The sequence below is a fragment of the Delphinus delphis genome, chromosome 4 (genome assembly GCF_949987515.2).
Source record: "Delphinus delphis chromosome 4, mDelDel1.2, whole genome shotgun sequence".
In the NCBI taxonomy this organism is placed as follows: Eukaryota; Metazoa; Chordata; class Mammalia; order Artiodactyla; family Delphinidae; genus Delphinus; species Delphinus delphis.
Window position 1 is genome coordinate 83,040,494 of NC_082686.1, and position 70,025 is coordinate 83,110,518.

The 70,025-nt window shown below is 46.9% G+C and overlaps 3 protein-coding genes across 3 annotated transcripts in view; all 3 read right to left on the reverse strand.

Annotated features, from left to right (window-relative positions):
- The window catches only part of AP2M1 (adaptor related protein complex 2 subunit mu 1), a 9,058-nt gene extending 1,920 nt beyond the window's left edge, over window positions 1-7,138 (reverse strand). Inside the window, exons 1-9 of the mRNA XM_060011034.1 lie at window positions 6,986-7,138; window positions 4,944-5,060; window positions 2,827-3,092; window positions 2,026-2,108; window positions 1,279-1,414; window positions 1,047-1,188; window positions 419-538; window positions 178-313; window positions 1-74 (exon numbers count right to left, since the gene is read on the reverse strand). The exon at window positions 1-74 is cut by the window's left edge and continues 24 nt beyond it. Coding sequence (XP_059867017.1) covers window positions 1-74; window positions 178-313; window positions 419-538; window positions 1,047-1,188; window positions 1,279-1,414; window positions 2,026-2,108; window positions 2,827-3,092; window positions 4,944-5,017 — 1,031 coding nt within the window. The 5' untranslated portion in view covers window positions 5,018-5,060; window positions 6,986-7,138. The remainder of the gene's footprint in view (window positions 75-177; window positions 314-418; window positions 539-1,046; window positions 1,189-1,278; window positions 1,415-2,025; window positions 2,109-2,826; window positions 3,093-4,943; window positions 5,061-6,985) is intronic.
- Window positions 7,139-8,351: 1,213 nt separating this feature from the next.
- DVL3 (dishevelled segment polarity protein 3) lies at window positions 8,352-25,181 on the reverse strand. Its single transcript, XM_060011033.1, has 15 exons — window positions 24,803-25,181; window positions 19,225-19,294; window positions 18,580-18,701; window positions 18,350-18,459; window positions 18,026-18,161; window positions 17,755-17,848; window positions 17,470-17,539; window positions 16,693-16,832; window positions 16,449-16,525; window positions 16,273-16,340; window positions 15,973-16,122; window positions 15,242-15,373; window positions 14,880-15,047; window positions 11,391-11,606; window positions 8,352-11,291 (listed from the first exon to the last, which is right to left on the reverse strand). The coding sequence occupies exons 1-15, from the start codon at window positions 24,961-24,963 to the stop codon at window positions 10,855-10,857; spliced, it is 2,151 nt and encodes a 716-aa protein (XP_059867016.1). The 5' UTR covers window positions 24,964-25,181; the 3' UTR covers window positions 8,352-10,854.
- A 5,887-nt stretch (window positions 25,182-31,068) lies between these two features.
- On the reverse strand, window positions 31,069-40,194 carry EIF2B5 (eukaryotic translation initiation factor 2B subunit epsilon). The gene is made up of 16 exons (XM_060011035.1): window positions 39,972-40,194; window positions 38,733-38,857; window positions 37,715-37,900; window positions 37,446-37,623; window positions 36,870-36,950; window positions 36,522-36,599; window positions 35,689-36,001; window positions 34,666-34,811; window positions 34,296-34,437; window positions 34,069-34,170; window positions 33,780-33,887; window positions 33,553-33,643; window positions 33,125-33,248; window positions 32,284-32,409; window positions 31,741-31,851; window positions 31,069-31,565 (listed from the first exon to the last, which is right to left on the reverse strand). Exons 1-16 carry the CDS (start codon window positions 40,179-40,181, stop codon window positions 31,506-31,508), a joined length of 2,181 nt encoding a protein of 726 aa, XP_059867018.1. The 5' UTR covers window positions 40,182-40,194; the 3' UTR covers window positions 31,069-31,505.
- Between the last annotated feature and the right edge of the window lie 29,831 nt (window positions 40,195-70,025).

Here is a 70,025-nt window from a genome sequence, read left to right on the forward strand (position 1 = left end):
GCCTTGTACTTGGCCTTCCCCTTCATGCAGATCACCTGCACCCCACTGGTGTTCAGGGGGGTTGGGATCCTCACCTAGAAGTGACACACCTGTCAGGGAGCTCTGTCAAACCCTGACATCAGCTCCCTTTATTCCTGGAGACAAGTGCTTCCTCCTCCCCAAGTCCCTTATCCTCACCTCAATCTTCTGAGCCAGTAGTGAGGGCTTGAAGTTGGACTTAATGACCACCTTGACCTCCAGCTTGGTGCGTCCCACTTCCCGAACTAGCGGGATCACTCGGAAAGGAAGGATGATGTCCTTGGTGGTGCGATACCTTTAGGGGTGTGAGACCTTCAGGTTGGCACAGCAGAGCCTGTTCTCCTCCCTCTCTCCCTATCTCTGCCAACAGCAACCCCTGCTCCTCACACCCCAATGGCACCTCATGAGCTCAAATTCTCCGTCTGGTGGGATGAAGCTGATGCTGCGCTCCGAGTCAAACTTGCTGAGTCGCACACACTGGTGGAAGGTACAGTCGTCAATGGCAATTGACTGCTTCCCGCTGCAAGCAGGGACAGAAGGTCTCCTCATTGGTACAAGAGACTAGCACGAGAGAGTCGGGCTGGGAGATTAGCCCACCCCCAAAGGCTGCCAGAGCCTGGACAGGCGTGCACTATAATCTATGGAAAGCTGTCAGAATGCAGCTGTCTGGCTTGCGGGTCCTTGTCCCAGAGTTATGGATGAGTGGGAGCTTTGCAAACTCATCATCTTTTGAGAGCTCTGCTGCTTGGAACCCAAAAGTTTCAGGCACACTGGGCAGGGGCCATCAGTATGTACAGAAGAATCTTGGTCCTTGGGATCAAACAAAGGGGCTTACTCTGAGTAGGATGAGGACAATCCCCTCATCTCTCTTAACACAGATACCAAGAGCAACCAAGCCAAGCACACCCTTAGGAAAAGGGAGTTTGCATTACTGCAAAAATGAAATCCAGAAGGAACCTGTGATTCACCAGGCTCTGCTCAGCCCTCCAAGGTCCACCCTCTCCCACCAGCTCCCCTGCCCCAGGCACCTCTTGCTTGTTTCATCAGCTGTGCCTTTGCCCTGCTTCTCAATGACAATCTTGTCATTCATCCCAAACTTGCACTCGGGCATGCCACTCAGGTAGCTCTTCATCACCACCCGGCCTGACACATGGGCGCTCAGCACCTGCCCTGGTGATGGACAGATAAACAGGAGCAGCTGAGTCAGGACCAATATCCTGCCCTGGCCCCCATCCCGCTTCATCACGAGAGGGCCCTCACCCTGTGGGGACATGAGGAGGTTCACACTCTCCAGCACATCCAGGAAGAGCTCGTTCCGGCGATACTTGATGCCCTCCCGCCGCCAGCCAATCTGCCCGGTCACCTGGCTGGTGATCTGAGACTGCTCTTCTTTTGTCTACATGGGGAATAGAGACAAACAGCAAGGCCTCACTCCTCTCCCCCTTCAATCCACTTGTCTCCATCCCCACTCCACCCTCATCCCCTCTCCCTTCTAGTCCCCACCCTGTGACCCATCTTCCCCCATGGGGCAGCGCCTGGAGGAAACTGAGCAAAGCTGCAAGGGTGGAAGCTGAGGGAACAGCTTACCTGATGCTGGAGAACACAGGGCCAACATGGTGCCCACAGGAAGCAGCAGAGGAGCACAGATGGGAAGAGGCAGGCAGAAAAGAAGGAGAAGGCTATGAGGCCTGGATCCTAGAAGAGGGCCCAAGCTCTCTCCTCCTGAGGAATGCCAAGCCTCCAGAGCAGTCCACATCCACCCTTCCCGCAGTGTAGAAGGAAACTGCTTGAGCTGTATCCCCAGTAACAGAGATGCTGAGTTGGCAAGCTCCAGGGGTGGGAGAGGGCTACACAGAGCAAAAGAGGCCTGCGGTCATGGCAGGAGGCTCAGGCCAGCACTTCCTGTCAGGGGCAGGCTCATGAGTCAGCTCAGACAACGCTTGGGGGCCAGCGGGGATGAAGGGAGGTTGGGCTCCACCCTGACTACAGCCTGTACAATTTGAGTACCTGGCTCTTGATGCCCTGCTGGGTGATGAAGGTTTTCAGCGCGCCTGTCTCTGAGTTCTGTGGGTAGCCAAAATCTAGGATCTCTGCAAAAGGAAGGGAGCCATCAGCTCCTAGAAAAAGCGGAAGGCTCCTTTGATCCAGTCCCTCCCCTGGCCTGGATATATCTGGCCAGCATAGCTCCAAAAGACATTTAGGCACCATCTGCAGCGAAGTTTTAGCATTTACTCTAGGATTTGTGCTTTATAAGAAAACAATGAAAACATCACGGTTTTTTTTCAAATAGAAAAAATCAGCAGAAGAGTTGCATGGCCAGTGGGTGAGAGGTCAAGAAGCCCTCAGCCCTGAAAAGACAGAGATGTTGGGAAGATGAAAGGACTCTGTTCACTTAAATCATACCCTACAGAGGAAGAGAGGTAACGACGCGCCCGGAGGGGCCTATATCATCTCACCCTTGTCCAGGCTCTGAGGCAGCTGTTGCGATGGAAAGCTGGGAGGAGAGTCAGTGTGGTAAGACCCAAACCACAAAGATAAGAGGATGAAATGTGCTTAACTGAACTGCAGGAGGACCAGCCACCAAAAGACCTTTTGGTCTTCCCCTACCTCCATTCGCTAGCCTATTTTTGTATTCACTTCAGATCAGCCTTTAGTTCTGGATTTGGACTGTCCTCCTCAGAGCTCAAAATACCAGATAGTCAGGAAAGGAAGTTCAGAGGGCACTGGAGCCTCAGACCTGCTCCCACCTCCAGGCCAGGCCCCAGCAGGTGCATCCCCACCCTAGACCCACTGCCCCGCCAGCCTCACCATCCAGCAGCTCATATATGAGCACAAAATTGTTCTTGATGTTCTCTTCGCTGATCTTGCCAAAGTAGGCAGCCATTACGTCACACATCTTATAGAGGAATTCGAAGACCATGGCAGCATTGACATTCTGCTTGGTGACAGCTGCCAGCCAGATGTTGGACCGCTTAACATGGAAGAAACTGGTGCGAGCAATGTTGGTGACGGGGCTGCGCACCTGCTGCCGGGCATGGATAACATTGACCCGAAAGGCGTCCACTGCGTTCCTCCTGAGAGAAAAGGGTGCACAGAGGCTGCTCAGTACATGGGCAAACCTCACTCTGCAGGGATCAACCACAGCTAACAAACAGCCACCCCCCTCTCTGCTGAAGTCTGACATGCACTCTAAAGCCAATGCCTAAACTGTTGGGTGGTTCCCTAGGGCTCCTCCCAGTGGGGACATGGGGTGGGGCGGCGGGAAGGGCCAGTGCTAGGCTGATATCTGAAGGCCACGAGAGACAGGGAAGTCAAGTGGCAATGACAGGACGGCAGATATAACCACAATAAAGTGAGGTCCATCAGGTTTCGAGAAGTATGTTCCTGACTTCCAGGCCTGGCCCCAGTTTTCCTGCTGCCACCTCTATAGCTTCTCAGTAAGCTCCAGGCCCAGATGAGAAAGAGACGCTGCTGCTTCTCCAGTCTTTCCACTAGTGATCCCACCAGTGGGGAAGGCTGCCTCCTCCAGAAGTTAGACAAAACCAGCATGACTTCAGAGAAGGCTCTAATCTACTGAGGGAAAAGCCGAGGGGCCATGGAGCTGGGCCACCCCATTCTTGTCCAGGATCCAATTCCAGGGCAAGTTCAGGGATGAAAAAGGATGAACAAAACAACGATGTGGGGACTGGGGTGGGGGGACAGGATCCCCCACCCACCTGTGCCTGGGCAGCAGCTTAACAGGCCGCTTACCTATTGCTACGGCAGCCAATGAGATGGGATGAGAGAAATGATGCCAGCAAGAAGAGGAGAGTGACAGCAACGAAAGAGAGGATTAGACACCAACACACTGGGGTGGGCAGCACACACCACGAGGTGGAAGCAGACGGGCAACAGGCAAGGGGTGGAGAGCACAGCAAGGCATGCAAGATGGTAAATGTCCTGGCCTTGGCTTAACCAGGCCCATCCAGGGTGTGAGTGGGGTGTGGGTGGGTATACGCAAGCCAGGCACTGCCACAACTCTAGCCCATGCCCCACCACCAGCCAACGGACAAACAGCCACAAAGACCAGGCTAGCCCATTAGCCAAGAAACCAGGAGCCACTGCAGCAGGCCCACCTCTGACTGTCTATTCTAAGCAATTCCAGGAAGAAAAACAGGGCAGCATGAACCAAAGGAGCCTAATCTCGTTAGAGCCGCTGAGGCTGGGGTAAGTCCCCTCTGTCAGGGAACAGCAGTGGCATGCAGGGTGGGGCAGAATGAGAAGTGAGGCTGTGCCTCCTTATAGGGGTCTGAGGCACACAGGACAAGGAGCTGTTCCCAGGCTACTCTGATAGGCCAGAAAGGCAGCACAGCCTCCCTGCTCATCCCTCAGTGACCCGGAGAGTGTCTCAGGCTTGCTCACCACCTCTCCTCCAGGAGTAGCCCAGAGGTACTGAAAACAGCTGAGTCAGCAGCCTGACTCCTGAGAAAGGGAGAGGCGTTCAAGAGTCCAGTGAAGACTCTCACCATGAGAAGGGCTTGTGAGAGCAAGACTTAGGTGGATTAGTACCACCAGCCTGACCACTGACTCCACCCGCTGGAGACAGATCTCCCTTCTCCTCAAAGGAGGGATCAATCTGCCCGGCCAAAAGCACTCAGCTCCAGCAACCAGGTCTGTCACTGCAGCAAACAGGAGGCAGGAAGGGCAGGAGTTCCTAAGACTGTGGGGGGCCTGCCTTTTCACAGGTCCCACCAAGCAGCCAGCAACTGGCTGCCTGGCCAACACCACCAGACCTAATGGGAACCAGGCTGTATTAGCTGAGCTTCCAGGATGAAGCAAGGGGTGGGGGCGGTCCCAATCAAGCCTCTGGAAGAAAGAGACCTGGTCCTGCATGCTGGGGAGGTGGGTGGGGGTGGGGGCACAGCTGGCTCAGCCAGGGGACTCACCCGATATCATCTCGGTAGACTCGGGAGATGAGCACCTCCCCCTTGTGATTATAGATGAATAAGCCTCCAATCATGGCGGCAGCTCAGTCTCCGCGGCCCATCGCTCTCAGAACAGACCTAGGATGGGGGGGTCAGGGTAAGGGAAGGTCTCAGAACCCCTGCCAATGTCCCCTGTGGGGCTGTGCAGGTCACTGGCTGGGCTTTTTTTCTGACTTGATCCTCCAGCAAGTGACCCTGCAACCCTCCCAGGCATGCCCCTCCCCTTAGCCAGGCTCCAGTTCCTGTTTATCCCATACTGGAAGGGAGAAAAGGGAGAGGGACTGAGGCCCAGGATACTAAGGCCATTTTGCCCCCCCCCCCCCCCGGCCCCTTTTCTGGGGCTGAGCCCAGAGTAGCCCCTCCCCCATTTCACAGTGCTGAGCTCAGCAAGGCCCCTTCCTGTGCAGACTCTCACTCAGGCTCTAGCTGGTGAGTCACGGTGAAGGCCTGCCTGTGGCTGCAGGAATGGTGGTAGGAATGACTCCAGTTGGTTCAGGCCTGGGGCCCCCAGGCAAAGCTTTAGGAGCGCCCAGTCCCTCAGGCTCCACTACCCTTCTGAGAAGGCACCAGGCTCTAATTCACAGAAGTCTAAACATTCCAGGAAAGGGTGTGCAGGGTGTGGGGAGGAAGAGAGAAGGGAGGCCTTAGGCCCTGACATGGACCCTGGAGTGTGGCTCCAACCTCTCCCAGGCAGTCAGATAAACAGCAAAAGAGCAGAGTAGAAAGGCCCCAGCTCTGACAGACTACACTTCAGTGACCCAAGCTGCTTATTAGTTATTTTTGACCACCTCTCTTTTAAAAAGAAAGGCTCCCTCTCAGCTCCCAAGTGCAATGAAAATACAGGGGTGTGGGGGAATGGGGTGGGTGCAGGTTCATAAAAATCAAGAGATCCTTCCAGCTGAAATTCTGTGATTCCAGACCCACAGCATAATTCGCTTCTGACCCGAGTGCCTATAAACGAGGGGCAGAATCCCTGAATTATCCAAATTATTTGGGTCAAACTAATTTAGACTGTTTGCAGTGAGAAAAAGGGTTAATTTAGTTCTAGATTTCCTGGATTAGCCCTGGTGTTAATTTCACCGGGGGCAGTTTAGCAGACTTTTCTAAACTGGAAAATAAAGCGTATTACTGTGGCAGTCAAGGTCTCCCAGACTGCGTGAGAAGTCTCTCAAGGTGGTGGACACATCCCATTCCTCAGTCCCAAAGAGACTGGGAGAGGAAGCGCAAAATGGAGGTAGAGCCCTGGGCAAAGAACCAAGTTCACAGGTATCAAATGGTAGGGAGCTCAGGGCATCAGAGAAGCAGAGGTGGGGCCCAGGAAAGGAATGGCATATTTAGTTAAGGGACAGACTGGCAGCAACAGCCAGGAAGTATACTCAGGTGAGCCCACAGCGGCAACAGGTATGGTGGGGGCACCTGGAGAAGAGAGTTTCCAGTATGTCAAAAGTCAAGGCTTTAAAGAGGAAAAAACGGCAGGGAGAGACTAGTAGTGGTGAATAAGGGAAAGCTGGGTAGACGTAGCTTGCTGTGGCGTGCAGGTGTAGAAGCAGGCGGGCGTGGTGGGCTTTTCGCCCTGGGGAGGAGAACGTCGCGGGTAAAGATGGTTCCAGGGAGTGCGGGGGCTGTCACTCAACTGCGAGGAGGGGTGCCGCAGGGTGGGAAGCTTGTCCTTGCGCCGAGAGGAGGAGGCGCCGCAGGGTATGGGGTTGTCACGATCCTAGGGAGGGGGCCGTCGCGGGGCATCCCTGCTCTGGGAGGATTCCAGTAGGGTCCCCTTCTCACAGGAAGCTCCGGGCGGGTCAGGTGGAGGGCACCGCTCAGCGCCCGTCCTGCAACCGCGCCCGGGGCGCCCCCGCCCCGCCGTCAGCTCCCTCCCGGATCTGAAGGCTGAGGCCACTCCCGGGTGTGGACTGCTTTCCGCGTAGCGCAGTGTAGGGAAGAGCAAAGCTGGGCAGCCAGGCAGGCGTCTTCCTTCACCCCGTACGGCTAGATCCCTAACTCACCTGGTGTCCGCAGGCCCCTGCTCAGCCAGCCTGGCCACTCTCCGGATCCCAAGATGTCCGCCCGCCCCCTGCTCGCCTGCCCGCTGCCTCGGCTTTCACTGCAGTGCCGCGGCACCGCCCCGGCCTCTGCTGCGCGTGCGCATCCGCCGAGGCAGCAGACTACAAATCCCGTCAGGCCTCTCGGCCTTCTCGCTTACAATTATAAACCCCCTAAGTTTGGCAAAACTACAACTACCGCGGCCTTTGAGAACCTTCGAAGGAGGGGGTAGGCGTGCCTTGGGGGAGGGGTAGGAGTGGCCTTATTCAGCCCTACCCGAAATACACAATCCAGAATACGCTGCTACACTCCTCACTTCATTTTCCCCATTGAGCATTCTGGGGATTGTAGTCTCTGCAATCCCTCCTGTTCCTATTTCAGTGTTTCCGAGAGCCTCAGAGGATTAGTGCTGGTTGTTGAGGCCCGGCTGTTAAACCTTGAATCGCTGTAGGCCTTTTCAGTCTCCAGAGCCCGAGGACTGGTTGTCCTCACTTTACACACACGCGCGCGCGCGCGCGCACACACACACACACACACACACACACACACACACACACACACGACTTGGCAGTAGAAGAGTTTGTACTGAGTTTACTGCTTTATAACACCACCTCAGATTTTCCCAAGCTTTTTTGCATGGTATATTTGTTCTAGACATGAGCCTTTTCCCAGGGATCAAGACCCAAGGTAGGGGGCAGGGTGTGAGGCGGCAAATATTTGGAAGAAACTAGCTAAAGCTTTTCAAAAATATGTCTGTTCTACCTCAGCTATACCTATGTGACTGTGAGCTCCTCAAGGCCAGGAGGACCTGTGCGCCTTCTAGTGACAGGCATATATATTGCTTAAAAAACCGTTGGCAAGTTGAATTTAATTTGACATGGGATTTGAAATCCCTTCTCTGATGGAGTTAATTTTCACATCCAAGCTGAGAAGAAGAGACAGAGCCAGTCCTGGCACATGAAAGGCCTTCCTGGCTCTTGCAGGACCTGCAGAACATCTGTTGGCTCTTCTCTTTCTGTAGGAAAAGATACCCTGCTGCCTTCCCTAGGCAGGGCTGAGCCCATCATGAGAGGAACAAAGGGCACCAAACGGTAAACCTAGTCGCAAACCTTACTGTTCCTAGCATCCTCCTGCTAGAAGCCAGAATATGGCAGGATGATCTGACTTCCTGCAAATCGGGGTCACAGCTTTAAGCCATTAAATGACTGAATACAGGCACTTCTAATTCTTGAATCAGCACTCAAGGTTTACTTCTACCTTTCCAAAACCTTCGTCCTCAGTACATATCCTAAACCCCTACCAATTTAGAATAAATAATAATAATAATAGTAATAATAACAATAGCTACCATTTATTGAGCACCTATTCTACTGTGTGCCAGGCACTGTGCTAGGCACTTTTCGTACAATATCTAACTTAAATCCTCACAACAACCCTGTGAGGTAGGTATTATTATCATCATTTTACATATGAGGAAACTGAGGCTCAGAGAGACTGAATAACTCTCTTATCACGCAACCAAAAAGTAGTAGAGCTGGGATTCAAACCCAGAATAACCTGACTCCAAATCCCATGCTCCTGTGAACTAGAGTAGAGGCAGAGGGGAGAGGAAGGGCCAAATTCAAGAAAGATTGTTGGAGTGGAATGGATATGATATACTGACTAGTAAAATATGGGAAGGAATTTAAGCCCATAAATGTTTCTAGCTGGTGAGCCTATGAAGAGTGTGATGAAGGTAACCAGGATTGGAATTCAGAAGGAACACACTTCGGGGGGGGGGTGGGAAGGAAATGAGTTGAGTCCACGTGGACACGTCCATGGAGAGGTCCAGCGGGTGATAAAAATACAGATCTAAAGATAAAGGGAAGTTAGGGCTGGAGATACATATTTGGGAATCACCAGCATATTAATGGCAGTTGAGGATGTCAGGATGGATGATACCGTTTCGGGAGTAAATACAGAGGAAAGAGAAGTGGAACAGAGATAAAATACAGGGACCCTGAAGGCATGAGCAATAGTGGAGGAATCCTCAAGAGAGTCAGAGACAGAAGAATCAGAGGAGGAAGAGAATTACAGGAGGCAGCCCTATAGTGGTGGCTAGAGGAAACCATGTTCTGGGTTGGGAGCAAACCTAGAGCTCCCAGAAGAAAGGCAAGACTGAGTCACACTTCTAACACAGCCCTCATGCACCCCAAATCCCAGGGAATATTTGTTAAATGAATGAATGCCAAAATACCCCTACCCTGGATTGCTCCAAGACCTGGAGCTTAGGACTTCATCTTACGCTTGACATCCCAGACCTAAAAATATGGAAGCCTAGGTGAGCCAGAATTTATAGAAGAGGCTCACAGAGAAAGTTGTGATTTGCTTAAATGGGAGAATAAGGTAAAAACTAAAACTTGGCACTCTGTCTGGAAGTCCCAGAAGTCCCCCTGCCTAACCTTGCTCTGGGTTATCATGGTGATGGTGAAAACACAGGAGGGTGTGTGGGGCGCGGGGCAAGGTGAGAACAGCCTGTCAGTTGCCTGGGGGGTCCTGCGCTGAGCCCAACCTGAGACCCAGATCATGGGCTTTAACCAGATAGAAATATTATGGGGACATGTGTGGGAGGTTTGAGGGCTATGAAGAAAGGGAGAGAGAAATCAGGGGACCAGCCCCATGACCTAGGAGTGGACTGGGAGAGAGGGTCCAGCCCTCTGGTCAGGGACCAGCCCTGAGGCTTAAGTGAACTTGCATAGGCACGTGTGTGTTGGGGCAGGGGGTGGGGGAGGTGTGTGCGAGAAAGAGGGAGAGAGGGAAAGAGAGTGAGTCTCTCACAAATGGGCGAGAGGCTGGGTGCTCCTCAGAAGCCTAGTGACTCAACGGGTTAAAGTGTGGGTATGGGGGCTGAAATATCCTTGGGAAGCCCTGAGGGGCTGCTGAAGCAGGGCTCCTGGTCTCCTCGGAGGCTGGGCCTCCCCTCGCTGGGGGCTCACAGAAAGTCAAACAGCCCGAAATTCTTGGCTGCTCCAGGCCCAGGAAAAATTGGGGGAGGAAAAAAGAAAGAAAAGAAATGTTTCAGGCCCCGAGGTGAGATGAGCCTGCTGGTTAGTAGGGTTAGGGTCTGAAGGAACCAGCACACCGGGCAGGCATGGGGCAGCGGTGGGGCTGGGTATAGAGCACAGATGCTCCCTGGAATCCACTAGCAGCTCAGGCAACTGAGGGGGCCCGCTGGGCTTCTGCTAAGGTTGAGCGCAGGTGGAGTTAGTGTGGATGGTTACTGGAGGTGACTACAGCTCTAGGGTGCGGGGCTGAGGCAGTAGCAAGGGCAGTTAGGAGGAGGGGCAGAGGAAGCAAGTCTTTTTTTTTTTTTTTGTATCAGTATTAAGGGGAAAAAACAAGAAATCGGCACGCATGCTTGAGGGGATGGGTTAATAGAGGGATGATGCAGCTGAATGAATGGTGAAAAAGAACTGAGGGAGGGAAAGTGGGGATGAGGGGTATGCAGGCCCTCAAGGGCACCGCTGGGTCAGCTCCTGAAGTCTGTGTGGTGGTGACGGCGGGTGGTAAGGAGCAGCACCAGCAGTTCGGGTCCCAGGAACACGAAGGATCCCGGGAAGTCCTGTGCAGCGGTTAGTGGGCAGAGGAACAAGCCGGGGCTGGTGGCAGGTTAGGGGCTGCAGTGGCGATCATGTGCACCCTGCCCTCGCTGCACCCAGCGAGCGGTTAGCGGGCCTGGATTTAGTTCCATTTATTTCCCTTTCAGGTACCAAAGTAAAAATGACGGACGGACGGAGAAAGGGACGCGGCCTGCCCGGGGCGGGGTGGGATGGAAGTGGGGAAGGGGCCCTGCTCACATCACATCCACAAAGAACTCACTGGGGTTTCCCATGGCCATGCGGAAGGACTGTCTGCTGGCGGTCAGTTCAGGGGGCACGGAGGCCAGGTCGCGGCCCGGAGGGGCTCCCGGGGGCCCCATGGCCGCAGGCGGTGGGGGCATCATCAGCATGGGGGGGCCGTAGAGAGGGGGCACCCCGGGGGGGCCGTAGCTCGGGTGCGTGTGATGGCTGCGCAGGCTGCTGGCCAGCGAGTGGTGGCTGCGGTGGCTGTGCTCGCTGGCGGCAGGACCCGAGCGCTCGCTGGGCGCCCGCTCCCGCGCCCCCCGCAGGCTGCTGCGGGTCGTGTGGTCCGACTCGCTGCCGCTGCCGCCCGACTTCGAGTCCCCGGTCTTCGGGTCCTTCTCCTTCCGCCGGTCGCTGCCGCTACGGTTGGAGCCACTGCTCCGGCTGCCTGCAGGGGACAGGCAGGGACGGGGTGGGGGACACTCAGAGCTTGCAGAGGAAGCCTGGGGCTCGCCTGGGGCTCCCTCCACGACCCCCGCCGCCTTACCTTCACTGTGCTGACTGCTGGCGCTGCCCCCGCCATAGCTGTACCCCAGCTCGGGGAAGCCTGGGTGCGGGTTGTAGGGGTGCGGGGGCGGCGGGTACTGGTACGGGAAAGCCATGGGCCAAGGGGCAGCCCCTGGGTGCGGCAGAGGGGCCAGCGTGTCCTGGTCGGAGGCGCCGCTGGAGCCATCATGATCGTGGAGGGAGAGGTTGGCCATGTCTGTGGAGGGGAGGGGAGGGCATCTGAGCTGGGTCTATCCCATGCCTTCGCACCCGCAGTCAGCAGAGAGATGCCCAGCCTCGGCCCGGTGGGTGCGTTTGGGAAGATAGTGACAGCAGTGGCAGTGTCCCACCAGAACGGGAGGAGGGACAGGCCAGAGATCTCTCACTCCTTCAGACCCCCTCTGTCACCCTCCAGAGGTGGTGGGGAGGGAGATCCTGCAGAGCCAGCCCCCGAGAAAACCGTCCCCAGGAAGGCCCTGAGTCACCACTTCAGATGCTCAGTGCCAAATCCCAGTTTCTCCTCCTTCCTCTGTGGGCTGGAGGAAGGGGCAAAACTCTTGCTTGGCAATCGCCGCCCAACCCCGACTGTTCCCTTACGGGAAGGGTAGGGTGGGGAATATGGGAGGCCGAAATACCAGACAGCCACCAGCTACTGCATACCTGCACTTCCTCAGGTACAGTGCAAGCACTTCATCTCACGCAAACGTTACCACCCCATGAGGAAGGTTATTAGTCACACTTTTTCCAGATGAGGAAAGTGAAGTCCAGAGAGGTTAAATGACCAGCCTGAGGTCAACCCAAACTGCAGCCAGAGCAGAAGCTAAGAGTTGCTTACTTTCTCTTTACCTTTCCAGATGAGGGCATTAGTAAGGAGGAGGGGGCAGTTTGGGGAAATTTAGGTGAAATTTTGCCCTCCTCACTCACTTAGGACTAAAAAAACACCCATTAAAAGCCAGAATGAACACAGGGCCTTTCAGAGCCTCCCCACACAGAAGGCCCTTGGCCCAGATCAATTTTCTGGTGCTTCTGGGGAGGGTGGGAGTGGGGTGGAAGGGTCCAGAAACAGAACAACTTAGATGCCTCCTCTGTGCTCTCCACCCCATTCCCAGCCAGGCCTAGTTCTTCACAGCACTTGAGTCACTGCACTAACGTTACTTCTTTCATGACTCTGACTCCCCAGTAAACTGTGCACAGGCAAGGCTGCTCCCACCAATGTTGGAACTATCTGGAAGGGAGTATAAGGGGCCACTAGATCTGCCTGCCTGGGACACCCCTTGTTCACAGGTCCCTAGGGTGAACAGGTCCCTGGTTCTCTGGGACCACCCATACCAGGTCCCAGAGCTCTGAGAGAGCTGCAATTGCCCAGGAGCCAGCTGCTGGATACAGACTGAGCCCTTTGTTGCAAGCCCTTAAGGGAGCTGAGCCAACCTTACAGGGGAGAAGAGGTCAGGAGAGGGGGCTGAGGCAGCCTACGGAATCTACCAGCCAAACCATCAGTCAAGGCCGGCAGCTAGCATGAGAGGTGGTGGCGGTGGGAAGCAGGGGCGTGCCTCGGTGACCACTTCAGCTGCCAGGCTGTCATCCCATGGGGAGTGACTGTGTGCTCTGGGGGTTACCCAGGTCCCCAGCTATTCCCTTTGAGCCTGCTGTACTCCCAACTGAGGAGACCCCACCAGTGAGAAGGAAAAGACCTGTCCTGTCAGCATCTCCCTGAGCTCGGCTTCTGCTGGACTTGGTCCATGGGTAGGAGACCCAGAATGCCCCTGGGATGGAACAATGTCTCTCTGAGCAAAAGCCACAGCTATCCTGAGAAGCTTTATGTATCCATGAAGGTTTGGGGCCAGGGCTCACTTCTACTAATGATGATAATAATAGCTGTATTTGACTGAGTCTAAGAAGCCATTGATTATAAGATGCACCCCAATTTCAGAGATACTGAAATGTGAAAAAAATGTTCATCTTAGAATTAAATATATGATAAATGGACAACTTTTTTAGAGCAATTACTGTGGGCCAAACACGGTGCTAAAAGCATTACATACATTATCTTATATCATTCTCAAAACAGATCTATAAGTTTTACTGTTACCTCCATCTTACAGATCAAGAAATCAAGGCACTGAGAGGCTGTGTCACTTACTCATGTTCACACAGTAAGGGTGGAGCTAAAATCTGAACTCAAAACTAACTCCAGGGCTTCCCTGGTGGTGCAGTGGTTGAGAGTCCGCTTGCCGATGCAGGGGACACGGGTTCGTGCCCCGGTCTGGGAAGATCCCACAGGCTGTGGAGCAGCTGGGCCCGCGAGCCATGGCCGCTGAGCCTGCGCGTCTGGAGCCTGTGCTCCGCAACGGGAGAGGCCACAACAGTGAGAGGCCCACGTACCGCAAAAAAAAACAAAAACAAAAACAAAAACTAACTCTAAAACCTTATGCATCTATTACTACCCCATGGGGCCATGCCAGAGCTGCTGAGGGACAGGGACCCCATCCAGCCTCCACCAGGGACTTATGCTCCACAAGAACAACCTTTCTAGCCCCTAGAACCTAATCTGAAGCATTTTAAGGGCTAGCTTTTGGACTCCAGCCAGCACCACTGGGCTGAGAGAAGCCTCCCTCAGACAGGGGTGGCTGCTGGGGCCGTGCTTCAGCTCCCAATCCTGAGCACTGCTGCCCTGTTTTGAGGACTCCTCTTCCCGAGAGCTGTCCACAGGCTCCGGAGAATGGGGGTTCCCTACATACTTCTCCTGCTTAATAACCCTCATTGGCTTTGTACTCTCTCAGGATCAAGTCCAAATTCCTTGGTACAGCTTACAGAGTCCTCTACAGCCTGGCCCTGACAGCTTTTCCAGCTTCACTGAGAGGCACAGCCCCACCCTGAGAGGTCTGAGGAGGCTGTGGACTTGAGGCCTCAGGCCAGCTCCAGGACGTCCTGCCTTAGTGGAAGCTGCTTGGTGCTGTGAAGGTGAGCAGGGGCCAAGGCTAGGAACTCTGTTTGGCCTTGCTGGGACAATGTTTCTGCAGCACCACGCACCTAGGACAACCCTGATGGTGGGAAGAACAAAGGATCTGGAGCCAGAAAGACCTAGATCCAAGGCCTAGCTCCTCTGCTTCTAGCTGTGAAACGTGGGATGGACTGCTTAACTTCTGTAAGTCTCAGTTTCCTCATCTGAAAACAGGGATAGTAATCCGTCTCCCCAAGGGTTGTGGGGAGGTTGTGAGGCTTGAATGAGAGTGAGATGATGCTTCAGAAACAATCAGCATGGTGCCGGTCACAGAGCAGGCACTTAGAAAATGCCAGCCCCCAGAGGGGGATGTAGGGCAGGTAAAGAAGCTGGACTGGGCTCTGCCTCTACCACAGAACTGTCCGGTCTCGAGATTCCCCCAGCTCTGCTACCCCCTCATCTGGGTTCCCTAGAGTCTGCTGCCACATCCCCGGGCAACTCTCCACTTCCAAGCAGGAGACAGGGCAAGGAGGTGGGGGAGGCACGTACTGCCACAGAGGTCGCCGAAGATGTAATAGCACTGCTCAGAGAAGGTGATCTTGTTGACAGTGTGGCGGATGAAGCCGGCCTTCAGCAGGTTGCTGGCGTATTTGCGGGCCTCTCGCCGGTCAGTGAAGCCTTCCACGTTGTGGTACAGCCAGTCCACCACATCCGAGCCTGAGGGCAAGGCTGCCACTTGACTGGGAGGCCCACCTGACCTGGGCTCTTCTGGCCTCACAGAAGCCATGAGGCTAGTGCTGATTCCAGCTCAAAGGAGTGGCCCAAGGGAGTTCTTGGCACCCCCCCGCCACAGCCTGCCCTGCCCCACTGCTCTCCACCCTGTCCTTCATCCCACCATGGGGCCCTCTCACCGATGAAAGCATTGGGGATGGTAATCTTGAGCCACATCCTGTCACGGACCTCCAGCCCAGATTCAGGGGAGGCCATGGCTTTTACGATGGCGGCCATGTCACTGTGGATGGACAGGTGGAAGTCGTCTAGGCCTGGGGGTAGGAGGCAGAATGGTGAGGCAGAAAGGGGCTATGGAGCTAGGTACACAGAAGTTTGCATTCCAGCTCTACCACCTAATAGCATGGACCAATGTCGAGCAAATCACCGATTTGTTGGACACTCAGTTTCCTCTTCCATAAAAATAGGGACTTTAGTATCTATTTCACAGGATATTTAAAGAGAGAATTAAATAGTGTAAATGAAGGGGCTTAGCCCAGTGTATAATGCGTGCTATGATAATAAAAAGGCAGTCATTTACTGAGTGCTTACTTTATGCCACACTGTGACTGATGTTTTACTTGTATCCTCTCATTAAACCCCCAGGAACCTGGTAAAGTGCATATCATTAGTCCCATTTCACGAGAGGAAACTGAGGCTTACTGAGTGCTCAGGACAGGTTCAGAAGCAAACTCTGTTTGGTGAGGGTCAGCATCCACTGAGGAAAACTGCAGAGTAAGGTAGCTGGAATGAACCGAGTCTCCTCCTCTCCAGCCCCCTCTGACGCTCAAGCAAGAGGCTCCAGGTGGGCCTTCAGCAGTCCCTCCCAGCTGGCCCTGTCTGCTGGGCCCAGGGGTCAGGGTTGGACACTCACGCTCTGTGTCAGGGATGGAGCTGGTGATGGAGGAGCTGGTGGAGGTGATGGTGCTCAGGGAGGGGCTCATGCCGTAGGCAGGGAAGGTGCCGGTCATGGCTGCAGTGTGGGAGACCCAGGCCGCGGGGTCAATGGGCCGGATGGGCTCGCCTGCAGGGAGGATCAGGAGTCAGGGGCTGCCTGCCCTGCCTACTGCTTGGCCCAACAGGGTAGGTATGAGGGTTCAGGGTAACACGGAGGAGAGATAGGGCTCACATAGGTCAAGCACCAGCTTTAGGGCCAACTGCCCCATCCACTTACTCCTGGGCAGTGTGAAGCACCCACGTGGACTTGGGTCCCAGCACTTGGCTACAGTCAAGGTGATGGGCCTGAAAGCAAGGGTGTCCCTAGTAAGGGCAGGATGTGCGGGGGCCAAACCAAGCCCCTTGCCTGATAGCCAGAAATACCTGCCCCCTCCTCCCCAATGCCATCCATACCCTGGTTTGTGCACGATCTCCCGCAGTACCCGGACCGCGTCGTCATTACTCATGTTCTCAAAGTTGATCTCGTTTACCTGGGAAAGAGGACCAGGAGTGGGATAAGCAGCTGTGCTGGGGAGGTGGGTAGGGAAGCTGAGTTTGGTGGGCCAGGGGGTCTTCCCCTTACCAAGAAGCAGGGTACAGACGGCATGGACATCTCCCCATCCCTATCCATACCACCACCCACGGTGGGCAATGGTACCTGTAACAGCATATCTCCTGGCTCGATGCGTCCATCAGCAGCCACGGCCCCCCCCTTCATGATAGAGCCAATGTAGATGCCTCCGTCACCACGCTCGTTGCTTTGGCCCACAATGGAGATACCCAAGAAGTTATACTTTTCTACAGGGAGTAACAAGACCTTGAGAGAGGAACCAAGTTCCTACCCAAATTCCAAGCCCCATATTAGAAAAGGGTAGAAAGGGACAAGAACTAACACTTATTGGACCTGAGTCAGGCACTGTATTCCACATGCTCAAACATGCTTTCACTTGATCCTCGTTGGCTATGAGGTAGGGACTCAGTCCTGTTTTACAGAGCAGACAACTGAGGTTCAGAGAATTTAAGTGACTTTTCTAAGCCATGAAGTGGCAGAGTCAGGATTCAAACTCAGATTTAAATTCCAAAGTTGGGGCTCTTTTCCCTACATCCAGCTATCTCCTAAAGAAGAGCACCTAGGGTAGAAATCAGAGAGCAAGAATGCAGTGCCTGAAAAATGGAAAGCTGGGAGGAATCAGAAATCACTTCCTCTAGGAAGTCTTCCCGGATGCCATTCTCTGCGTCCATAGTTCTCTGTGCTTATCTCTCTCATAGCCCTGATCATGAGATACTGAAGTGATCAGTGTATGTACCAATTTATGCTTATGAAAGAGAACGTCTTGAGGGCAGGGAACGTAGCCTGTGCCTCTCTGAACTCCTCGAGTCTGCCCAGCGTCTGGCACGTAGCAGGTGCTCACGAGAGTTGTTTCACCAGACTCACCCATGTTGAGAGTGACCGTGATGATGTTGAGTGACATGGTGGAGTCCGTGATGCTGCTGAAGGATGAGGACTGGAACAGACAGAGGCCCTGAGTAGCAGGCAGTGCTGGCAGGAACTCACTGCTCCCACCTGGCTCTGCCTCAAGGTGAGCCCTCAGCACCACCTCCCCTCTCAGGTTCTAAACCCTGACCCAAGGGGAGGGGTCTAAGGAAGCACAGACTCTGGCCCTGCCTGGGCAGGAGGGCTCGGTCTGCTCCCACCCACCCTAACATCTCAGCTCCATACCCTCTCAATCCGCGAAACCTTCTGCTTCCGCCGCCGCCGCTTGTGTCTTCTCATCAGGCGTGAGGCGCTGCTCTGCTCTGTGGAGCTGCTGAACCTGTGGGGCCCACAGTCATTCCCCACCGAGCTGGCCCAGCCTTGCCCCATAAGAGGCACCGCAGGGCCCAGGTCCCCCCCACCAAGCCCAGGTCCCGCCCAGGGGCCCAGCATCCTCAGGGTTCAGGGCTCCTCCGGGGTCACCTGTCCCACAGTACCCATGAAACCAAAGCCCCACCTGCTGGTGGAGTCATCCTCATCTGAATCAAAGAAGCTGGTGGTTTCCAACTCGCTGCTCATAAGGGTGGATGAGCTGTCATACCCCCCTGGCTCTCGCCGCCGCTCCCCCTTTGCAGTTCCATTTAGCCGGGTTGCTGCAGGAGATGGAGGCAGTTGGGTTCACAGATGCAGGAGAGAAGGAGGAGCAAGGAAGGAGCAGGGGCTGCACTGGGGCCAGGCGTACCCAGAACTCAGGAAGTAGGGCAGAGAGGTGGGTAGCTGAGTGGAAGCTGCGGGGGGGCGGGGTGGGGGTGGGGAAGGTGTCTGTTCAGGGAAGACGCACTGTGCTCTGGGCCATCCCTCCGTCGTGGCCGCTCTCGCTGGGCAGACACCAAGGAGTCAGTCTCTGTGTCATTGTCCAGGTTCTCCTGGCTGCCCCCACCAGCATGAGGGCTGCAGGGAAGAGAGGACTTGGTGGGGGAGGGGGCAGGCTGGGGGCTCCCTCCCCCAGCCCTGAGCTGAGCTGACGCAGACCTCCCCCATGGGCCCTCCCCACCCTCAGGTCACACTCACTGGAAGGATGGGGGCCGGGAGTCCCCAATGCCTCCTGTGCGCTCCATGGGCGGTGGCAGTTCCGATGGGTTGTCAGCACAGAAGGGAGCTGGCTCTGGGTGTGAGCCCTCAGCCGACACCAGCTGATGGGGAGAAAATGCATGGATAGTAGGGCGCAGGGGCCCAGGGAAAAGGGGATAGTTGGCTTCTGGCAGGGCATGAGACTTGGGGAGAATGAAGCAAGGGACATGCAGGGAGAAGAAACAGGACTGTGTTAGGTCAGCTGAGATGAGGAATGGACCCACTGCTGGGCTGATGAGGAGGCTGGGAGGCATGGGTTGGTGAAGTGAGATGGGGGCAGAGAACAAGAGTCAGAGGTCCAAGGTAGAGGTCAGCAAGTGACAGAAGGGAACCTGAGGCAAAGTACCTCAGAGGACATAGGAGACGTTTTTGTCTCCAACGTGTATTTCTGTCTCTCTTTTCCCCCTTCTCACCACTCCCTCACTTTTCACCAAAGCTATAGAGTCTGGGGTGAGAGTCAGTTCAGTTAGAAAACTCAAGGAATATTCAGATACTGAAGCATAAAACCACAGTCTCAGCAATGCCTTTCCTCCATCCAGCCCACTGCAGGAATGCAGGTGGAGAGGGCTGAGGGGGGCTCCTTACCCAGGACACCACCCGGCCATTGAAGCAGGGCAGCTTGGCATTGTCGTCCGAGATCTCCTCCTTCACCACTCTGCAGGGAAAGGTGGGTGTCAGAGCGAGCTTTCTGAGGTGGAATCGGAGGCATCCTCACAACCCCAACTCTCAGGGGCTCCTCTTCCCTAAACTGGGAATCAAACCACCAGCATAAGCCTGTTCAAATGGGAGCAGGGATGGGCTGACCAGGGACAGCTCTTTGTCACTACCAGGAAGACACCAGCCATGCCCAGGCCATCTGCCTTCCTGGGGCATCCTCTTGGTCATCAGGTGATTGCAAATTACACCTGACAAATCACTGTCCCCAATGAGTGCAGTCGCCCCCTAGAATCTCGAGAGCTGTACCCATCCTAACAATGGCTCTCCTGGGCTGGACTTTATCTTTCCCTCTGACCCTAAACTAGGAAAAAGCACACCCATATCACTGTTCTTCCCTTCTCATTTGGGAATCCTAATATTATTCTGGGAGATGTGGATGAGGAATTTAAGGAAATTAGGAAAGAGAAGGGGAGAAGGCATTTACCAAACATCCTCTACTGCCACTATGACATTAGTAACAACTGCTCTCATATATTGAGCATGTATTGGGTTGGCCAAAAAGTGCGTTCGGATTTTTCCGTAACATCTTATGGAAAAACCCCAAGGAACTTTTTGGCCAACCCAATATTATAGGCCAAGCACAAAGCTAAGTACTTTACTTGTATCACTTCGTTTAACATTCATAGTAATGTTATAAAATAGATACAGATGGGGAAACCAAGGCTCAGTAGGTTCAGAAATTTACCTACAGTCACACGATTAATAAGTGAAGAGATGGAATTTGAATCCTGGTCAGCCTGATTCCAAAGCCTTTATTCTTACCTATTATACCATCTTATCTCCCTATAGTTAGAATGTATAATCTTCACATCACCCTCATTGTATAGACCATATGATCCTGATTTTATGAATAAGGAAACTGAGAAACAATCAGTAACTTGTTCAAGGTCACAGAGCTAGATGTCAGAGCTGGAATTCCACCCCAAGCTCGTCTGACTCCAAACCCCATATTCTTTCCATGGTATTTCACATTCTTTCCCATACAGTGAGAGAGGTGATGTGGGTCTGTGTGGAGGGTGACGGTGTGGGAGACAGTGATGTGGGACATGGGGTGGTGGATGGGGGGAGGGTAGGATGTAGTCTCAGGCATGTAGTTTGGCCTGGGGCACGCAGTGGGGCAAGAAGTCAGACCACAACTACAATATGGGGCCAGGAAAGGAGATAGAAAAGCTTGAGGCCTGCACCCCCAGACTGATCAAATACCCCAGGAGCACAGAGCTAGAAAGCTGTGATCAGGCGCAAGAGGAAGACACATGCCTGGAGTTATGAGCAGAGAGGGAAGACAGCAAGGAAGGAGGCTGGGAAGCCCAGTCCTCCCTTTTTCTTAAAGCAGCTCCTGCCCAGAGCTCGGGACGTGCTTGGCTTCTTGTGATGCTCACATTCTTGGACTCACAGCCAAGTTCGAAGGCTGAGCCTGCCCTCCTCCCTCCCCTTCAGCTTTGGCTCCTCCACTGTTTCCAACCCCACAGCAACCCCAGGAAAGCAGCTCAAATCATCCTGCTCAGGCCCACCACGGCAGAAAGCCTGGAGACAGAACAAGCTAGAAAACAGGGACACAGAGATAGCTCAGACCCACCAGCCAGTCTGACCACAGGGCACCCCAAGCTCGCAGCCCCCATGGGAACTGGGGCTCAAATTAAAAGGAGGTATGTGGGTCACGTGGCAGGGACTGTGATCTGCTTTGGAGAGGGTCTCAGCAGCCCTGTGGTGGGAAACTGCTGCTGAGGCCCCACCACACAGCTCAGCACTACAGATGTTTCCTCTCTTTCTGGGGGTCACCGACAGGTCACCAAGGCTCTGCTGACTCACAATGATCAGCTGATCTTCGGGAGCCTTGGGGGACCTCAGACAGGCCTCCCCTTCCCGCTGTGGAGCTGAATGGCTCAGGGTTCTGCAGCATTTATGCACTCACATACACACACACCCCCCAAGTGGAGTCAGACAAATCTGGGTTCAAATTCCAATTCTGCTACTTATTAGCCCTCCTATCTTAGGTTTCTTGACTTTTCCAAGCCTTTGTCTCATCCTTGTGAGATTTGTAAGTGCCTGGCATGGTCCAGGCATACACTAAAAACTAGTTACTAACTTTGTCAATGTTTTGTGGGATCCATACTCTCTTTTTTTTTTTTTTTTTTTTTCCCTTCAGACCTCATACTCTCTTTCTAACTAGGTGTAAGTTTCGAAGGGCAGGGGCCAAATAAATCTGCTTATCACTCCTTGTTCATTCAATTAAAAAGCCTTTGCTAAGAGCCCAGTGGGCTTTAAGTTTTGTGCTTGCCGTTGCATGGATCTCAAGAAGCATTAGACCTGGAGCCTGTCTTGTCCTTGGAGGTTACTGTCCAATGCATAGTTCACATGAGTATATTGCAAGTGGGAAGTGATCAGAGCTGTAAGAGCAGCAGATGTGTTCACTGGACAGACATCTACTGAGTACTATTTAGTGTTAGGTCCTGGCTAGGAGCTGGGTAGGTATAGGGATAAATAGGAATAAGTGCCATAACTTTAAAAGTGCAACCCAGAGGAAAGGAGAATTTGGACCTGGAGAAGACAAGGGAAAAGAAGTACTCCAGGTAGAAGGCCCAGAGACAGGCTAGTGTGTGACATGGAGCGGGGAGCCAAACAGTTAGTGGCCTGACTTCCCATGTTACTCCTCCCATGGCTCAAGGCCCCTCAAATGGTGGTACCTTGTTCTTCCATCCACTATCTCCTCAGTGCTGAAAATATTTAATTCTTCTTCTATATCCCAAATAATTTAAGAGGGCTGGACCTACCCTGAGCTTGACAAATACTTCTGGAGACCAGATGGGAGTTGGGAATCCTCAAGTCTTACACACCAGAACCCCAGAGGGAGAGCCTGTAAAGCTGGAGGAGATGGCAGCCTTCCTCCTCTGACCCACTTTCCCATCTGTCAGCAGAGGTTGCTGGCCCCTGCCAGACCTCCCTCTCATGGGGCTGGGATAAGGGGCAGCCCTATCACCTATACAGTTTGCCAAGGCTCAGCATCTCCCTCAGAGAGGATGTCCCTGTTAAATGATGATGATAATACCTACAATTGTGTGATTAATGCCTTAGACTTTGGAACCAGGTTCCTAATAAGCTCTGCCACTTATTAGCTGTGTGACCTTGGGTAAGTAAGTTACTTAAGTTTTCTGTGCTCTAGTTTCCTCATCTATAAACTGGAGATATTACTATCTATTCCACAGGACTGTAAAGAGAATTGAATGACTAAAGATTTGAAAGTCATTTAGATCAGTGTCTGCACACTGTAAGCACCATAAAAAGAGTTTGATAAATAAATGAAATACATATATAAATATATATTCCTCAGCTGTTAGTCCTCTGTGACAAGACAGCCCTACCAGGTCTCCTGATCATTAATCCTTCTAGGAATAAAAACAAAATCAATCTCCTCCACTTCATTTTTACCATAGTTCGCAACCCTGCTAAAATGGCCTACTATAATATTTTGCAAAAGATGGTTCAAGTTCCAGTACCACTGATGAATGCAAGATGGCTTCAGGTGTATCTGAACGAATGTTTAATTCGAGTTAAACATTTATTTTTAACATATTTTAGAAAGAAATATAAATAGAATGTCAGACCTGTGGTTTCATATTATTGACTAGGTCAAACTAAGAAAGCGTGAGTGGGCTGACAGTGGATTTAAAGAACAATATTAAGTCAACAGTGAGCGGATATAATGGGGGTTAGGCCTGGCTTGACAGCAGCCTGGGGAGAGTGGGAGGCAGCCCACAGAGATCTAGGTTTAGGAGGTGGGGGCTAGGCCCAGTGGACTCTGGGATGAGTGGGCGGTGGAGACACAGGTCTAACCCAGTCCCTCAAGGCACCTGACCCCAGGGTGGCCCCAGCGTACTGAAATGCAGCTGATTTTCTCCTATCCCATACACTGAGGCAGTATCTTGGTCTCTTCTAACTCCATTCTTCCTTTATCAGACCAAGGCATCTGCCCACCTCACTCCCACCCCTTGCAGATGGATCCCTCTTCAGCATCTTCCAATCAGGGGTCTCTGTCTCTGGACTGAAGCCAGACAATCATTACTACACTAGAAGTACCCAACCCCAAGGCAGGAACAACAACAGAAACAAGAATAGAAGCCGCATAGCACTTCCCACTGTACAAAGCACTTTCACACATATGAGCTCTTGGGCTCAACAAACCCTGAGTTCCAAGGGCAAATGTGACAGCAAAACATGCAGAAGACAGAAAAGGTGCTAGCGTCCCAGAGCCAGGGGTCCTTGGAGAGAAGCCAGGCTGATGAACACGGGGGAGAAGAATTTCTCCCCTCACTCAGCTCTGGGCCTCTGCTCTAAAGAGCAGCGTAGGCCTCAGGCTAGGCTGGAGAGGCGGCCTTTAGGCCGGGAGGGCTCGGGAAGGCCTTCCCCGCAGGCCTCCAGGCCCAGTGCCCAGTTAGTGAGGGGCAGGCTAGTGTGGGGGGCCTCCCCCTCCCCCAGTCCCCTGGGAGTTGGGGGGGGGCGGTGAGGGGATCCACCAGGCTCCCCCTCCCAGGCCAGCTGCTACAGAACCTTCCGGCTCCAACATTCCATCCCCTCTTAAAGGGGAAGTCACTGCTTCCAAAACTCCGCCCGTCCAAAGCCCTGCAGCTGGGTGGATAAGACCCCTCCAGGGAGGGGAGGATGAACATCAAGAGACCCTTCCTGGCCCTCCCATTAAGAGGCCCCAGTTCTGTGAGGGACTCTGCACCTGGAGGGGAGGATGAACATCAAGAGACCCTTCCTGGCCCTCCCATTAAGAGGCCCCAGTTCTGTGAGGGACTCTGCACCTGGGCTAGTGGGGAATCCTCCTCAGGGGTGAGGTGCTCTGCTCCCTGACAACATCCCCAACAGCCCACAAGGGACAGGGGAGACAGCTAAGTAAACATCAGAGCTGCAGGCCTTAGCTTACAGCCTAAGCACCCCCCAGCCAGTGCTAAGTCCCACAGCATAGCCCTTAGATGCTCCATATTCCAAATATGGCTCTGAGTTGTGGAGCTGAAAAGATGGAGAAGGCGAAGGCCGAGTGCCGAACACCCGAAGTCTCTGCTAGAAAGGTGGCTCTGTTGGCAGGAGGAGGGTTGGGAACTGTGCTCTGGAACGGGTGGAGGGGGGGAAGGTGTGTCTGTGTGGGCCGCTGGTCTCTGAGGAGGTGAGGAGGCTTGACTGCGCTGGAACTGACTGCTCTTAGGGAGTTGGACGTCCCCTTAAACGAGGGGACCAAGGTCCCCCACAAGAGGGGAAAGGAGAGTCCCTAGAGGGGCTGGAACTCCAGCCTCTGAAAAAGCCAGTGGGGACCAAATGGCCGAGTCGCCCCTAGAATCCAGAGGAGGGGTAGAAGCCAGTGTAGCAAGGGGAGTCCGAACTGGCCGAGTGGGCCCCTAGAAGCCGGAGGGGCCGGGGTCCCCCGGAGGCGAGGCGGGGCCATCCTCACCCGAAATCGTCGTCCATAGACTTGAAGAAGAACTTATAGCTGGGTCGCTGCAGAACGCCCTTAAAGTCCGCCAAGGTGACGCGCTCGGCGGGCAGGGGCAGCTTCACCAGGTACGGCGTCTCCTGCCCGTCCAGGTGGTAGATGATCTTGGTCTCGCCCATGGCTCCGGCCTCGGGCCCGGCGGCCCGCGCGCTGCCTGCTCGGGCGGCGGGGCCGGGCCTCTCCGGCGGCGGCGGCGGCGGCGGCGGCGGTCGGCGCGGCCCAGCGGCTCAGCCCAGCTCCGCGGCCGGCCGCGGCGCCAGCTCCCTTGTTCTCCGGCCGCTCCCGGGTCCCAGCGCCGCCTGCCGCCGTCGCGGCCGCCGCTTCCGCTCCCCACTCTCCCGGCTCTGCTGGCGACGGCGACTCTTCCGGTGGCTGCGGCCCTCCCGGCTCTTGGCTGCAGCCCGGTCCACTCCCCGCCCCAGACCCAGGCGCGGCTCCGCCCCGGCGCAGGCCCACCCCCGGCTGCAGCCGAGCCGCGCTGGCCGCGCGGCAGATGGCCTGACCCTCGGCCGTACCCCGCAGACACCCCGCCCAGCCACCCTGCGGTGCTCAGCTCCTGCGCGCTGGTCCGAGGCCCAGAGGGGAGCGTGGCGGCGGTCGCCTACGCCCCCAAGGATGGAAGGGGCAGATCTCTCCAGCCCACGTTCCCGGACTCTTCAAGGCCCTGGCTCTGGACCCAAGGGGGATCGGCTGCTTCTCTGCAGCTGGGGAGGGATGTAATGTAGGGGTCGCTTTGCTTTCTGAGAAGGGACGGGGGGCGCGGTTTTGACCATGTATCGCTGGAGAAAAGGGACCTCGACATGGCCTTTTAGGGTCTGTTGAGAAGCACAGCTGCTATCACTGAGTCTACCAAACAACTCCTTAAGGTCAGAACAAGATCGAATTGATTCCTTCTTATAACTTCAGTACCTAGGTGTAAAGCAGTGGTTTAATAAATGGGTTGAATGCAGAATGAGTACAGGAATGAAGATGCGTGTGAGACTGGGACATGAAGTCTCAAGCCAGAACTATAACAGGGGAAAGAGTAATATGGGTGGTCAGAAAAGGCCTCTTCCATTTGAGTTAAGACCTAGAACTAATGAGGAAGCAGCTATAAGAAGGTCTGGTCTGGGGGAAGAGCATTCTAGGCAGAGGGAACAGTGAAGTATAAAGGCCCAAGGCAAGAATAAACTTGCCAAATTTGAGGAACAAAAAGAAGGCCATTGTGACTACAATGATAGTGGTAGATGAGGCTGTAAAGGTAGACTGGGACCAGACCACATAGGTCCTTTTAGGCCACAGTAACAAATATGGGCTTCTCCCACTCCATTTTGTATACTGTTGCCAAATTAGCATTTCAAGATGAAGGACCTTTTTCAGACACCTCTTCAACTCAGAAACCTCTCCATATTTCGCAATGCCTTCCAAATATCCTTAGCATGATATTCAAAGCTCTCCATAATCTAACCTCTACCTACCTTTACAGCCTTTTTTTCATTATATCCTGACTAAAGTTTTGACTTAAGCAATTCAACCTACTTGCCAGCCCCTGCACACACCTTGTATATTTTTATTTCATACCTTTCCCTCTACTTTAAAATTTCATCAAAGTAATATGTGTGCATAGACAAATATTAAGAAAACTTACAGCAGTCCTGTCTCATTTCCCTCCCCACCCCCTCCCCAGTGTACCTTTTTTTAGCTCATATTATTTCTTGATATATGCATTCTAGACATTACTTATTGATTTCCAATTTTGATTGATGGATTTACCTTTCTTCCACCTCCCCCTAACCTCTTAAAATGATAAGATCACATTTTTTGGTTAAGATAATACAGTACTTATATTACTTATAATATAGTATTGACATTTTGACTATGAATAAATGCTTCCTTTACAACTTTTCCTCCTGGCATAATCATTTTTTTAAAAAATTAATTTTTGGCTCCATTGGGTCTTCGTTGTTGCTGCACGCGGGCTTTCCCTAGTTGCTGCGAGTTGGGGCTACTCTTCGTTGCAGTGTGTGGGCTTCTCACTGCGGTGGCTTCTCTTGTTGCAGAGCACGGGCTCTAGGCGCGTGGGCTTCAGTAGCTGTGACTCGTGGGCTCTAGAGCGCAGGCTCAGTAGTTGCAGCGCACACGCTTAGTTGCTCTGCGGCACGTGGGATCTTCCTGGACCAGGGCTCAAACCCGTGTCCCTGCACTGGCAGGTGGATTCTTAAAAACTGCGCCACGAGAAAGTCCCAGCATTAATCATTGCCTTGCTTTTTCATTTTTTTTTCTATAGTGTACCTATCATTAAATCTTTCCACATACTCTAATAGGTTCTCAATTCATATTTTATTCATTCAGCCCAATGTATTAGATAATCCGTTTTCTTTCCTGGGGGCTTCCATTCCATTGCTCTGGTCTGCACTGCTGACTGTCTCAGCCTGTGAACAGCTGTCATCCTGGGACTTCTCTGCATCATTCTCAGAACTCCCTTTACCTCTCACCTGTGTTGGATCCCAGTTTCTTGGATACTTTACTCCTTTGTTTAGTAAAGCACATCCTTTGGTAGTTCCCCTTGAAAGCATGGGAAATAAAAACTTGTGGTGGGGGGGGGAACTATAATGGAAAAGAATCTGAAAACAGTATATATTGATATAAAACTGAATCACTTTGCTGTACACCTGAAACTAACATAGCATTGTAAATCCACTATACTTAAATAAAAAGTTTTGTTTTGAAAAAAATTTTTAAATTTGGGGAGAAACCTGAAAAGATGAAAGTATGATTCTGAGTTGAAAGTAATTTTCCTTCAGAATTCTGAAAGCATCACTCCATTGTCTTCTAGCTTCCAGTGTTGCTATTTAGTGATCAGTTTGATCTCTTTCCTAGGCACTTGTTTTTAACTCTTTGTAAGTCTTTAGGAAGTTCTATTTATCCCTGAGGTTCTCAAATTTCTTGGTGATGTGCCTTGGTGCTCATTCACTGTGCTAGGCATTGGGCGAGCCCTACCCATCTAGAAATTCAACAATATTTTCTTGAATTATTTAATAACATCACTACCATTTTTCCTTTCTTTCTGCAACTCCTGTTAGATGTTGTACCTTCTGGATTGATCCTTTTATCTTTTTCTCCTTCATCATCCATTTCATTTTATTTTCAAATGATTTCACCTTTTTGTAAGGTTTTAACATTACTTCCAAACTTTCCCCTATCCAACTGTATAGGTAAAATATTCACAATTAAAAATTCAATAAGTATATAAGGATGGACATATAATTTCCCTATTTGGTTCTGTAGTCCTCCAGTTCTCAGTAGGAAAAGAAAATTCATATAGTTTTTTAATTTCTAAAAGCTCTTTTGTTCTCCAATTCTTTTCATAGCACTTTATTCATAGACACAATATTTTCCCTGAGTTTTGAGAATTATAGCCATTTCCCCCCCTAAAGTTTTCGAAAAGCTCCCTACTTTGTCAGTTTCCTTGGTTTCAATTTTCTGTTTGTTTTGGTCTCCGCCTTTCATACGTTGGAAGTTTCTTCAAATGTTTGGTGGCCTTTAACAGTCTATTCATATGTAAGAGTGAGATACTAAAAATCTGTTTGGAAGTTCTGTCCATGTACGCAGGCTAACAGGCTTCAGTGTTCAGTATACGGCGAGGAGAGGAAAATGGCTTTTTTTTTTTTTTGAAACAAAATTCTAAGTATTTGTAGGCCTTTGGTCTGCAATTGTTTAGTTAGTTTTGGCCTGGGGGTATAAGCCAGTGTGTGCTGACATTCAGAGCCCTACCACTCATATACTTTCATTTAATCCCTCATTTTCAATCTAGCCCCTCAATCCCATCCCCACCACGTCTCCTATCGAATCCAGAGGTTCTAAAGATTTATTTTCCCTGAGGTTCTGAAATTTCGTGGTGTTACTTTGTTCATTATGCTGGGAACTCATGGGCTCTTGTCAGTGTAGAAACTCATGACCTTTGGGTTTAGGAAACCTTCATAGATACTTCTCTGGAAATTCCTCCCCACCATTTCTCCAGACTAAATCTCCCATTTCCTGCAGAGGAGAAGTAGGGGTAATCACTTGGTTGGATCAGATAAAGTGGGGACCTGGGGGAGCTTTTTCTCATACAGATCTTTGTCTGATTCTCCTCCATTCCACCCCCAGTTCTCAGGACCCAATCCTTAACCCCTCTACTGAGCCTTTTCTGGGTTCAGAAGGGCACACTGGTTTGCTTCTTGTTAATAACCACCTCAGCAGGTAGAGCCCATCTCATTCTGCTCTGCTAGGTCAACTTTCACCCTTCCATTTATTTTTTTCCCCAAAATGTTGATGTCTCTCATTCATTGTTGTCACCTTCTGTTTTCCTTATCATTGAGTCACGTGCCTTTTTTGAAGAATTCCTTTGCTACCATTTGAAAGTGGTTTTGGAGTAAAAAGCTCATGAGTTTTTTCTCTTTTTTTTGGCCGCTCCACAGCACAAGGGATCTTAGTTCCCCGACCAGGACCAGGGATCAAACTCGTGCCCCCTGCAGTGGAAGCACGGTGTCTTAACCACTGGACCGCCAGAGAAGTCCCCAAAGCCCATGTGTTTAATCTGCCATATTTAAATGGAAACCCTTTGCTTTGCTCATAATGTTCCCTCTACCCTTTCTATTTTTTAGGCCACTCAAGTGTCACAATCCTGTAAGCCTTCCCTAATCACTGCAACTAGAAGGAATATTTTCCTCCTAAAAAGTTCTATAGGCCACTTCTGATCTCTGCCACCCATCAGGTATAAATCAGAGGTACCCTACAGTTGCTTGTATTTAACTGCCCCTATTAGGTCCATGCCATAACCTTCAAATGCTCTCTAGTCACTAGGTCCTGTATTTGACAAAGGAGAAACTGAAATTCACTGAATAAGAAAAGTAAATTAAGTCAAACCCTGGCCAGCCTGTTTTTTCCTCTTTAGAAATACTGAGTAATGCCCCTTAATACCCCTTAGTACAGTTCAGTATCCCCTTCCTCATCTTACTCCTCTCCACCCAACTGAAATGAAGAAAAGGCAACCATTTTACCTGTGATGTCCAGGAGGGCCACTTGTTACCAAAGACATCTGCTACAGTTTAAGCGTTAACAGAGTAAGGTTTATAGGAAAGCAACAAAGAGCTCAAAAAGGTGAGATAGAAGGGCCTGTCTCATGTTTGAGGTTAAAGGAGACAATATAGGTGACAAATTCCAGCTCTAGAGTCCAATAACAAATCCTTGCTCTATCAATTACCAGTTACAGGACCTCTATGAACTTCAGCCTCTTCATCTGAAAATGGGGATAAGACCTACTTCATAGGGCTGATGTGAAGGTTAACTAAAATAACACATGAAAAGTATTTAGCAAAATGACTGGGGACTTTCCCTGGTGGTCCAGTGGTAAAGAATCTGCCTTCCGATGCAGGGGATGCAGGTTTGATCCCTGGTCAGGGAACTAAGATCCCACATGCCTCGGGGCAACTAAGCCTGTGTGCCACAACTACTGAGCCCATGTTCCTCAAGTATAGAGCCCACGTGCTCTGGAGCCCGCACCACAACTAGAAAGAGAAGAAACCCGCACGCCACAACTAGAGAGAAGCCCGCACGCCGCAATGAAAGATCCTGCATGCCGCAACTAAGACCCGATGCAGCCAAAAATAAATAAATAAATGTATATAAAAAACAAATGTCTGTCATGCAGTAGATACTCTCTCAATATTAGGGGACAGCCCATTTCACAGGTTCTTCCTCTGTTCTTAGGATATCCATTGCTGGCTTGGGGTTGTATTTGCCTCTGGGGGCAATTTCCCTTCACTGAGACACTGAATATGCTGAAGGAAAAAGAATTCTGGATTATGAGGCTCAAGTCCTTAGCTTTACCCCTCAAGAGTCATGAGACCTTGAGCAAATTCCCTTATCTATAAGATGAAAAGTAGCCCAGCTTCTCTTGACAGTAGTACTGGATCAAATGGACAGAGCATGTGACAGACTGGCAGTGGTTAATGGACTTTACATATGGTTGGCATCATCACCTTCTGACAGAAAAGTGTTTGGACTAGGACTCTCTACAGAACTAGGTTCAGGCACACCACTCCAGGACCACAAATTGGCCCACAAAGTCTGGAAAAGAATCTAGGCCCTCTACCACCATGGCCATGGCAATGGTCAACTAGCGAGGCACCACAGTCCCACCTAGTGGCCATAACACCCCTCTTCTCCCTCTCCACCAGGTGTTAAGAAAGGCTACCACATCAGAGGTTGAGAACTCTTTGTTGACCTACTTCAACTGCTGATCAGTCAGAGTTGCAGAGAAACCAAATATACCCCTCTCTCTGTTTTTTAATATTAACAAATACAAGCAACAGAGAGGGCCAACTGCTCTCTGCTGTTCCCTGAGGGGAAACCAGAGCACAAAGCTGTTCCTCTGGCCTTCCTCTAACTGCAGGGCCTGCCTAGCTCCTCCTTAGGCAGAGTTGTTATCCAGCCCAACTTCCCTCATCTCAACTCCCCAGTCAGGATGGGAGGCACATGGCTGCTGGCGGTGGGAAGAATACTGTAGCTCCAGCCTCTGCTCCTTTAAGTCTCAGCTCAGATGGTGGTCACTCATCCTTCTGCAACTAGCCGCTCACTTGCCCTGGCCCAGAAACCAGGAGGGCAATCAACCACACCCACAGGAGCAGGTAGTGCGACTTCAGTCATCTTCAGATGACTCCTCTTCTGCCTCTTTTAGCCACTGGATGAACCTCTGCAGCTGTAAGGAAGCAGAGCGGAGAGCTACTGAGGGAGGGGCACATAACCCTCCTTTTCTCCTTAGCAGATAAACAGCTCTAACAACCAGAGTCCCAGGGACCAACCACCTGGAGTCTAAGGCCAGGAGCCAGGGAGCCAGGCAACCACTGCAGTGACAGGAAGGCAGCCTGACTTACCTGCTGGTTCTTGCGCAACTGCCGGCCCTTGTCAGTTGTATCCATTTGGCTGAACCAGCTCAGGATTGTTTCCTCAGCCAGGATCTCCAGCTGGTAGAAAGCCATCAGTACCTGCAGAAGGCCAGCAGAGGAGATGAGATCTCAGGGGCCTTGCAGGGTTCAGCGAGACATAATGGATAACAGAGGAAGAGGAGGCAAGATCTAGTACCTCTCTACCAGGCCCTCAGCCTCCTTCTACACACGGAGCAGCCTCCTCCAAAACAGGTAAGAATGAGCTCTTCACTCTGATACTGGGACAGGTTTGACTTCTGGAACTATTGCTGGGTAGTGCTTTGCACATTCCCAGGGTAACCTCCAAATGGTTGCCTTACTAGTTTGGCTCCAAGCTGTACTATCCCAGCAATAAGCACAACACTAGGGGTGGATGAAGCTGTTAACCAAACTCCATACGGATTCATGTCAGTCTATTTTGTGTCTCCACGGAGGTCACCAAGGCCTGTTTCAAAGTAAGTGCAGGACTTTGGGGCTTGACGTGGTATTCACCTTGGCCATGGAAGTACTAAGGGCTTCATGCTCCACGAAGAAGTCCTCAATGGCTGCCAATGCTTCCAAATGATCAGCTGCACGCTTTATGTAGTTCCTAAAAACAGGGCTCCAGGTCTTGAGCAACTGTGGAAGAAAGGAGAAGTTGCAATATATTCCTGAGCATGCACCTACACCTGGACAGCAAAGAAAATCAATATTGATAACATGGGTCTTTCAAGACAAGATGGGGAGTTCCCTGGTAGTCCAGTGGTTAGATTTTGGCACTTTCACTGCCATGGCCCAGGTTCAATCCCTGGCTGGGGAACTGAGATCCTGCAAGTCACATGGCAAGGTCAAAAATTTAAAAATTAAAAAAAAAAAAAAAAAAGACAAGAGGGAGATGATACAGGTCCTGTGGAATTATGTCAGAGGGACTTGGGAGTGCTGGCAGTCAGGACTGGGGAAAAAGAAATTTCCTAGGGAAGGTGAAGGGGGTCAGATGCTGCAGGCTTCCTCAGAATACCTGTTTCCAGCCTAAAGGTTCACCTCATTCTGGTCAAATCATTTTCAGTCAGACAATATGACAGTCCAGGTCTATTCTGGATATACCTTTGGGGTCTAGTACTGTCTGAATACTGGAATCTCAAAGGCCACTCAGTATTGAACCTAACTTGACTCCCCTGGACCAGCCAAACCTGCTCTAGAACCTAATCTGTGTCCAGAGGCAAGGAGAAAGGAACCACAAGTAACATATATCTCACAAGACCTTCTACTCCTGATTTCCTTTAAAGTCAAGCCCAGTAAGGATGTGTACCTGTCTCCACCCAACCCCTTGTACCCAGCCCCAATCTTTGCTTACGGGAATCAGCAGGGCACAGTAGCGGTTTGGGTCAAGTGGGGAATCCATGTGTTGCAGGGGGAACTCCAGGACCACATGGCTCAGCACCTGCATCACCTCCTTCAGGCTTATGTTGTAGGCGTACCTGTGGGGAGACTGGGGTGACACCAGGGCCTTCACTGGCCCTTTCAGCATACTGTAGGACTATGACTTTGGCAGGACACTGGGGGAGAGAAAGTCAGATGGAACAACATGGAAAGAGAGGGTTTTGGAAGGAGGAAGTCTATGCTGAGGCAAAAACATAATGTTCTCCTTGCTCCAAATGCTACCGGCCTTGTCCAGTTGGGATGTCGAGGGAACAGGTTCCTATTTGGAGAAGAAGTAGGAGAGAACCTACACCTGCCTGGGATTACCCCGAGGAGATGAGAATAAGGAGGAGCTGCTCTTACTTGAGAGAGTTGATCTCTAGGACTAGATTGTCACAAGAAATGTTCTCCTCCTTGCCCCGCTGTAGAGTTCCCAGGACTTCATTCTGGAACACTAAAATCAAAGCAAGAGTAAGTTCATGGGCCAATATCACTCCAGGATGCTTTAAGTCATCCAGTTCTGACTTTATGCCCAACCAAACTGGAGGCTTTCCTCTTTTGTACCAGACACTGCTCCCCTGGCCACTTACCTTTGATGTCATCCATCTGTGGGGAGCCTGCCCGGCTATCTAGCTCTTCAGAATCCATACTTCGCTCACTTTCAGTTTCGCTCTCTTCTTCCATGTTGATTTTGAGTCCTGAGAATCCATAAAGGGTGAGAAAAGAGAAAAATACTGAAAGAGCCATTGACAGAGAGCAATATATCTGCTCAGTCTGCATAAATAAAGTAATGAACAAGTAGTCTGATTCTGAAGTGTTCAATTTCCCTCAAAATAATCTGATTTAGAGGGTGGGTGGCAGGAATAAGGCTTAGCTCACCCCACAGATTCTGCCGTAGTTCCTCCTCTTCCTCCATGTTCATGTCTGCTGTTTTCCAGAGGTAGCCCTGGCCTGCAACTCCGACTTCTGCTGGATTGTAACCTGGAAAAGGCACGGATCTTTAGCAAAGGCCCAGTAGAAGCACCAACCCCTTAGGGGGAACCTTGGTTTTTCTATGGGGCAGAGAGACACACAGATAGATGCCCCACACCTGCTGAGCCTCACACCTTTCAGCTTCACTTTCTCCTTTTCTTGGTCAGCCCCAGAATCATCACTGAACTGACCATCATCCTCATCATCTTCTGCATCGGGAGGGTGCAAAGAGATCACCGAGCCCTCAGGCAGCGTGATATCTGGGCCTACCACCACCTGGAGGAGAAAAAAGGAGTGGGTGGCACAGACTGATTAGTGTGTTGGGGAAAAGGACATCCTGAAAATCAGAGTGACTTTTATTTACCAAGCCAAATAGAAGGTAAATGAAACCACTGGATTGGGACTCTCAATTCAGGGTGGACTGGGTGGACATAAGGCCCCTTTCTGGCTCAGCATAACCACCACTCAACTTGGGGCCTATGTGCAGTGTGGAACAGGTCTTACCTGGGAAGTGAGGACACAGCGTGGCTTCAGGATAACTTTTTCCTTGACCTCAGCATTGTCACAGAGCACAGACTGACGGATCTGTGCTCCAGCAGCCACTCGGACGCCCTGCCATAGGAAGGCCTCGTCCAGCACCACATTATCACCTGGCTCAGGACAGGAAGGATTCCTGGTCACCCAGGGCCCCAATTCCAGACCAGGGCCGTTTGTGGAGAATGGAGCTGACTGACATCAGCACAGCTCCCACCAAGCTCTACTACTCCCTCCCCAATTCACCAGCAATACCCTCTCCCTAAACTTGGGCCAGAGACGCCTGACTACACTCCACCAGGTTTACAACAATTACAGACTACATACTGGACTTAAGAACCTGAGAACCCTTAAGATTTCTGGAGACTCCTTGAGCTCAAGAACCTTATTAGAATTAAATCCATGCCTAAAAGTAGAACCAAATTATTCCACCTCTTCTTGTACATTTTAGAATTAGAATCTTATTATTGTTCTTTTAAAGGGGTGGTTCCATTACAAGCATCACTTTCTTATAACCAAAGCAAGTTACTAAGAGTAGAAAGGACACTGGATTTAAAATCAGAACATTCAGATTCAAGTCCCAGCACTGCCTCTTATTAGCTATGACCTTGGGTGAGACAACCTTACAGCTTTTTTATCTATAAACTTATCTATAAATAATACCTATCTCACAAGGTTTTTAATAATGTATGCAGAAGCCCTTTGTAAACTGCAATGCACTAAAGAGATGTTATTATTGCATGTTAATTATCCAGTTGGTCCTGAATGTGAATATAGGGTACCCTGAAATGTGAAGAGTCACCCAATAACAGGCTCACAGGCCACAAATTAAAGTATCACTGTTTTTACATCCCTATTTCTTCCTTTATTAAGGCAGCCACTCTAGTTCCTTATTCTCTGGGACTATCCCTCTGTATCCTTTTCTAGAGACATGGGGTTCCCCCAGGTTCCTGCTCCTAGGATGGCCAGCTTGACCTCCCCACCTGTACTCACCAATGTGACAGCCGGGGCCAATGACACTGTTGGTGATGGAGCAATTGCTGCCAATGACAGTGCCAGAGCCCAGGAGCACATTTTCCTCCAGTATGCTGCCATGACCCAGGCTGACCTCAGGCCCTCGGTAGATGTTGTGTCGGGAGTGAGTGCAGCTTTGGGTTGTGCTGTCAGTGAAGTTCGCCTCTGGGGTGAGAGGGTAGACCCATCGGCGGATGACATCAGCGCAGATAGCAGCATACATGTGTAGGTTGGAGACCCGGGCACCATATTCCTTAGTTGTCACATGCATGTGGATCTGGTTTCCTAAGATCTGAATGAGGAGAAAAAAAGAGAGGTCACTCAAGCAAGCAAGAGAGAAAGAAATCCCAGGTATAATTCTATTCTAACTTTCTTAAGTTTCCTACTGCCTCTCAATGTCACAGCCAAGTGGCCTGAGACTTTTCTCTGTATACTGCTTCCCTCTCCTCTCCAGCTCTTTTCCTTTCTCCTAAGGTTTAATAAAACATAAAAGGGGACCAAAACTCCCCCAACCCTTCCCAAGGGAAAACAAACTTTCACATTATGTGTAATGGTGGATGTTCATGTTTTTAGCAATTTATCTGTTGATCTTGAGATGTTTTTAGCATGTCACTGGTGGTCAGATGGTATTGGGGATCTGCCAAAAACCACAAATGAATCTTTTGCTTTTGTGTGTCAGTAGGGTCTACTGTGCCCTAAAAATGGGCAGAATAAAAAAGCAAATGGAGAGAGAAAAAAAGGGGGACCAAATTTATCAGCATTGAGATAAAATCACAGCCTTCTTCTAACGAGGCATTGGGAGCTTTTCTTACCTCCTCATTTACTAACAGGCCTCGCACAAAGTCATCTCGAGTTTGGTAGTCGAAGTTGTCTGTAAAGAGTTGAGCCACCTGTGTGGGGAAGTCAGAGGGGGCCAAGGTTAAGCATTATTCTCTGGAAGCAAACACAAGCCCCCCAGAGACCTATCAGACACTATGACAGCAGGATATGGGCCAGAATCCCAAAAAAGTCTGCTGATACTGGGGTCAAGATGATAGCACCTATTTGCTGTAGATAAGAGAATGAGGGAGAAGAAATATACCCTGGCCTTTTAAGGGGGTGATAATAAACCCTCAGAGTTCTACTCTTTAGATGTGCAGGCTTGGCCCTGAGGAGCTCACCTGAGGAGAGCAGATGCTGATATGACAATCAAGTAAATCATAGCGAATCTCCACTCCATCTCCACTGCCCTGGAACAAGCTCTGTGGGGAGAAGTTACAAGGACTTATTATTATTATTTTTTAATAAATTTATTTATTTTCTTTTTGGCTGAGTTGGGTCTTCATTGCTGCGTGCGGGCTTTCTCTTGTGGCGAGCAGGGGCTACTCTTTGTTGCGGTGCGCGGGCTTCTCATTGTGGTGGCTTCTCTTGTCGTGGAGCACGGGCTCTAGGCGTGCAGGCTTCAGTAGTTGCAGCGCGTGGGCTCAGTAGTTGTGGCTCACAGGCTCTAGAGCGCAGACTCAGTAGTTGTGGCTCATGGGCTCTAGAGTGCAGGCTCAGTAGTTGTGGTGCACGGGTCTAGTTGCTCCATGACATGTGGGATCTTCCTGGACCAGGGCTCAAACCCGCGTCCCCTGCATTGGCAGGTGGATTCTTAACCACTGTGCCACCAGGGAAGTCCCTACAAGGACTTTAACTCATCTCTCCTGCTGAAGCCTGTCACTTTCCCACCTCAAGGACCCCAGATACCCACACACCAGAGGAAAAGAAAAACGTCGGAGGCCTTGGGTCTTCTGGAAATGGAGCACCCGGTTTGTGGCACTATCCACAGCCACTACCACATTGTCCTCATGGCAACGAGTTGGGTGGCTGGGGGATGACTCCTTGAAGATCATCGTCATCACAGACACATTTTTTTCCAGCTTCCGCCTTAACCTGTAAAGGATAGGAGGGAGAGAGTTGCAAAAAAGCAGTCTTAGGGCTCTGCTGGTCCCAAACCTCATCTCTACCATTTTCCCATCCTGACCTGTGTTCTTCCAGGGCTCTGGTAATATTGATGTTTGAGATGACATCCCCATACACCAGAAGGAAGTCAGAGCGCACCAAGGCCTTAGCATCAACATCACGGAGAATATCCCCCAGTGATCTATATAGCTCTGATGTAATTATTCGAACCACGTTGAGGGATGTAGGGCGGCACCACTTGGATTTCCTAAAGGAAGGGAGGTGAGGGGGATGAGTAAACCAAGCATAAACATCATGCAGAGCTTCCCTATTTTTTCTCCCCACTCAACATTCACACTCCTTTGCTATGGCTTTTTCTGGGTTCCTGTCAGCATCCTTGACTTCAAAGAGGTTTATGAACTATAATTAATGGTTTCAGCATAGTCTGTCACTAGTCTTGTTTTATGGGTTAGAGAAACTATTTCCTCTCCATACCCTGACCCCTGTCCCTAAACACGGATTTGAACTAAAAATCCCGCTGAGACTTAGGTTATACAAAGTATCCTGGGAACACACATATCATGCCACTTTTCTCCTTCTAAACCTCATACCAAATTTAGGAGCTGTTTGATGGAGACCATGCTAACATCCTAGTCTTTATTTCCTAAGCTTCCATAAATCCTGAGATTCACTCTTTTTCAAAAACACTTCGCTAAACATTTGTTAAGTGTTTACTATGTGCGTGGTACTAAGCTAGGCACCAGGAATACAAAAATGAGGAAGAGCTCAATATTTAGAAGCTCAGTGGAAAAACAAAGATATTACTCTTTTAACTTGCATATTGGAGCCACTAAATAAAAAGCAAAACCCATTGGGTACAAACTTTGTGAGATTCAGAAAAAATCCAAATGCTATTCTTTAATCTTTGTCATGGCTTCAGCTGCTCACCTCCTAAGTGAAGAGAATGCCCTTAGACCTTATGATGGGATCCAAACAAATACATTTTTCTCCCTCATAATCTCCTCTTATTTAGTTATATCCATCCTAAGGAAACTGGGAAAAAATGGTGAAACATGGAAAGAAAAGTTGCAGAGCCTTACAATAAATGTTCCTTGATTTGGGCAGCCTTCCAGCAACAAAAGACAAAGGTTTCCTGTACACCTGTGGCAGTCAGAAATTCCAGAGTGTAGTCAATTAGCGCCACATTGGCCAGGGGCAAGAGGACCTGAGGGTAGGAGATGAAAAAAAGTCATGAGGGTCCTCTGAGTATCATTCTTTTCCCCATTCCAACCACAATTTTCACTCCTCTATCAGTATTTTCAAACACTAGTTTTTACTTTATCTTTCCTATTTAAAACTAATCAGGCTGCTGCCTTTAATGTTCATGGCATACTCTAAACATCAGAGTCTAATGGGTTGCAATTGGGATATAGTAGGCATGGAATCTACTTGCTTAGCATCAGACACAGAGCTGGTATAGAACACCAAACTATCCCTGACAAAGGATAATACAGAAATCAATTACATCTCCAGAAGCTTAAGTACCACTCATGCTTTTTTTCCCATAAAATTTCCTTCCTTGATCCCTTTCTAAGAGTCAGGGGCTAGCCATCCCAATCAACTGTACAAAATAAACAGCCATTAGACTATTTAGAGGGAGTGGTGAGTCAAAGAGGTTTTTCCTGAACTGAATGCAAGTCCTTTTCTTTGAACTGGGGACTGCTGAATGACCCAGCAATCCCTAGGACTAGCTCAGTCCAGTTCCCCAGTGTCTGGACAATACTGGGGACGCGGGCAACCAGTCACTGAACCTGTTCTGTTCTCCTTTTGACAGATAGCACTAGCTGTCACTAAAACCTGAAAAGAAAAAAAGCACACTACAAGAGATCCAAAACAGCTGTTACTATGGAATCAGACCAGCCTGCTCTTTTTTCAGGCACATGACTTCCCTTTTGGAGGCAAAAGGAGGTGACAGTCCCTTTCACCTAAGGATTTTTCTTTCCTCTACATAAGTGCGGCGCAGCCTCCTCTTGAGGCACTGAATCCCCGTGTGAAGGCTTCTCACAAGCACTGCTTCTTCATTAGCCCCTGCAGGCCTCCCAGACCTGAGGTGGACAGCATTACGAGTGCCCAAATCTGCCTGCCACTCACTTGGTCAGGCAGTCGTCAGGGCTTTAGACGGTCTCTCCGCCTTTTTCCTAACCAGATAAACCCGATTTCTGGGAAAGACCGTGGACACAAGTCCTTCCAGAGCGCGCCTCACTAGGCAGCCAAAAAGATAACTTGGTCTAGCTCCGCCACCTCCGGACCCTCTGGCAGCTTTCGCGCGCGGCGCTCACCCGAGGCTGGTCCTTGGAGATGGGGAAGAAGCGGCGGTTGAAGCTGTCGGCCACCAGAACTGCTTGTAGGGGCGGCGGCTGTTCCTCCTCCGCCCCTCTGGCTGCTCCACCGCCGCCGCCGCCGCCGCCACCGCCTGCCGGCCCGCTGCCGCTGCGCTTGTTGGGCCGACCGGCCACCACATCAGGCGGCGCCACCACAGAAGCCGCCATCTTCTTCTCTCACAGTCACCACTTCCGCTCGGAAACTGACACGGCACGCAGTAGGGGACAAAAAGATCCAGCACTCGAAATGCGAAGCACTAGCGAAGGGAGACCGGGAGGAGCTGAGGAGAAAGGAATGCGCATGCGTCTCCCCTAGACCTGCCTGAAGGCTGAGCAGGAAGGAGCACGGCCTGAGGCCCTGCGGCGCTCGTGGCCGCATGTTGAGGCGCCCGGGGTTGGGGTCCTGTGGACTGCAGACTCCATCTGCAAGTATTATCGGCTGTCATTTGTTCGTGAGCAAGCTGAGATTCTTGGGGGATAATGAGACACGTGGTCTCTGCGAAGCGGCCAGATCCTTTCTGGATGTGTAATCTTCTCCGCCCCGAGCATGTTAAAAATTGTGGTCCTCCGTCTTCATTCTCATCACCTAATGTGACCCAGCACCCTGGGGAGCTCAGAACCGAGTCAGACATTCCTTCCCTCAGGGCACTCACAGTCTACATAAATACAGAACGTGGAATAGAAGGGAGAGTAGTAATTCTATTAAGCGCTGATCGTGGCGGGGAATGATACAAGCATTATCGCACTTAGTTCGTCACACGTCTCTGAGAGAAAATTTTATCCATTCGTTCAACAAACATTTGTTTTTCTTTTTAAATTTATTTTATTTATGTATTTTTGGCTGCTGTGGGTCTTCGTTACTGCGCGCCGGCTTTCTGTAGTTGTGGAGAGCAGGGGCTTCTTTTGTTGCGGAGCACGGGCTCTAGGCACACGGGCTCCAGTAGTTGTGGCTGGTGGGCCCTAGAGCACAGGCTCAGTAGTTGTGGCGCACAGGCCCAGCTGTTCCGCGGCATGTGGGATCTTCCTGGGCCAGGGCTCGAACCTGTGTGGCCAGGGCTCGAACCTGTGTCCCCTGCAATGGCAGGCGGATTCTTAACGACTGTGCCACCAGGGAAGCCCCAACAAACATTTCTTCAAGTCTCAGTGGGGTGAAGTTCACCCAGCTAGTAAGTGGAAGAACTGGTGTTGGAACCCAATCCATATGATGTCATAGCTCCACAATCTTTCTGCCATGTGTGGATAAAAATTTATTATTTTATGATGTCTTCATTTATTCACTAATTCAGCCTATCAGGATTTATTGAAGCTCTACTCTGTGCCTTAATCAGATTGGAAATAAAGGTGGAACCACGAACACTCTAAAGTTGAGTAGGCCTGGAAGATGTAAGCCGCAAGGCCCGAGTCTTGAGAGGCGCGGCACCGGATGGGGAAAGAGGCAGTGGGCTGCAGCGGGTAAGCCAGGCCTACGGAAGTGCGGGACCTTGGGGACGTGGTGGAAGCGAGGTGAGGCAGCTTGGGTGTCCTTAGGTGGACAAGGAACTTGCCAGCAAGGCACCGTGCTCTTCCAGCACGAGAACTGTCGGAGTTCCACCATCGATTCCTCAAAGTTTCTGCAAGCGTCGTTACCACCCACGGCCGCGTTGCATGTCTGGATTCGGAGTTCCAAGGGCTGAGGTTTGTTTCCGTCTGGCGGCTGTGGCTTGGCCCGCGTTACTCAGGCACCCTCCTCGTGGGTCCGAGGAGTCTGTCATTTCTTCCCTCTACCAGTTAATGAGAGTGCTGAGCGAAAACTGTTTCTTCAGAATTTTGGAAAATTTAGCCTGGAGAAGGAAAGGCAGAAGGCAACTCAGTAAAAGTTTTCAATTAAAATGAGCGTACATTGTAGAAGAAGGTGTTCCACTGTCCTACAAAAGATGGGTGAGTAAACAAACAGGACTAGTAATTTGTGTGAGTACACACACGAGGGGGTTGCGTGGGGGTGTGTTGAGGGTATGGGAAATAGGTCCAATTGTAGAAAATTTTAAATGACTCCTGACACCTCTGAAAATGTGAGTGGTAAATCCAGGCCCTGTAATTCTGTAGACAGGTAGCTGGATGCATAAGATTTTAATGGATGGGTCTTAAGGAGACTCTTTCTCGACCGGTTGTTATTTTTTTTATTTTTTATTTTTTGCTTCAAAACTTAACAACAACGAAACAAAAATGGGCAAAGGACTTGAATGGACATTTCTTGAAAGAAGGTATACAAATGGCCAACAAGCACATGAAAGGTGCTTAACATGACTAATCATTAGGTAAGTGCAAATCAAGACTGCAGGGAAATATCATCTCATGCTCATTAGGATGACTGTTATCAAAACAAACAAACCAAACCCCAAACCAAAAACCAGAAAGTAAGAGGCATTAGTGAGGATGTGGAGAAATTGGAATCCTTGTGCACTGTTGGTGGGAATGTAAAATGGTACAGGCACTGTGGGAAACGGTATGGTGGTTCTTTGAAAAATGAAACACAGAATTACTATGTGATCCAGCAATTCTACATCTAGATATATACCCCCAAAAAGTGAAAGCGGGGACTCAAACAGATATTTATACATCCGTGCTCATAGCAACATTATTCATGATAGTTAAAACATGGAAGCAACCCAAGTGTATGAATAGGTAAGTAAAATGTGGTACCCTAGCATATAATCCTCAGAGCTGGGTTCCATTCCAGCTTCTAGTCATTTACTAGCTGTTTATTCTTGGGCAGGTTACACAATCGCTCTATGCCTGGACTTCCTCATGTTTGAAATGGGATAATAACAGTACTTACGTCATAAGGTTGAAAAGCCCTTAGAACACTGTTGACACATTGTCAGTACAACTTAAGTATTAGCTAATATTATGATGATGCATTTTTGTCTGCAACTTAATTTTTATTTAATATATGGTGGAATGTAGACAAACCTAGCTATTTTCAATGATTCCATAACATTCTGTAGTATGCATATACCATTATTTATCCGTTTCTCAACTGGTAAGCATTCAGATTTTTTGCAGTTTTTGCTATTACAAATAATGCTGCAACTAGCATCTTCCTATTGATATCTTTATACATTTGCATTTATTTCTTAAAATTTGTTCTTAAAGGAGAGTGACTGGTTCAAATTGAATTCAATTCCCATGGCAGGAGATATGCTGTTGAACTCACTGGGAAACCTGCTGAGACTTAATTGCTCATGGTGTTATATTACTTAATGGCTATCCATGGAAAATGTGCCATTTTGCCCTGACACTGGCAGTGTATGAGAGTGCCTGTTCCCCTACAGCTTCACAGAGTGTGTTGTCAACAGTTTGGACTTTCTGTCAATCTATAGGGGAATGAAGTGTAGTTTTAATTTGTATTTCCCGTTTTTAAAAAAATAATTTTATTTTATTTTGATTCTTTTCTCTCTTTTTTTAAAAAAAATAATTAATTTATTTTTGGCTGCACTGGGACTTTGTTGTTGCACGCGGGCTTTCTCTAGTTGTAGAGAGCAGGGGCTACTCTTTGTTGCAGTTGCTTCTCTCATTGCGTTGGCTTCTCTTGTTGCGGAGCACGGGCTCCAGGCATGCGGGCTTCAGTGGTTGTGATTTGCAGGCTCGAGAGCATAGGCTCAGTAGTTGTGGCACATGGGCTTAGTTGCTCCATGGCATGTGGGACCTTCCTGGACCAGGGCTCAAACCCGTGTCTCCTGCATTGGCAGGTGGATTCTTAACCACTGCACCACCAGGGAAGCCCTGTATTTCTCTTAGTTTGAGTGAGGTTGAACATGTTTTCATATGTTAAAAGACCATTTGGTCAACCGTCAGTTCTGGTTCTTTTTGTAAATTAATATATTGCCATTAAGCTTTCAAAATGAGTCTTGAATATCACCCAGTCTAGAATGCAAGCTCTGTGAAAATTGGGGCTTTCTATCTGTTTTAGTCACTACTGTATCCCAGGTCTAGAAGAGTACCTGGCACATGGCACATGCTCAATAAATATTTGCTGAATGAATGAGTGGTTGTTGCCACTCAGTAAGTGAGAATCTCATCAACTTTAGACAAATAAGTAGAAGTAATTTCAGGCTCCTCAAGCTGAAGCTTATGGTTTTTTTTTTTGCGGTACGCGGGCCTCTCACTGTTGTGGCCTCTCCCGTTGCGGAGCACAGGTTCCGGACCCGCAGGCTCAGCGTCCATGGCTCATGGGCCCAGATGCTCCGCGGCATGTGGGATCTTCCCAGACCGGGGCACGAACCCGTGTCCCCTGTATCGGCAGGTGGACTCTCAACAACTGCGCCACCAGGGAAGCCCTGTTTTGTTTTTTAAATTGTGTTAAAGTACACATAACATAAAATTTACCATCTTAACCATTTTTAGGTGTACAGTTCGGTGCTATCAAGTACATTCACATTGTTGTGCTACCATCACCACCATCCATCCACAGAACTCTTTTCATGTTGCACAACTGAAGCTCTGTATCCATCCAACAATAATTTCCCATTCTCTTCTCCCCTCAACCCTGGCAACCACCATCCTACTCTCTGTCTACATGATTTTGACTACTCTGAGTACCTCATATAAGTAGAATCAAATAATATTTGTTCTTTTGTGACTAGTTTACTTCACTTAGCATGGAAGAATGCTAAGTGAAATAATGCTTAGCATGAAATGTCCTCAAGTTTCATCCATGTTGTGGCATACATCAGAATTTCCTTCCTTTTAAAGGCTGAGTCATATTCCACTGTATGTATACACCACATTTTACTTATCCATTCATCTGTAATGAACACTTGGGTTGCTTCCATGTTTTAGCTATTGTGAATAATTCTGCTCCGAACATGAGTGTATAAATATCTGTTTGAGTCCCTGCTTTCACTTTTTTGGGGGTATATATCCAGAAGTAGAATTGCTGGATTGTATAGTTTAATCTTAAACCACCATACTGTTTTCCAGCACCTGTACCATTTTACATTCTGGCCTACAGTGCACAAGGGTTCAAATTTCTCCATATCCTCACCAATGCTTGTTATTTTCTTTGAAAAAACGTTTATTTTATAATGTCCATCCTAACCGGTGTGAAGTGGTATCTCACTGCGGTTTTGACTTGCATTTCTCTAATGACTAGTGATGTTGATCATCTTTGCATGCACTTATTGACCATTTGTCTATTTTCTTTTGAGAAATGTCTATTCAAGTCCTTTGCCTTTTTTTTTTTTCTTTGCTCTTTTTAAAATCAGTTTTGTTGGGACTTCCCTGGTGGTCCAGTGGTTAAGACTCTGTACTCCCAATGCAGGGGGGCCTGGGTTTGATCCCTGGTCAGGGAACTAGATCCTACATGCCGCAACTAAGAGTTTGCATGCTGCAACTAAACATCCTGCACGCAGGAACAAAGATCCCATGTGCTGCAACTAAGACCCGATGCAGACAAATAAATAAATAAATATTAAAAAAACATCAGTTTTGTTGTCATTGAGTTGTAGGAGTTCTTTATATATTCTGGATTTCAATCCCTTATCAGATATATGGTTTGCAAATATCTTCTCCAATTCTATAGATTGCCTTTTTACTCTGTTGGTGGTGTCCCTTGATGCACAAATGTTTTAAATTTTTTTTTTAATAAATAAATTTATTTATTTATTTATTTTTGGCTGCGTTGGATCTTCGTTGCTGCACGTGGGCTTTCTCTAGTTGCGGTGAGCGGGAGCTACTCTTCGTTGTGGTGCACGGGCTTCTTATTGTGGTGGCTTCTCTTGCTGTAGAGCACGGGCTCTAGGTGCGCGGGCTTCAGTAGCTGTGGCATGCAGGCTCAGTAGTTGTGGCTCGGGGGCTCTAGAGCGCAGGCTCAGTAGTTGTGGCACACGGGCTTAGTTGCTCCGCAGCATGTGGGATCTTCCAGGACCAGGGCTTGAACACATGTTCCCTGCATTGGCAAGCGGATTCTTAACCACTGCACTACTAGGGAAGCCCGATGTTTTAAATTTTGATGAAGTCCAACTTATCTATATTTTTCTTTTGTTGCCTGTACTGTTGGTGTCATATCCAAGAAATCATTGGCAACCCTGTGTTTTCTTCTAACTTTTATAAATTTACTTATTTTATTTATTTATTTTTGGCTGTGTCGGGTCTTTGTTGCTATGCACAGGCTTTCTCTAGTTGTGGCGAGCAGGGACTACTCTTCGTTGCGGTGCGCAGGCTTCTCATTGCAGTGGCTTCTCTTGTTGCGGAGCACAGGCTCTAGGCGCGAGGGCTTCAGTAATTGTGGCATGTGTGCTCAGTAGTTGTGGCTCGTGGGCTCTAGAGCGCAAGCTCAGTAGTTGTGGCACATGGACTTAGTTGCTCTGAGGCGTGTGAGATCTTCCCAGACCAGGGCTCGAACCCGTGTACCCTGCATTGGCAGGCGGATTCTTAACCACTGCGCCACCAGGGAAGCCCCTCTTCTAACTTTTAAATGGCACTTTTTTCAGGTTCTACCTGTAAAGATGTCAAAATAATGGTATGATATGTCCCCTTCAGGGCACCCTTGATACATGTACAAGAGCTGGACTTTTCTAGACATTGCTAAACAGTCAGTGCTCTGTTTATTGTATGCATCGAACCGATGGATTAGAGCACTTTCAGGGTAAAGCTTAAGGCCTTTCATGCTTCTCAGCTGGGCTTACTTGCTGCTTAGTGATCAGAGCCAATTATTCACTGCATGAGTGTTTATTTTTCTAATAACTTGCAGGTCTGGAGTATTTGTTCTGAAAGTTGAGGGTTGTTAATATGCTATCGGATAGCTGAGGTTTTTACTGTTCATGTCCTAGCTTGCTGGTCTCTCTCTGTCTCTTTTTTTTCTCCCCCTGGAATCTTCACTATCACCTCCAGAGGTGTAACTAGTCTCTAGAGGTATGACAATCCTCTTTGTCCAGGATGAGAGTTGAGGAAAAATATTCTTTAAACTTTCTCAAAAGTTCAGTTGAGGGCTTCCCTGATGGCGCAGTGGTTGAGAATCTGTCTGCTAATGCAGGGAACACGGGTTCAAGCCCTGGTCTGGGAAGATCCCACATGCCGCGGAGCAACTAGGCCCGTGAGCCATGGCCGCTGGGCCTGAGCGTCCAGAGCCTGTGCTCCACAACAAGAGAGGCCACGACAGTGAGAGGCCCTCGCACCGCGATGAAGAGTGGCTCCCGCTCGCTGCAACTAGAGAAAGGCCTCGCACAGAAACGAAGACCCAACACAGCCAAAAAATAAATAAAAATAAATAAATTAAAAGAAGGCTCAACATAAAAAAAAAAAAGTTCAGTTGAAACAGGTTGAGGTTATTCAAAAGAAACTGCACTTAAAAACTTAAGGGAGGGGGCTTCCCTGGTGGCGCAGTGGTTGAGAGTCCGCCTGCCAATGCCGGGGACACGGGTTCGTGCCCCGGTCCGGGAAGATCCCACATGCCGCGGAGCGGCTGGGCCCGTGAGCCGTGGCCGCTGAGCCTGCGCGTCCGGAGCCTGTGCTCCGCAACGGGAGAGGCCACAACAGTGAGAGGCCCGCGTACCGCAAAAAAACAAAACAAAACGAAACAAAAACCAACAAAACTTAAGGAAGGAGAAGGGTGTGGGAAAAAAAGAAAGCGATTGACACACATAAAACAGTACTTTGGCTAGACCCTGAGATACTGGAGGGTGGCCTGTGGAGTTAGGCAATACCACCCCCTAGAGGTAATTGCCGTGCACCAACCTACTCACCAATTGTTAGTAGACCTTTCAGGCTGGATGGGAGAGCCAGTAGGGTTCCTGAGGCAGTATTGCCAAGAGGAAAAAAAGTGTGGCCAAGCAGACCAGCCTGAACATCAAGGTCTTGAATCCAAATGAGCAAGGATTGTAGGAACAGTGTGCGAACCTAGAATTGTCTTCTCAGAGAAATGATCTTTCAAGAACAAGAAATAAAGACATTTTCAGATAAACAAAAACTGAGACAATTGATCATAAGAAGACCTTGACTAAAGGACTTTGACCTTCTAAAGTTACACTGTCTAGTGCAGCAGCCACTAGCCATATATAGCTATTAAAATTAAAATTATATAAAATAAAAAATCCAGTAATGTAATCACATTTGCCACATTTCAAGTGCTTAGTAGTCACATGTGGCTAGCAGCTAGTATACTGGAAAGTGCAGATATAGAAAATTTCCACCATTTTGAACAGTATATTGAACAGCACTTCCTCAAGCAGAAGGAGAAAATTCCAGAACAAAGGTCTTAACTGCAAGGTGGAAGATCTAGTAAACAATATTGTAAATATATGAGTAAAGTGAAACAAATATTGATACCAAAAATATTAATGTCTAAATTGGAGAGGATCAAAAAAAGAAAGTACTAAATTACTTATATGTATAAGTCAGGAAGGAGGTGATCAGAGTTAAAAAAATTCTAAGATCGTTATTCACATAAAGACTGGACCAAGAAATAGAATGCAGCAATATGCTGTTTACAAGCGATACACTTAAGACATAAGGACTCAGAAAAGCTGAAAGTAAAAAGATGGCAAATGTTGTCCAAAACTAATCTGTCGGTAAGCTGTGCTAGAAATAGAACTGGTCATGTTATAATGATAGAACTTTAATTCACAGGAATATAAAACATTTCAAATTCTGTGCACCTACAAATGCAGCTTTAAAACATATGAAGTAAAAATTTACAAAACTATAAGAAACGGTTGACAAATCCACTCTCAGAGTAAGAGATTTAAAATGTATTTCTCTCAGTATTTGGTAAGTCAAGCAGATAAATGAATAGGATACAGAAGTCTTGAATATCACAATTAATCATGTTGATCTAATGAATTTATGTAGAATACTGCACTCAGTAATGAGATAATATGCATTATTTCCAAATGCTGGTGGAATGTTTGTGAACATTAACTGTGCATGAAGCAAATCTCAACAGATTGCAAGAAATTGGTGTCAGATAGACCCTTTGAAAAGTATGGTTCATAGAGCAGCAGCAGCACAATAAAGCCTGTTAAGAAATGTGGAAGCTCAGGCCCCACTTCAGACCTCCTGCGTCAGAAACTGCATTTTGACAACACCCCCAGGGGATTCATGTGCACATTCAAGTTTGACATGTGTTGACACAAAGTATATTTTCCGACCACAGTGTAATTAAGTTAGAAATCAGTAATACAAAGATAATTTAGAAAACCCCATGTATTTGGAAATTAAGAACATACCTCTAAAGATAGTTATATATGTGTACATATATGTATATATAAATGCCTGTTTATATATATAATGTTGTTTTTTCCATCTACAGGCATTACTTGGTATACTTGTGCATTCGTCAACCCCACAGGTTGGTTCCCTGGGTCCACAACCCCCAAATTGGGAATCACTGTCTTAAACTTTGTGACAATAATACTAGTTTAATTGTAGACAATATTTTGAGAGCCAGTAATGTGCTTTTTTCTTTATCTTTCTGAATACATGACATCATTATGGTTGGTTTGAGGCTTGCATCTGCCTGAGAAGAGATTAGGATTTGTAACAGAAAGGAGGCAAAGAGAAAGAAACAAGCAGTGAAAAAAAATTTTCATAATGAAAAAGTTAAACATACACAAAAGTAGAGAAAATAGTATAATGAATCCTAGATACCCATCACCATATGAAACAGTGATCGACTTATAGACAGTCTTATTTCATCTGTACCCTTCAGCGTGCTCAGAGTCACCAAGGCCACCAGCACCAAGAAGCAATTCCAGAATTTCTGAGACTGGACACCTACCACTCCCCCAAACAAAATAAAGTTATTTTCCCAGTAAAAACAAAAACAAAAAACAAAAATCTTATGATTTAATCTGTAAATATTCCAGCATTTATCTCTAGAAGAAAAGAATTATTTAATAAAAATAACTACAATGTCATTATCCTGCTGAAAATTAACAGTGATTTTTTGATATCATTAAATATCCACTCTGTTCAAATTTTCCCACTTAGCTAATAAGTGTTTTTTCTTTCAACAGTTTATTGTTTAATTCAGGATCAAAATAAATTCATACATTGCAATTGGTTGAAATATCTCTTAAGTTTCTATCTTTTAAAAAATAATCATTTTGAAATAATTTTAGATTTACAGAAAAGTTGCAGAATAGTACAGAGAGTTTCCTAATATACTTCCCCTAATGTTAACAATTTATATAACCATAATATAATAGTACATGAAATCCGTAAAATTAATACTGGTACAATATTACTAAGTAAGCTATAGACTTACTAGAATTTCAACAGTTTCCCCTTTCAGTATCATTTCCTGCTCCAGGATTAGATCAAGACCCCCCATTGCATTTAGTTTTCACTTCTCCTTAGTCTCCTCACATCTGTGGTGACTCCTCAGTCTTTCCTTGCTTTTCATGACTTTGACACTTTTTGGTAAGTACGGGTCAGTTATTTTGTAATGTCACTCAATTTAGTTTTGTTTAGCAGCTTTACTGAGATATAATTTACATACCATATAGTACACTCATTTAAAGTGTGCAGTTCAGTGTTTTTAGTATATTTACAGAGATGTGCCTCTATCATCGTAATCTAATCTTAATACATTTTCATCATCCCATAAAGAAAGCTTGTATCCATTAGCAGTCACTTCCCATTCCTCCCAACCCACCGCTATCTCCTCCCCCACCAACTCTCGGCAGATATTAATCTACTTTTTATCTCTATGAATGTGCCTATTCTGGACATTTCATATAAATTATATGACACAAGGTGGCCTTTTATGTCTTTCACTTACAGAAAATTGTCAAGGTTCATCTATGTCGTGGCATGTATCAGTACTTCATTCTTTTTTATGGCTGAACAATTGTCCATCATATGGATATACCACATTTTGTTTATCCATTATCAATGGATGGACATTTGTTTTTTTTCCATTTCTTGGCTGTTATGAATAATGCTGCTATCAACATTTGTGTAAAAGTTTTGTGGGGTTATGTGTTTTCATTTATCTTGGGCATATACCTTGGAGTAGAATTGTTGGGTCATATGGTGACTCTATGTTTAACATATTTAGGAACTGTCAAACTATCTTCCAAAAAGGCTACACCATTTTGCTTTCCAATCAGCAACACATGAGGGCTCCAATTTCTTCATGTCCTCACCAACACTTGTTATTATCTGTCTTTTTGATCAGAGCCATTCTCATGAGTGTGAAGTGGCCTAGCATTGTGGTTTTGATTTGCATTCTCCTAATGACTAAGATGTTGAACATCTTTTCATGTGCTTATTGGTCACTTGTATGTCTTCTTTGGTGAAACATCTATTCAAATTCTTTGCTCCTTTTTATATTTTATTATTTTGGCTGTGTTGGGTCTTCGTTGCTGCGTGCAGGCTTTCTCTAGTTGTGGCAAGCAGGGCCTACTCTTCGTTGCTGTGCGTGGGCTTCTCACTGAGGTGGCTTCTCTTGCTGCAGAGCATAGGCTCTAGGCATGCAGGCTTCAGTAGTTGCAGCACGTGGGTTCAGTAGTTGCGGTGCACGGGCTCTAGAGTGCAGGCTCAGTAGTTGTGGCGCCTGGGCCCAGCTGCTCCACGGCAAGTGGGATCCTCCCAGACCAGGGATTGAACCTGTGTCCCCTGCATTGGTAGGCGGACTCTCAACCACTGCACCACCAGGGAAGTACTATTTTTTATTTTAAAAAAATTTTATTTTATACTGGAGTAGAGTTGATTAACAATGTGTTAATTTCAGATGTACAGCAAAGTGATTCAGTTATACATATATATGTATCTACTGGTTTTCAAATTCTTTTCCCATTTAGGTTATTATAGAGTATTGAGCAGAGTTCCCGCTGCTATTTATTATTTGCTCCTTTTTAAATTGGTTATTTGTCTATTTATTTTTGGGTTATAAGAGTTCTTTATGTTTTCTGGATACAAGTCCCTTATCAGATGTATGAACCTCAAATATTTTCTTCCAGTCTGTGGGCTCTTTTTCCCCCGCTTCTTGATGATTCTTTTAAAGTACAAAAGTTTTCAATTTTGATGAAATCAATTTATCTATCTTTTTTATCATTTGTGCTTTTGGTGTCGTGTATAAGAAATCATTGCCCAACCTAAGATCATGAAGATTTACTCCTATGTTTTCTTCTAAGAGTTTTAGCTCTTGCATCTAGGTCTAAAGGTATGATTTGAGTTAATTTTTGTGTATGGTGTGAGATAGGGATCCAAACTCATTCTTTTGCATGTTGATCTCTAGTTATCCCGTCACCATTTGCTGAAAAAAAGAAAAGATTCTTTTCCCTATTGAATTGCCTTGGTCCATTTGTAAAAATTAATTGATCATAAATGTTAGGGTTTATTTATGAACTCCCAATTCTATTTCATTGATCTATATGTTTATCCTTGTGTTAGTACGACACTATCTTGATTATTGTAGTCTGTAGTAAGTTTTGAAATCAGAAAGTGTAAGTCTACCAATTGGGTTCTTCTCTTCCATGATTATATTGGTTATTTTGAGTCTCTTGCATTTCCATATGAATTTTAGAATAAGCTTCTCAATGTCTGCAAAAAATGCAGGATTTTGATAGGGATTACGTTGAATCTGTGGGTCAATCTGGGAAGTATTGCCATCTTCACAATATTAAGTTTTTCCAAATCTTGAACATGGTATATCTTTTCATTTATTTAGATCCTCTTTAATTTTTTTTAGCAATGTTTTATAGTTTTCAAGATACAAATCTTGTACTTCTTTTGTTAAGTTTACCTAAATGTCTTATTTTTTATAATTCTTAATTTTATTTTCAGGTTGTTTATTTCTAATGTATATAAATAGAATGTTTTTGTATACTGATCTTGCATCTTATAATCCTGTTGAACTTATTTATTAGTTCTGATAGATGTTTTAGTGGATTCCTTCAGATTTTCTATTTATAAGATCCTGTCATCTGCAAATATAGTTTTACTTCTTCCTTTCCAATCTGGATGCCTTTTATTTATTTTTCTTGCCAATTGTCCTGGCTAACATTCAGTACAATGTTGACTAGAAGTGGAAAGAATGGACATCCTTATCTTGTTCCCAATTTTAGGGGGGAAAGATTCAGTGTTTTGCTATTTAGTGTGATGAAAGCTGCAGGTTTTTCATAGATGCCCTTTATCTAATGATTGAAGAATTTCCTTTTTATTTTTAGTTTGTTGATTTTTTTATAATGAAAGGTGTTGGATTTTTGTCAAATGCTTTGTCTGCATCTGTTGAAATAATCATGTGGGTTTTGCCCTTCGTTCTTTTCTTAAAAAATAAATTTATTTATTTATTTTTATTTGTTTATTTTTGGCTGCACTGGGTCTCCGTTGCTGTGTGCGGGCTTTCTCTAGTTGCAGTGAGCGGGTGCTACTCTTCGTTGCGGTGCGCGGGTTTCTCAGTGCGGTGTCTTCTCTTGTTGCGGAGCACAGGCTCTAGGCACGCAGGCTTCGGCGGTTGTGGCTCATGGGCTCTAGAGCGCAGGCTCAGCAGTTGTGGCCCACGGGCTTCGTTGCTCCGCGGTATGTGGGATCTTTCCGGACCAGGACTGGAACCCGTGTCCCCTGCATTGGCAGGCGGATTCTTAACCACTGCGCCACCTGGGAAGCCCTACATTAATGTACTTTCAATATTAAATCAACCTTGTATTCTTGGGATAAATCCCACTTGTTTATGGTGTATAATCCTCTTGATATGTTGCTGGATTCAGTTTGTTAGTACTTTAGTAGTTTGAGAATTTTTGCTTTTAGATTCATAAGGGATATTGATCTGTAGTTTTCTTTTTTATAATGTCTTTGTCTGATTTTATTTTATTTTATTTCATTTCATTTCTTTTTTTTTTTTTTTCTGGCTGTGCTGCACGGCTTGTGGGATCTTAGTTCCCCCACGAGGGATTGAAACCGGGCCCCCAGCAGTGGAAGCATGGAGTCCTAACCACTGGATGACTAGGGAATTCCATGTCTTTGTCTGATTTTAGTATCTGGGTCATAACACTGGCTTCATAGAATAGTTATGAAATATTCCCTCTGCTTTTAATTTCTGGAAGAGATTGTGTAGAATTGATATTAATTATTCTTTATATATTTGACAAAATTCCCCAGTGAAGCTATCTGGGTCTATGGGAAGTTTTTTCAAATTATTAAAATCAGTTTAGGTTTGTTTGGTATTTTATCACGATTAAAGTTATGCATCTTAAATCTCTTTTACTTTGTAGATTCCTTTTCTCCCTTTCTATATATGTTTGCAGTTTGTGAAAAAAAAAGTTTTGAATGAAGCAACATTTAATGGCTTACATTTGAAAGTGATTATATAGCAAGATAATAGGCAGTTTGAGAGTGAAAGGAATTTCTATATATTTTTATATCCCTCGTTAGCATATCAAGGACTAGGCCTAGTTGGTCAGATTAGGAGTTTTTCTCATAGTGTAGAGAAGATAATGCTGTCATTTTGTCAAGAAACTAGAGTTAGAAAGAATGATGATGTGACATAGGGAAAAACCTAACCCCTGAGATCCTAGGGGATTGTAGGGAAAATAAGAGGGTCAAAATAGGTGAGACAGTGGCAAGAAGGGAGATGGTCAAATGCGTGCCTTTGTTTCCCCTCTCTGGGTCCCAGTTGAATGCTATGTACCAGTAGCAAGGAGAAAGCTTGCCTCTCTTTGATTGATTGGGAAGATCAGAACGTTACAGTTCTCTGAGGGGATCCCAGAGGTAGAAGCTTGGGGAAGAGCTGCCTCTAACTGCTTGCTGCTATGGTCGTTGGCAGACCTGCCTGATTGTGTGTGTGTGTGTGTGTGTGTGTGTGTGTTTGTGTGTGTGTGTGTGTGTGTGTGTGTGTGTGTGTGAGAGAGAGAGAGAGAGAGAGAGAGAGAGAGAGAGAGAGGTAGCTACACTAATGTGTTTAATTATTTCCAGTCCCTGCAGATGGAAGGGGATTGCTACCTGGTCCTAGATTGACCTGGGAATTAAGAAGCACCCTCCATGTGCTTCAGCAGAATAAAACTGTTTCATCACTGGTTCATAAGAGCAGTCTATTCCAGGCCGTCCACAGTTAAGGTGGTTTGCTCTAGCTCAAAAGACTCTTACAATGTGACCTATATAGGTGCTGAGGGAACACAAAATCATAAACAGGCAAAGAAAATTGACAATTTACTTAAGGGGATTCAGTCTCAGGAAGAATGACTCTATTAGTCAGGGATTATAGAGAAACAGGATATTTATATTCTGAGGAAAAAATATATACAGAGAGAGATTTTAAGATTTTAAGAACTTGGCTCTTTCTTTTTTTTTTTGGGCCACCCTGCGTGGTATGCGGGATCTTAGTTCCCCGACCAGGGATCGAACCCGTGCGCCCTGCCATGGAAGTGTGGAGTCCTAACCACTGGACCACCAGGGAATTCCCAAGAAATTGGCTCTTGTGATTCTAGGGGCTAAATCTGTAGAACAGCCTGAGAGGTTGAAAGTTTGGGAAGGTGTTGATGTCGAAGTCTTGAGTTTGAAATCTGCAGGGCAGGCCAGGAGACTGGAAACTCAGTCAGGGTTTCTACGTTGTACTCTTAAAAAAACCTCTTCTTTATTGAGGTATAATTGACAAATATGTTGCATTCTTGAGGCAGAATTCCTTCATCAGAAATGTCAGTCTTTGCTCTTAAGGTCTTCAATTGATTGGATGAGGCCCACCCACATTATGGAGGTTAATTTGCTTTATTTAAAGTCTATTGACTGTAAATGTTAATCACATATAAAAATACCTTCACAACAGCATCCAGACAATTATTTGACCAGACAACTGGGTTCCATAGCCTAGGCAAGTTGACACATCAAATTAACCATCTCAATGACCAAGATGGATATTCAGGACAGAGGCTCCTACTGAGGTAGAAAAGATAGAAAAAGAGAAGGTAATGTTTAGGGTATGCGATCAGAATATTTAGAAGCCTTTATGAAAGTAAGAAAAGTATTGTTTTTTAAAAAATTATTTATTTATTTTCGGCTGTGTTGGGTCTTCATTGCTGTGCGAGGGCTTTCTCTAGTTGCGGCTAGTGGGGGCTAGTCTTCATTGTGGTATGCGGGCTTCTCATTGCTGTGGCTTCTCTTGTTGCAGAGCACGGGGTCTAGGTGCACGGGCTTCAGGAGTTGTGGCACGCAGGTTCAGTAGTTGTGGCTCACGGGCTCTAGAGCGCAGGCTCTGTAGTTGTGGCACGGGCTTAGTTGCTCTGAGGCATGTTGGATCTTCCTGGACCAGGGCTCAAACCCATGTCCCCTGCATTGGCAGGCGGATTCTTAACCACTGTGCCACCAGGAAAAGTGTTTTTAATTAAAACATTCAATAGATGAACTAAGAGTAGAAATGGTCACTACTGAGAACTGAATTAGTTGTCTAGAAGATTGGTTGTAACACAAAGCCAAACTACAAAGAAACAAGGGAATGAAGAAAAAGAGTTTGGAGGACAGGTGTGCTAACCTGTGTATAGGAGAAACTCCAGAACAGAAAAAGATCAGATGGAGAGGAATGTTGCTTAAAATAAAACATCTTGGTGGGGACTTCCCTGGTGGTCCAGTGGTAAAGAATCTGCTTTCCAATACAGGGGACGCGGGTTCAATCGCTAGTCGGGGAACTAGGATCCCACATGCTGTGGGGTGCCTAAGCCCACGCGTGACAACGAGAGAGAAGGTGGCGTGCCACAAGAAAGAGCCTGCGCCGCCACGAAAGAGCCCACAAGCCTCAGCGAAGACCCCATATGCCACAACTAAGACCCAGCGCAGCCAAAAAATAGATAAATAAAATATTTTTAAAAAAAGAATTAAAAAGAACCCATCTTGATGGGGGATCAGCATAATAATTTAGTTTTGGAAATTAATGGAAATATATTGGTCTAATTATAACTGTTAGGAAGATCAGCATGAACATAATTAAAAAGCATTACAGGACTTCAAATTTATAGGAGGAAAAAAAATTAATAGAAATTAGACCAAGCCAGCCAAAGTAAGGGAATGGAAAATAGAGAAAACAACACCAAGGAATATAAATCATAAACATAAAATGTATGGAAGGAATAAAACCAACTGTATTTTTTCTAAATGTAAATAAGGCTGAACTCATCTATCAAAAGACAATATTGAATTAAATAAAATGCAGCTTTATGTTGTTTACATAAAATGCACCAAAAACAAAGTGACAAGGAAAGATGGGAAATAAGTACCCTGAAATATGCACAAGAAAATGGAGAGCTAGGTGGCTGGAAACAAAGATAGAAGGGAGACATGTTTTACTCTATTGTACCTTTTAATATTTGTACCTTGTATGTGTAATACCTTTCAAAATTAACCAAGAATTAGTAAAATAAATATGCAAAGATACCAGGCCAAAGCAAGAGTGGCAAGATTATTGTCATACAAATAGAAATAAAGTTCAGAACACATTGAACAGAACACATTGAACAGATGTTATTTAAGGATAAAATCAGGGACAATTCATGAAGAAGATGGAATAACCATACACTTTTATGCATCATATGAGGTAGCAGTCAAGTATATAAAAGAAAAACTACAAGTACTCAAAGAAATTGAATAAAATACTTCTAGCACACACACAGAGGATTTGAATAATCCAATCAGTAAGCTCTATTTATAGATGTACATATAAATAAGGAATATATACTTTCTTTAAAGAAAAGAATTATTTATTTGGCTGTGTCGGGTCCTGAAACAGTTGCAAAATCAATCATGAATCCGGCCAGAAAGAAACTATAAATTCAAAAAGTTTCTGATTTAAAGACCATGCTCTGTGATGATAATCCAAGAAACTGTAAATTAACAATGAAAAGGTAACAATAACAAAACCCGTTTATCCATGGATATAAGAAACATGCTCCTGGGACTTCCCTGGTGATCCAGTGGTTAGATTCCATGCTCCCAATGCAGGGGGCACGGGTTCGATCCCTGTTCGGGGAACCAGATCCCAAATGCATGCCACAACTAGGAAGTCCTTATGCCACAACTAAAGATCCCACGTTCCACAATGAAGATCCCGCGTTCCACAGCAAAGACCCAGAGCAGCCAAAATAAATAAATATTAAAAAAAAAAAAAAAGGAAGAGGGCTTCCCTGGTGGCGCAGTGGTTGAGAGTCCGCCTGCCGATGCAGGGGACACGGGTTCGTGCCCTGGTCCGGGAAGATCCCACATGCCGAGGAGCGGCTGGGCCCGTGAGCCATGGCCGCTGAGCCTGCGCGTCCGGAGCCTGTGCTCCGCGATGGGAGAAGGCACAACAGTGAGAGGCCCGCGTACCGCAAAAAAAAAAAAAAAAAGTCTCCTAAATAGTTTTTAGATCAAGGAGGAAATAAAAACTGAAATTATGAACTGTCTAGGAAGTAATAAAGAGGAGAACGCTTCATTATAAAACCTATAGAATGCAGCTCAAACTGTGTCAGAGTAAAATTTATAGAAAGACTAAGAATAAAAAAAAAAAAAAAGACTAAGAATATTTTAATTGAGAATTCAACTTAGAAAATAAAAGAATAGGGCTTCCCTGGTGGCGCAGTGGTTAAGAATCCGCCTGCCAATGCAGGGGACACGGGTTCGATGCCTGGTCTGGGAAGATCCCACATGCTGTGGGGCAGCTAAGCCCCTGCGCCACGACTACTGAGCCTGAGCTCTAGAGCCTGCATGCCACAACTACTGAAGCCCGCGCACCTAGAGCCCATGCTCTGCGACAAGAGAAGCCACTGCAATGAGAAGCCTACGCACTGCAATGAAGAGTAGCCCCCACTCCCCGCAACTAGAGAAAGCCCATACACAGCAATGAAGACCCAAAGCAGCCAAAAATAAATAAACAAATTAATCTAAAAAAATTTTTTTAAAGAAAATAAAAGAATAAAATGAAACAAAATAAATTAGGAGAGTATTAAGATGAAATTAGTACAAGATAATGAAAAAGATGAATAAAAGGATCTACAAGTAAGAAGTACATATTTAAAAATGCCTAAGAATTAAAACTTCTCAGACAGGAATTCCTCTTTGTTCCTGCATTCTCTTCCCTCAGCCCTCCCCTGTGGTTCTAGACTCCCCTCTGTGTCTTCTGCATAGCAGTCCTACCTCCTCTGTCTGCTTAACTTGTCCCGGTAAATCATTTTGCAGAGAACTCTGGCTCTTTGTCATGTTTTGGGGTAAAAAGTTAACTATCCAGGACTGATAGTTTCAAAATATCATCTGTGCATCCCTCTGCCTGTGATAAAGCTTTGATGACAATCCAGTGTGACAGGCAAGAAAAGAGGGTTCTGGCCTCTGGAAGAAGTGGTAAGACTGAGAAACCCTGAAACTTGGGAGATACCATTTGGTAGAGATTGTAGGCAACTCTACAAGCAAGCAAGGAAGGAAAAAACAAGGGCCTCTGAGCTCACATAGAAGATGATCTGATCATATAGGTTGGTGCCCACAGACATCTTTGGGGTGGCCTCGTTGATGCCCAGGAGCTCCCATTCTCCATGGGTCTGAACCATGTCCTGGGATGTGTCTGCTATTTCCCATACTTCTTTTTCCATGCCCAGCAACATGTTCTGCACTGAAAGAAAGATCCAAATAACTTTCCAAGGGTAAAATCTCCTGTTGACTCAACTGCACTCTCTTCTTTCATCCTTTCATTCAACAAATATTTTTGAGTGCCTACCACATGTCACGAAATTTTCTAAGAGCTGGGGATGGAAACGCACAAGGTAGACTTGGGTTCTGCTTTTACGGAAAATATTTAAGCATCCAAAGAGCCTTAAATTTTGCTGCTGTTGGTCACCATATACTAATAATTTCTTTCTTTAAAAAATAAATTTATTTATTTATTTATTTTTGGCTGCGTTGGGTCTTCACTGCTGCGCGTGGGCTTTCTCTAGTTGTGGCGAGCGGGGGCTACTCTTCGTTGCGGTGCGCGGGCTTCTCATTGCGGTGGCTTCTCTTGTTGCAGAGCACGGGCTCTAGGCGCGTGGGCTCTAGTAGTTGTGGCTCGCGGGCTCTAGAGTGCAGGCTCAGTAGTTGTGGCGCACGGGCTTAGTTGCTCCGCGGCACGTGGGATCTTCCGGGACCAGGGCTTGAACCTGTGTGTGCTGCATTGGCAGGAGGATTCTCAACCACTGCGCCACCAGGGAAGCCCCTCATAATTTCTTTATATTTTATTTTCTGTTGCTTTATTGGTTGCTCTCACTCACCCCCACCCCTGAGACTCTACTGCAACTCACCTGTGCAGAGAAATGAGCTGAAGGTGGGGGGGGCAGTTCTGCTGGTCAAAGGGGAAGTAGAAGATGTCCAGGCTACAGGTCCTCACCACCTTCGTGGGTTTCTTATACCTGATGCGACCTTCATTATTTATATATGCCTGGAGGCCTTTTGGGGTCTTATCCACATCCATGCTGTAAGAGAGAGACTTGAAGTTCCTTGTGTCCATTTCTTCATAAACTTTGATCCTTCTGCTTTCCCACTTCTGTGTGAAATTACCGGTGATCAGAGAAATCCTCTCATTTCTGCAGAAGGAATGCGATTCAGAGTTGAAAGATCAACTCTGTACTAGAATTTCCTTAGTGTGAAATAAGGGTAGTAGTGGGATTTAATAAAATAAGGCATGTGAAAGGATTTTGTGGACTGTAATGCTGTTTATAGGTGTTATGTATTAGTCTCTAGTGTGGTTTCAACTGTCTTCAGGCCCCTTTCACCAGTCTCTACTGAAAGGACACCTTGAACAAGCCCTTGGGTGAAGCCAAGAGACTTAGTGGTCGTCCTCTCCTTGGCAGGTGCCACGCACCATCCTTTCTTGTCTCTGGGATGACCTTTCCAAGCTCTCCTTTCCGAAGCTGGCAACCTTCTCTGGAAACTGTTTTCAAGGATTATCCAATTCCGTGGGCTGGGGGGCTTGTCTAGTCTCAGGGCATTTACAACGGCAGCAGCTGCAGTTTGTGGAACCACAGCCAGAACAGAGAGCTCTATGCACATTAAATAAAAATTTGTACCAGATCAGCACTTCTCAAATCTCACTGTGCATACAAAACACCTGGGCATTGTGTTGAACTGCAGATTCTGATTCACTAGGTAGGGTGACTAACTCATCCTGCTTTGCCCGAGACTTTCTTGGATTTAGTGAAGTTCTATGCTCTGAGAATTCCACAGTCTTGGGCACCCTGGGATTGTTAGTCACGCTAGGAGGGGCCCAAGATCAAGTGCATTTCTAAACTTCCAGGTGGTGCAGTCAGCCAGTGCTGCCCATCTGGGAACTACACTTTGAGAGCAAGGTTAGATGATCATGACTATTCTTCCGCTCCACTCTCCTTCCTTTCAACCAGGGCTTTCAAGTTGGAAACTTAATTCATTTACTTTCATTTTTCCCTTCATTTTCTAATTAAAGAACCTAAGATAGAAATTTTCCACTGAGTTATATTGATACTTTGGCTACATTTCATAGACCTTTGTATGTAGTGCTCTTCATTCTAGTTTCTACTTAGTTGTTTTATTTTCTCTTTAGTCCAACATATTTAGAAGTTTAATTTTAAATTTCTAAGAAATAAGGTTTTGGGGGGTGGGGGCTATCTTTTGTAGTTTCTATTTTCTTGTATTATAGTAAGAGATTGTGGTCTAGACAATTTTTGCTTTCCTTCCTTTCCTTCTTTGTGGCCCAAAGTATGGTCAGTTTGGGGGAATATTCCATTTGTGTCAGAAAATACCAATGCATGTTCATTGGTACCAAGTTTGATATGTTTATTAAATCAAGTTTCTTAAAAATCACTATATGTTTATTCTTTTTGACTTGATTTTTTTTTTTTTTGGCGGTACGCGGGCCTCTCACTGTTGTGGCCTCTCCCGTTGCAGAGCACAGGCTCCGGACGCGCAAGCTCAGCGGCCATGGCCCACGGGCCCAGCCGCTCCACGGCATGCGGGATCCTCCCGGACTGGGGCACGAACCCGTGTCCCCTGCATCGGCAGGCGGACTCCCAACCACTGCGCCATCAGGGAAGCCCTTGACTTGATTTTTGAAAGCTGTTTATTGATGCCCTTCACCATGATTGTGGATTTTTAAATTTTTCTCTCATGCATTTCAAAGTTATGTTCTTGGGTACATAAAGGGTCATAATCATTATATCTTTGTTTAAAATCCATTCTGACTGTAAATGAAGGCAGGGAATAAACAGTGTTTCCAGCCACAGAAATGACAAGAGCTGTAGCTGTTCATCCTGCCAAAAGAATTTCCTGTTTCCAGCATGTTGCTGGTACAAAGACTGTCCATCTCACCCACTACCCATTTTTGTTTATCAACCCCCAAGGTATATAAAAGTTGTACTGTGATCAAGTCCAACATTATAGGTCAAGGACAAAATCTTGATCAAAACAGAAGTGTTAGGCCATGGGCAGGTGAGTTCACGGCAGGATTGGATTAGAGTAGTGCTTCTCAACCCTGGCTCTATCTTAGAATCACTTGAGGGGCTTAAAAAATACTGATGCTTGGGTTCTATCCCGTCAGAACCTCTGGAACTGGAGCCTGGACACTGGTGTACAGCCAGGAGAGAGAATCACTGGGTGAGAAGAAAATAAATTATCTTCCTTGTGCTCTAATACCTCATCCTGCTGAACCGGACAGAGCTTCTTTGAGATCCCCATGAGGCAAATGCCATATAGGAACGATGGAGGAGGCTGCAATGTGGTTAAGGGCTTTGGGGGCTGCCTTGCCAGGGGCTGGGAAAAGATTAAGGATACTAAGGAGGGCTAGAGGGGTCAGTACTCACCACATCTAGGATGGCGGACATAGTGAAGGAGATGGGTGGGGGTGCTGAAGTTGGTGGCTGGATGGAAGGCCTTCCTGTCAAACACTGAATCCAGGGCAATGGTATACACCCCATGCTGGCCAAACCCTGAGCAATCCATTATGAAAGTATGGCTCCTTCCTGTAGTCAACACAGAATGTGTGAGAATTGGGAGAGAACTCTTGTGTTCTCTATATGAGAGGGGTCCCAGGGCAGGAGCTTGAGGGTAGCCTGTGATATTAATGATACCTAATATTTATTGAGCATTGAAATGTGCCAGGTATAATCTAAGCCCCTTAAATGGATTACCTCATTTAATCCTCCCAAGCTTCTATCAGGTAGAAACTATTTTTAACCTCATATAATAGATGAGTTAACTGAGGTGCAATAAGAGGAAGTAAATTTCTGAGGTCAAATAGATAATAAGAGGCAGAAACTGGACTTGATTTAAGCCTGGGTTTGTCTGCTGCTTCTGTACCCTACACCCCCAGGGATGAGATGGAGAATGGGGGAAGAGGATCACCGTGATTCAGATGCTGGGCATTTCCCATCAAGGCCAGGGAGAATGGGTTGGGTGGAAGGCAAATGATGGAAGCTAATGTGGTAAGCTGAGTTAGGGCTCCAGCCTCCTTGCTAATGTTTCTGTCTCCATGCAAAGCATGCCCAAATCTGTATGCAAATTGAGCCCTGGGGCAGTGATAGCCATCAGATAGGATTACATTCCTGGAGCCCCAAAGAGAGCACATCTATTTTACCTTAACTGCCCGAACCTGCCTTCTCCCTATCTTGCCACTCAACCTTATATCAGCTTTCTAGTTTGAGCTTTTGAGGTGTTGCCTTCCCCTTTGTTCTGACTAATAGAGATTCTAATTTTCTACTGGTGGAAATTCATTACAGGAGTAACAACCTGGAATGAGAAAGATGGTTGATGATCTCTGTGCCAAGGACATCAAGCCTTATCCTTTTCCAAAGTGACAGTACTCTCCAGGCAAATCCTTGAATCATTCTGTGAGCTTGAGGTTCAGTTTGCTTTTAAGACTTTCTCTCTCAGCTGTTTCACTACAATGTGTGTGGTTGTGGGTTAGCTGATATTTACTATATTCAGATCTTGGTGTGATCTCTCAGTGTGAAGTTTCATCTCCTTAATTCTGGAAATTTCTCAGTTATTAAAAAACATTGTATTTCTTCTATTATTTCTCTAATTAGACATATCATTCCTTCTATCTCAACATGCCTCTTAACCTCTTGTATTAGTTTCCTATTTCTTTTGTAACAAATCACAAACTTACTGGCTGAGAAAAACCCCATATTTATTATTTTACAGTTCTGTAGGCCAGAAGTCTGAAATTAGTCTCCCGGGGCCAAAATCAGTGTTTTGGTGTGGCTGCATTCTTTCTGGAGGCTCCAGGAGCAAATCCATTTCCTTGTCTTTTCCAGGTTTTAGAGTCTTAGTTCAGGGTCCCATTTCTCTGTCTTTAGAGCCACCAACATTGGGCCACTTCTCTCATTCTAATGCTCTTCCACTTAAAAGAATGCTTGTTGTTATATTGGGTCCACCTGGATATCCAGGCTAATCTCATCTCAAGGCCAGTGTTAACAACCTAATTCCATCTGCAACCTTAACTCCCCCCTTTCCATGTACCCTAACATATTTATAAGTTTTAGAAATTAGGATGTGGACATCTCAGGGGAACCATTATTCTGCCTACCACACCTCTTTCCTATTTTCCACCTCTATATCTGTGTCCCTCCTGATTTCCTCAGAGCTAGCTTCCGGGTAACAAATTCTCTTCTTAGCTGTGTTAAACTACCACCTAATTTGTCTACTGAGTTTTCAATTTCGATGATTATGGTTTTCATTTCTGAAAGTTCTATTTGGTTCTTTAAAAAATCAATTTCTTATTTTTTCTTTCTTCCTTTCTTTTGTCTTTCATTTTGGTTTTTAATCCTTTTTAATCTTTTATTATTTGGAACTGTTAAAGAAAAACCAAAGCAGAGGCCACAGTTTGAATATACCCCTAGACCAAACACTCATAGTCACGTAATCAAAATTTAAAACTGTTATGATTTCTCTGAGATGCCTACTTTGACGTTAAATGAAACGTAAGCTTTCTTCATGTCAATGTGACCTTACAGTTTCCTAGCTAATCAGCTATAAACGCTGCAAGCTTATGCAGTGACAAAGAATGTAAGTTTCTAGTAACCAATCACAATAGAAAACAATGTACTATTCATGCTTTATAAACTGAGCTGTAACTGTTGAGGGCCAAGCTTCCTAACCACTTTTGGTTGGAAGTCTCCGTATTCTCAGTTAGTTTCTTGCTCAATGAAATATTCACATCAAGTAAAGTTCTCTGAATTTTCTTTTGACAGAACATATTTATTTTACAATTTCAGATTGTTTTATTACAACTAGTTCTTGGTATGCTAAGAGTTTTGCTAACTTTGTCTCATTGTGGTTTGTTTCCTCATGTGATTTGTAATTCTTGATTGTAAACTCATCTTCATTAGATTATTTCAGTGGGTGTTTCATGTGCCTTGGGTTGTGAAGCTTCCCTGCAGAGAAAGTTTTCATTTGCCTCTGTCATGGCCTTGAAGGTTTTACCAGGTCTAAGCCATTTGTGTGTGTGTGTGTGTGTGTGTGAATTTTTAAGAATTCTGCATCATATGATTAATGTAAATTCAGACTCCATACCAATATGTGAAACAGCTTTGGTGTCTCAATTCCTTGCATGTGACTTTTCCTCGCCACCTCTGGCCCCAAGTCCTTGGCTGCATTTTAGATTCTGAGATTGGGTGAGTAGTGGATGGCATGTTGGAAAACCCAGAGCTGGTATGTTAAGAACATGTAGATTATGACCTGCTGAATAAGGAGGAACAAACCACCCACACTGGTCAGCAGGTAGCTGCTCCCTTTGCATCTGAGACCCCACTTTAGGGAAGTGAAAACCCCTGGGGCCATTTTGATTGAAGGCTTGGTTTCAGTGCAGTCACATAAAGGAAGTAAAGCTGCAAGGTTTATTACTTACAAATCCCAGAACAAGGGTGCAGTGAGCTGGGGAAGGGCAGTCCTTCCTCCGAGGTCACAAGTGAGCAGGAGATAAGAGCAGGGTAGCAAGCACCTATTACTCATGAGATGGTTGGGGCAGAAGTCACTAATTTTGAAAGTGGGTCCACAGGCTCAACTCAGAGTGGTCTTTTTTTAAAAAAATATTTATTTATTTAATTTTGGCTGCATTGGGTCTTAGTTACGGCATGCAGGATCTTCCCTTGCGGCACAGGGGTTCTTCGTTGCGGCACGCGGGCTTCTCTCTAGTTGTGCCACCTGGGCTCAGTAGTTGCAGCGTGCCGGCTTAGTTGCCCCGCAGCATGTGGGATCTTAGTTCCCCAACCAGGGATCGAACCTGCGTCCCCTGCATTGGAAGGCGGATTCTTAACCACTGGACCACCAGGGAAGTCCCCGAGTGGTCATTCTTAAAGGTGCCTGGGGAAAAGCATGGTGGGAATCCTAAACTTGGGTCCTTATCTAAATGTCCAGACCCTGGGTGTAAGCAGGGTTGTCATACTGTAAAATGCCTAGGCAACAATTCAAAATGACTGTTTTCTCATCACAGATGGCCAGCTCAGAGACATATCAGTCTGCAGTCTGGGTGCTAATGATGTCAGAAAATGTATGATAAAAATCTCATTGTGAAAAAAAAATGAGAATCTGTATATTTCGGTAATGTTGAGGTCATCTATTACAATCTTTCAGCCAATGTAGTTTTTCCCTATGAATCTTTGATCAATGGTCATCTAACCTCATGTGGTTTAATATTAATGCTTCCAGTGACACTGCCCATTACTTCTTAGATTATCCTATTTTATATTTGAACAAAATATCTGTTTACTTAAAAGTTTTTTTTTTAATCCAAATTTGCATTTTTGTAACTTACACCACTGGTGTGATTTTTGCCTGATAGAGAATAAAGGATAAGTTATTTCTGTCTTCAGCATCATGCCTTTCAAATATTTCAAGACAATTATCATGTGTAATGGAGAAATGTCCAAAAACATTAACGGTCCTTATGAAATTTTCAGTCCTCACTGTTCCCTCCCAACACACATATATCTGTCTCCCTGCAGCCCCATAAATCAGTTCCCTCTGTAGCCCTTCTGCTATCATAGACATAGGGGAGGGCAAATGCTACTCCCAGAAGAATGTGACTTACGCAGAATGTCTGCTGCAGTAGATGGGGACTAAATCCTGTCTGTCTGGCCTTATTGAATACAGGACAAAGGAGAGAAGAGAAAGAGGGAGAGAAGCCCTCTCCCAATACACACACACGGACACACACACTCTCTCTCTGTCTCTCTCTCTCTGACTCTCTGTGCTGAAATCTGAGTGTGTGTGTGTGTGTGTGTGTGTGTGTGTGTATTGGGAGGGTGTTAGGTAGGTTGAGAGACAAGACAGAAGCAGAGGGGGCTTATGTCCCACCACTCCTCTGGGATCCTGGAAAGGGACTGCCATTCCTTGTGGCCCAAAAGGACATGGTGGAAACTGTTGGAGTACAGAATGCTTAGGCAGAGAGAGGGCCTGAGGTAGCGCTCCTGCATCACCCTCTGTACCCAGGAAATGTAAGGGCACCAGAAATTCCTCTGTGCCCTGCGTGGAAGGTGGATGAAGGCTGCACGAGAGCCCACAGAGCTGCCGTGGAGTCAGGGATGGACGAAGCAGCCCTGCAGTGGAGCCTGTGGGGTTGACTGCCAAGGCCAGACAGAGGCCCTGGGTGAGGCTCAGAGGGGTCTGCAGCAGGTGCGATTGCTGGGGTGGGACAAGCCAGTGAGTGAAAGCTCTGTCAGAGCTAAGAGTCAGACCAAGGATTCACCAGTGGCAGACTTCAAACAGCAGGGGCCAGCAGAGCGCCTAGTGACCAAGAGATAAGGGACATCACCATGGAGACGAGAAAATTTAGAGGACCTACAGGGCCTGCACATGCTGATCGGAGGCCTATCTTTTTTCCAAATGTTTTGAAATCTTCTCCCCTAATGTACGTTGTCCATGTTTGATTCTGCCCAGTTTTATCTCGATTTTGAAGTTCTGAAAGCTACATTGTGAGAAAGAAATAATGCCCTGATGTCCAGAACTGGTCATTTTGTTCTCCTGTTGGAGGTAAACAATCTCAAACAGTCTGAGGAATACCAACCTCAGACATGATTACCCCGGGAACATGATAGAAGGAGACAAAACAGGGCCATTTCATACGTGTGTCTAAGCACACACAAAAACAAGATAACTGTGCAACCCCACGAAATACCAAACATGCCCTCCACTTGCTAAATGAATGACTTATACTTCTTTATCCACTCATACCCCTGATTTCTGATAGTATTCAATCTTGAACAAATCCCTGCTTCTTTATGCTCTCCCCAAATCACTCGATGGAAGCCCAAACCTATAACAGGTTCTCTCTAATACACTCTTACTGAGACACCCACGGTTACCTATGGTGTGTGTCCTCCCTTGTTGCAATGAATAGTAAAGCCAACTTGTTTAACTCTATGTGTAGTCCTGGTGTTCTTTGGCAGAGGGCATTGACAGATGAAATGGTCACTTCCCCCAGTTCCTGTCATTGCCGTATCACCAACTACTGCTTTCTTCTTTGTTGGTCTATACTAAGTCCAAGCAACTTGAGCATCAAAATAAATATTCATAGTAATAGATTGTAACTCTTTGAATACAGCAGGGATTCATGAATCCATACTGATGTGAATCAATCAATGAGTAAAAGAAGAGGGAAAGCAGACCCAGATAAGATGGTTTATCGGAGACACTAGTCTGCCATCTTCTCGGTCTGCTGGCTTTCCGAATAAAGTTGTATTCCTTGCCTCAGCACCTGTCTCCGATTCATTGGCCTGTCGTGCGGCGAGCGGAGCAAGCTTGGACTTGGTGCCAGCCTGAGGCCCTTTCTGATGAGGAACATGAACAAGACCCCAAAGAACCTAAAACTCCAATTTGCATGACTAGAGCCCATCCTTCCAACCTGTGATACTGAACAGAGAAGAACATCTGTGCTTATTTGGGTAGACTCCTAGGTACTCCAGAACATGGGAAGGAACCAAGAGGGAAAAAACTCCCCTTGAAGAAAGAAATGCTGTTTCTTGGAGGGAGGAGGTGGTTTTCAGGCTGAGAGATGGGAGGGGGATTGGATAAAGGCAGAGAGCAAATCAAAGGTGACAAAGCCAGGTATGGGGGAAGACAGATGCAGGGGAGAGAAGCATCTACGTTAGCTGTACTGTCACTGTCTGATAGAAATAAAATGTAAACTTTAAAATAGTCTTTGTGAAATATGCTAATTTTAAGAGGTTATTTTGGAGAAAATTATTAAAAGTAAATTTAAGCCAGCCACACATATAATCTTAAATTTTCTAGCAGCCATAATTTTAGTCTCCGGATGCGCAGACCCAGCGGCCATGGCTCACGGGCCCAGCCGCTCCGCAGCATGTGGGATCTTCCCGTACTGGGGCACGAACCCGTGTCCCCTGCATTGTCAGGTGAACTTTCAACCACTGCGCCACCAGGGAAGCCCCATAATTTTTTAAAGTAAAAAGAAACAAGTGAAATTAATTTGAACAAGATGCCGAAAATATCATTTCAACTTGTAATAAATATGAAAATATTAATGGAAAAAAAAAGAAGAGGGAAAGCTCTACTTTACATTAGAATGCCAATGAATGAGTGTAGAAGAAATGATAGAATTAGAAAATCACAATTTTGAAAAGATCATAGAATAAGTAATTCATAACAAGTAAATCATATTGAGAAATAATTCATGATGAGAAATGGGATAATTACATAGTCTAAAATTTCTCTCCACAAAACACTTATAAGTTACTTATTAAGTAGTAAGTATGGCATACTTACCAATTATCTTTACAGTGGAGAAACCTGGCAGACATCATTTTAACAAGTGATAACAGTTAATATCACCAGTAAAGGGACAAATTGACATTTTGCACTTCCTATGATATGCTGAGAAGAACCCAGCATCACTTCTGGGGTATTCCTGCAAAAAATGCATAAACTATGAGTAAATATTAGACAAATCCAAATTGAGGGGCATTTTACAAATAAATAGCCTGTACTCTTCAAGAAAGACAAGGAGCTTGAGGAACTATTCCTAACTGAAGGAGACTGAAGAGGTATAACAGCTAAATGGATCCTGTACTGGTAAGAGACATTATTGGGCCAAGAGGCAAAATTTGAATAGAGCTTATAGAT

Bases quoted from the DNA above. Each gene is read 5' to 3' on its own strand.
- DVL3 (XM_060011033.1), bottom strand. From the start codon at position 24,963: ATGGGCGAGACCAAGATCATCTACCACCTGGACGGGCAGGAGACGCCG. The intron at 18,702-19,224 runs GTAAGGAGCCCC...TCTCCCCATCAG, and splicing joins ATGGCCGGGTGGTGTCCTGG to CTGGTGTCGGCTGAGGGCTC. The intron at 17,540-17,754 runs GTATGGAGCTGA...TGTCTGTTCCAG, and splicing joins AGGTTTCGCGGATTGAGAGG to TCCTCATCCTTCAGCAGCAT.
- EIF2B5 (XM_060011035.1), bottom strand. From the start codon at position 40,181: ATGGCGGCTTCTGTGGTGGCGCCGCCTGATGTGGTGGCCGGTCGGCCC. The intron at 38,858-39,971 runs GTGAGCGCCGCG...TCCTACCCTCAG, and splicing joins TCTCCAAGGACCAGCCTCGG to GTCCTCTTGCCCCTGGCCAA. The intron at 36,951-37,445 runs GTGTGTGGGTAT...TTCTCCCCACAG, and splicing joins GACGTTTTTCTTTTCCTCTG to AGCTTGTTCCAGGGCAGTGG.